At 41.1% G+C, this 68272-nt stretch overlaps 1 protein-coding gene across 1 annotated transcript; it reads left to right on the forward strand.

Moving 5' to 3' along the window:
- The first annotated feature begins 19363 nt into the window (after positions 1–19363).
- DUSP10 (dual specificity phosphatase 10) lies at positions 19364–59847 on the forward strand. Its single transcript, XM_011977566.1, has 4 exons — positions 19364–19559; positions 21782–22635; positions 55160–55531; positions 58586–59847. Exons 2-4 carry the CDS (start codon positions 21825–21827, stop codon positions 58849–58851), a joined length of 1449 nt encoding a protein of 482 aa, XP_011832956.1. The 5' UTR covers positions 19364–19559; positions 21782–21824; the 3' UTR covers positions 58852–59847.
- Positions 59848–68272: the final 8425 nt, after the last annotated feature.

The raw sequence follows: 68272 nt of genomic DNA on the forward strand, positions 1-68272 counted from the left end.
TACTTCACAGGATGATTGTGAAGGTTGAATGAGGCTATGCAAATAAAGTGTTTCCCACCATGTCTGGCACACTGCTAATGCTCAAAACATGTTAGCTATTATTAGTGTTGTTACTATTGTTAGGACCAAAGCAACGTGTGGTCTTAAGAGAGAAGGGAGAGTTAGAGCAAGGACTCAGAGATAAGTGACCAAAGCCCAGTTTGAAGATTGTAGCCTCTTTGGGGAAAGGGCTGGAGAATGAAACCTGGAACCACATTCTAAGCAGCACAGAGGACCTGGGGCATGGGCACTGGGATGCAGTCTCTCTCACCTATGGTCAGAATTGTGCTGGAACCTAGGGGCAGAGCTCAGAAGCTGAGCTGGGGTGGAACAGAAAGCTGGACATCTCCACCCACCTGCCATTTATCTGCCCTGAGAGGCTCCCTGATGAGACCCAGACCACCTACGAGTATAAAAAAGCAGCTGAAACTTGTGAAATAGATCAGGGTCCCAATCATCCATAACTGTTTTCTCTTATTGAGCAAAGCACATTATAGAGTAAATACATGAACAGGAGGCTAAATCTCAAAATGAACTGAAGTTAAGGAGAATAAACACTTAACTTTTATTGATTTATCTTTGTGTTGTGTTCATAGCAAGAGCAGGCAGGAAGGGGACTAATGACTTCTATCTCTTCAATTATTATTTTAAAATCAAATGAATTTGAAGCCCATGTTTTCTGAAAAGACAGGAAGAGACCTGGGCTGCTTTTCATGCAGTCAGATGTCTGGTCCAGAGATTAAGCTAGACACTGGGATACATGAGTGAGTAAAACTGGAGGAGTTGTTACTGTTCAGAAATTACAGTCTAGTGGTAAGAACTTATAAAATTATAAATTAAAAGAAAGACTGTAAGTTCTTATAGTCCAAGGGAGCATACGCTACTGTGGGGGTGAGGAGAACTGGTTGGCAAATTCTTTCCCTAAAATTATCTTTCCTCAAAAGCTTAGAATATACCTTCTTCCTCTTACTCTTTCTTTGTCTTCAATTCCTGCTTCTCCCTCCCTACAAGCCTGTTTCAACATTCTTTATCCTTCCTTTGCCTATATTTCTTCTAGTCCAACCCCATCCCTAATCTCTCCCTTGGAACCTGTTTTCTTCTGATATCTGGCCTTCTCTTGACTTGTATTTGAATTGCCATCCTCTGAAAATAATAATTTGTTTTTCTCTTCTCATACATATAAAAGATTTATTGAGCATTTGTAATAGGTACCAGGCTATGATCAACTTTTCACATTTAATGTTCACTTTTACCCTGCAAGAAAGGTACTGGTATTTTCCCAATTTCACAAATAAGAAAACTGAGTTGTAGAAAAATTAAATTACTTGCCCAAGGTCATACAAGAAGTAGAAGTTGCCAGACTTAACCTCCAGTCAGTTGATTCCAAAGCTCACATCATTAACCATGATGCCATCTTGTCTCCAGATGATGTTGATACACTTCACAACTGTGGATGCCCTTTACACGGAGAACATTTACAACTCAACAATGGTATGGAAACTAAGCTGCACCTGTCTATAAAGTGGGCAGCAACAGTGGCGGCAGTGGCAGCAGCTCTGTCGCTTAGTGGGAAGGAGGGTGCTGGGTTTCTAGCAGGAGTAGGGCTGTAAGGTCTCCACTGTGGTCTCCACCCAGTATTGGATGGGGATGTACTTTCCAAGATGAGTGATCAAGGAAACTCCAACAGTGGGTAGACCTAAGTTGGGCAGCTTCTAGGATGAGGACAAAACATAGTCTGAGGAAGCTTAGAAGATAGTCACATGAAGAATGATGGAAGATGGAGAGCCATAATAGGAGGGATCTGACGCATCGTACTGGAGGCCTGCTTGTTCATACTCCACAAGAAGGAGACGGCAAAATTCAGGCGTTCCTAGGTGGCAGCGGCCACCTGTGCCAGTGCAGCAGGGAAGGGATAGTTTGCAGCTGTGCAGCCATGCTCTTCACAGGAAGCAGCCCCAAGCAAGAGGAGCATCTGTGAAGGTGGACACAAGTGAGGTGAGACAAGGTCAGGAATTCTCTTCTTAAGCATCAATTTATTTATTCAGCCAGTAAATACTTATTGTGCACCTCCTGTGTTCCAAGCGCTTGTCTAAGTATCAGACATTCAGGGTTGAACAAAATAGGCAAATATCCCTACCCTTATGGAGGTTTAATTTGTGCACTTCTTGCAGCAAAGTGAATTAATCAGCGACCAAACCAAATCAGATGACGATGCGATATGGGTATGCCAGCCTGAAGATAAGCACAGTTAGAGCTGTCAAAAGAATTAATCAGGCAGCAAATATTTCCTGTAACAAGCTTCTTTGCTTCATACACAAAAAAAAGTTTATTCTGGAGTCTTTTCAGAGATGCACCAGAGAGATCCCTGAATACGTGCAAAACAGAATCTAAATAATCAAAAGTGAATTTATGCCAAACTTTTCAGAAATCCTCCTCATATAGAGGGCAGGATGTTCTAGTGAGCAGGTACTAATAAGGTGGCCTAATTCTGTGACTGACACTGTAATACCTAGTGGAGTTCCTAGTTCCACAAGTCTTTTCATAGTAAGATTATTTCAAACATGGAAATCACATGAAATAAGAAAGGCCTCGTAACAATATCCATAAATTAGAGTTGCTAGTATTGATTTCATAACTAACCTCTCTTGTCACCTTGAACAAGTCAGTTCACTTTTGTAAGTTTCATTTGTGTTTCCTGGAAAAAGAGGGAGAAGGTGCATTAAACAATTTGTAAATTCTCTTTCCATTATGACATAGTCTTTCTACATGCTTCCATGGAAGAAATCTTTCTGGGGGAGTCGAATGGATGGAACATGGCTAAATGCATGCTAGATACAGAGGAAAAGCTGTCAAATTAACCAGGGATCCCAGCTCTTAAAACCTAGATCTGGGTATCCTCCTGTATCGGAAGCACTGGACAAATTATTATATAAACACTAGGTATCATTCTCTCGGGAGATATTTTGTTTTCTTCCCTGTGCCCTATCTACATGTTGTATGTGGCCCTGTACATAAAGACTTGAGGTGTTTTAAAAGCAGCCATATGTATATGTGGCCCTTTAGAGAACATGGTGCTCTACATGAGTAAATTCCCAGAAAATCTGGGCTTATTTCTGGAAACATTAGCACTCCTTTCAGCAGCTTCTAACCTATTTTACTCAGAGCCAGTATGAGGAGCACCAACATTGTTCTGTGCTGAGCTACTGTGACTTGCTACAGCTTGTTCAGGTGTGTAGATCTGAACCCAGATAATGGAGCACTTTTTATTTTTAAAGTTTTATTTGTTGTTTGTTTCCTTGCTTATTTTTTGTCTTTGTTCTTTCCTCTGCAGTCAACTCTCTTATTGCCCTTGCCTTTTTGTTTTATTTTGTACTTTTTTGTTTTATACCTCACTGCCTAGAAGAGGGCTTAAAGGCAACTCAATGCTTTCCCAAATGTATATCAACTGAGCTCTGTGACTCTTTGTTTCTCAAAATGAGGCTTGTTAAACTTCCTATCAGGATGATGGGGTTAAAAGGCTAATCTTCATAGGGTTATTTGGGTATGAAAGTCTGTTTTTAGAAATCAATAATTAATTCATAAAATAATTATTTGCATTAATAAATCTGCTGTTTTAAATAGGGAAAGCCATAGGCACTGTGGGGTGAGCACTAAAGGGGAAATAAAATGTTGAGAAATCAGGGCAAGTTCTTGCTCTATGAAATGTGAAAGACTGCCTCTCTCCTTGAACTTCATGTTTTTTTAATCTGCAAAATGAGAATAGGAACATGCACCACAGAGTTACTGTGGAGTTCAAATGAGATAAAATGTATAAAAGTACTTTGCAAAGACAATTGTTATGACATAGCATTGCATTATAGTTATTTGTAAGCATATCTCATCATCTAAACTATAAGCTATTTCAAAACAAGAAGTTTGCCTTACCCAGGTGATATTCAAAATTATTACATTCAAAATATTTAACAACTGGTAGAGCATCAACCAATCAGACTGGACATTGGCCTAATCAAAGCAGACACTGGCTATGGACAGCCAGAATGCCTAAGCCCATGCTCACAACAGCCCTGCACATGCCCATGGGAATATTCCAAAGGGACTAGTACAGTGCCTTGCATATAAGGTATGCTCAGTGAATTAATTCGAAACATTGTCTGCTTTGTGAAACTTTATTTTGCTCACAACATTTTTAGAAGAACTTTCAGTATAAAATGAGCTACGTCTCTCTATATTTCCCCAAGATTTCTTAGGGGCATGTGATCTATTCTTGCCCTACTTGACTCCCCAACCGAATATTTTTTTTCCCAAGCTTAGTTCCAGGTACTAGTCCCTGAACACTTGAAGCCTCTTTTCTTTTACCTAAGTTACAGATTCATTAACCCAGACTTTTAAAAAATGTTATTATTAGAAGTTTAATCACCCATGTCCTCCTTTTAAGTTCTTTCTAAAATTACTTTCTGGCAATAATAATTATGTCAATCAGGGGCCAGCCGAATATAGCTGTGGCCCTTGGGCCAAATCAAGACGGGAGTTTCCAGCCATAATCTATTATTTAGCTCCAAATGGTTGTGCTAGTTTCCCCACCCCCACTCCCTCTCTGTCCTACCTACCATTCTTTTGGCATAAAGTGACAATCTAGCAGGTGAAGTCCTAAAGACCAGGACAGAATGTCAGAACTGGGGCTGTTTTACTATCTTTGCTACATTGGTGTCTGTGGCCAAATTTTGCAAGTTGTATCTTATAGGAATGCAAAAACAAAAATTAAATGGTAAGTCAAGAACAGAAGCCAAAATGGTGATGGTGTCTGTGGTGATGGGGAAGGGGAATGGTAATATTAGGGTTGGAAGACAGAGAAGCCAGGGAAACCTAGAAATGAAGAGTAGCAGACAAAGTGCATGGATGGTAAGATTCTCATTTTGAAAGATGATCTCAGGCACAGCTGATTTTGATGTAATCCAGGAACACTTTCATGAATGTACCAGATTCAGTGAAGGAAGCCACAACCAATAGATGCATTTCAGTAGTGGCTTTCCTACCTTTCAGCCTCCACAGCACTCCACATCCATTGTTGGGGTTCTATGACTTTCTCTATCGGCTCTGGGATCTGAAACCAGCTTGACCATAATCAAGAAGCATTTAATGACACCACTTTCATGAGCTCTGCTCAGTATGAAATCAATTGTTATTCCTTGGCTTCATTTATTCATTCAACAAACATGTACTGGATGCCTACTATTTTCCAGGCACTGTTCTGGGTGTTTGGAATAACCAAATGTCTATTCTTAGTGTTAAGGAACTAAGAGGCAACAGAAATATAGGCCAAAAATCTTACATGAAGGAAACAACATGCATAAAAACTCAGAGATCAAGGAAAGGACAGATTCCAGTATTTTGAAATGCCAGGCTTATGGAGAGTTAACTGAGCCATGCTTGGTGTTTACATGGGCTATAAGGAAGCAGCGGAGGGTCAGCCAGTGGAATAAAGTGTTAAGATTTGGACTTCTGACAGCTCACTGGAGCAGCAGTATACAGAAAGCCTTGCTTGGATTTGCCTGGCAATATCCAAGCAAAATTTCAAGGTGGCCTAGACTAGATTGGTGGTAATAAGGATAGAGAGAAGAGGGTGGATTTGAGAGCTATGTAGGGGAGAATATCAACTAGGCTGGTGAATGATTAGTCAAGGCAGGTGAAGAGGAATACTCCTCCATATTTCTGGCTTGATGCCTTGGCGATGGAAGGCACCAACTCACGAGGAAGAGTAAACAAACAGAAGAAAGTATAGGAAGTAAGGTGATGAGTTCAGGTTGGTTAGACACATCTCTGAAGTATTGAAATTGATATGTCAGTAGGAAATTGTGTGGATCAGTGTTTCCCAAAAGTACCTGCTCTGGACACTGTGATGAGAAACAGAGTGCTGCCAGAAGTTAAATTAATGCTGTGCTTCTTTCAAAGAGAAGAAGAAAATCAGTTGTTTACTTGCATTCCAACACAAGCTTCTTCTCTGAATTTGAGCCAGAAACAAACAATCTGTAGTCCTGCACTGGCCCAAGGGATCCCGACTTTGAGAAGCTCAGGTCTAGGTTAGGAGTTCAGGAGAGTGGGGACTAGATATTCAGGTAGACCATCCACATATGATGCTGTCTTCACTCTCCATAGCTGGTCTTTTCTCCTTCTTCACCTCTTCAACTGCCCTTCTCTCTTCTCAACATATAGCTAAATGTTTATCCATATTTCCATTTCATCTCAGAAGCAAAGGTGCCTCCTCACTTTTGAAGGCTATCAAATGCCCCTGGCCGGGTGTGGTGGCTTATGCCTCTAATCTCAGCACTTTGAGAAGCCAAAGCAGGTGGATCACTTGAGATCAGGAGTTTGAGACCAGCCTGGCCAACACGGTGAAACCCATATCTACTGAAAATACACAATTAGCCAGGAGTAGTGGCATGGACCTGTAATCCCAACTACTTGGGAGACTGAGGCAGGAGAATCACTTGAACCCAGGAGGCAAAGGTTGCAGTGAGCTGAGATTGAGCCACTGCACTCCAGCCTGGGTGACAGAGCAAGACTCCATCTCAAAAAAATAAAAATAAAAAATACAATAATTGCCCCGGATCCTGCTGACCTATTCATTTATTCTCCTTCATTCAGGACATGGTGCTGACAATGATCTCCCCCTTGTACTTTCCATGTATTGAAAGGAGTTCATTTCCATGAACTCCTCAACACAGCCTCCAATACACTCAAGTCCTCCATTCCGAAAAAAAATAAACAGGAAATCTCCTGGGTACCCCTGGCTACTGCGTCTAGCTCCTTAGCTCTCTCTTCTCCTTTATCACACACTGTCTTGAAAGAGGAGTTTTTGTCTGTCTGTCTCTACGTCCTCACCTCCACTGTCCCTCAGGGGACAACTCCCTCCCTCTCTGCAACCTGTTTTTGGTGAGATTCTCAGTTGTTATGGCCACATCTTTTTCCATCTTCTACCTACTAAAATTCTCTACAATGTTAGTCAAACATCAGTTACTCTTCTTGAAACTTGCTCATTTCTAAGGTCCTCATTCTCCCAGTTTTTCCCTCAATTCTCTGACCACTTGGCCACAAATTCTTCTCCTTCCACAAATGCCTAGCAGATATGACTAATTTCTGAAATAGTTTTCAAAACTACCAAAAATAGTTTTTGAAAGTAGTTTGAAAATAGTTTCTTTTGAAGAGTTTCTTTTCTGAAACTATTATTGAAAGTACATTCCTGCATAAGTTTCTTATGAACATAGAAACTTTTAATGAAAGTATGTTCCTGGTATAGTTTCTTTTGAAAATAGTTTCTTTTCTGAAACTACTATTGAAAGTATGTTTCTGGGTAAGTCACTCCAACTTTGCCTTTTTTCTTCCACAAAATGAGCAGGGTTGTGTTGTGACACTTCCAAAGTCTATTCCAGGTATAGTTTGATTCAAGAAACACTTATTGCATGTTTTATATGTGCCAAGAATAGATTTAGAAAATATACTCAAGAAGTGTGAGTTACTTCAGGAGTCAAAATTCACCTACAATCTGCCATGCAACAATAACCTAACCAGCTACTGAAAACACTTTGTAGAATGAGGCAGCATGTAAATAAAAAACTAAATAAGGTTAGGGTACTCGTTGTTTTAGCCATCCAAAAACCATTCATTGAGCACCTACTCTCTGTGTCAGACATGATGCTAAGTACACAAATAAAATCATTATTTCTAATCCTCACAATACTCAGGTAGGCAGTGTTATTATTCCCATTTTACCAAAAAATAAACTGAGGCTCAGAAACAGTAAGGAATTTTTATACAAGAAAAAAGGTAAGTTGGGATTGTGTTTTTTAATTACATATTTATTAATGTGCCTTCTGGTTTAATGTCTACTTTCTCTTCTAAACAGTAGGTTCTTTAAAGCAGAGAAAGTGTTCACTTTGTTCGTTACTGAATCGCTAGCACTTAAGAGGTAGGTACAGAGTAGGCTACTGAACAATCTAATCAATCAGTTGATCAAATTAAACTCCAGGGTCTCTTGATTCTAAAGCCCATGCCCTGTTTCCTAGGAGACTTGGTCCTTTATAAATGCAACGTTTGTGTCACAAAGTTTTTTGGGAACACAAAGGAGAGCCCCATTAATGAATTTTTGAGAGATCTTTCATGTCATTTTTGGCTATATCTTGCTAGAAGGTGTATATCCTGTCAGATAGCATCCTAGAGGGCCAAGTAGTGTTGGGAGCAACCATGAAGGGGCCTAGAGGAGGAACGCAGAAATAAATAGTTTCACAGCAGCTCCAAGGAGTGGAGGAGATAGATTAAGAGATGGATCGAGTACCTGGTGAAAAGTGACCAAAGGAGCAGAGAAGTTACTCTCCCTCACAGTCTCTCCAAGTCCAGCTCTGTTGATCTAGAGGAGCACTATCCAAAAGAAATATAATGTAACCAGCAATTGTAAACAACATAAGTAATTTGAAATCTTCTAGTAACTACATGTTTAAACATAACAAGAAACAGGTGAAATAAATTTTAGTAATATGTTTTATTTAACCTAATATATCTAAAATGTTATTTCAGCATGTGATCAATAAAAAGTTATCAATGAAATATTTTGTTCATTTTTTCCTACTGAATCTTGGAAATCTGGTATGCATTTTATACTTAGATTAGATCTTAATTCAGACAAGCCACAATTCAAGGACTCAAAGAGCCACATGTGGCTAGTGGCTACTATATTGGAGGGTGTGGATTTAGACAAGCATAGTGTGGCACGTGGTCCAGTTGCTTCAGAATTGATGGAAAGCATGCAAGGAAATGTAGAATTTCCAGTCCTATCCCAAACCTACTGAACCAAGCCCCCAGGGATCTGTATGCCTTTAGAGTTGGAGCAATGCTGGTCTGGCTAACAGGCAGGGAGTTTTCCGTCTACTAGAAATGAGGGAGAATGACATGTAGAACCACATATTCACAGTCAAGCACTCTACGTATCTCTGATAAAGAGCCAGGGAAACCAAAAACATAAGGCAGCTGCAAAAATGGCATGCATTTTTATCTCTGATTTGCTTTTGTGAACTGTGAACCCTTCTTGAGAAATCCACTCCTTAGGCTCTTAGCCGAGATTTTATAATTCAACTATATGTCAATTAACTTGGGAAAGCAGAAGTAACAAATAAATAACCTCAACAAGATGTCAACATTGATACTGAGATTTAAAATGGTTTTCTTAATACAGGCTATAAAATTGGGAAAGCAATCTATTCTTACTATGAAAACTCCTGACAGTCTCAAAATTCAGGATGTTTAGAAAAAGATTAAATATGCATTGAGAGAAAGTAAAAATATTCATATATTTCTTCCTTCAGGCTGAGTGGACACAAATCAGAGGCCCAGAAACTGTATCTTAGGTTTATTTTTATCATTCCAATCTCTAGATTTCTTTAGAATCCCAAAGCCAGAAATTTCAACTGGGATTTTCTATTTTTCCTTAATAAATTGTAGGGGGGAAATTTGTTTTTCTTTGGCATCAATAATTCTATCTTAGATCTATTAAGTGTATCCTCATCACCTTTTTAGGGTAGTTTTAAACTCATGGCAATTATGTTACTCAAAGATGAAGATGAACTCAATTCAGTACATTTTTAGTAATACAGGAAAGGATTGCAGGACACTTGGTACAATGCTCATCTTTTAGGCTATGCTTTGCTCTGTCCGCCAGAGAGGAAGAAGGGTGTATTAGGATTCTCTAGAGAAACAGAACCAATAGGATGTGTATGTGTATATATGGAGATTTATTCTAAGGAATTGGCTCATGCAATATGGAGGCTGGCAAGTTCAAAATCTGCAGAGTAGGCAAATGGACTGGTGAGCCAGGAAAGAACAAACGTTGCAGTTCAAGTCTGAAGGCCAACTGGCAGAGTTCCCCTTGCTCAGGAGAAGTCAGTTGTTTGTTCCATTCAGGCCTTTCATTGACTAGATGAGGCCCACCCAAATTATGGAGGGTAATCTGCTTTACTCAAAGTCCACCCCTTTACATGTTAATCTCATTCAAAAACACCCTAACAGAAACAAACACCTTCACAGAAACAAGCAGAATAACACTTGACCACATATACCATGACCCATTCAAGTTGGCCACAGAATCAGCCATCAGAAAGGAAGACTGCACTAGCTTAAACATACAAAGGGAAAAGTTCTGCATCCACACAGAGAGAGGCACAAACTACTCCTCATACCATGGGACTAGCGGAACTTGTCTTTGAGGTTCTCCTGGGTTTAAAGAGAGGGGTCCCATGTGTGTGCTTGACATCCCTCAACTGTACAAAAGCAGTTGGCTCCTGTCTAAGCTAGTGCAGCGTTCCTTAACATGCACCAACAGGGACAGCCCTATTCCTTCTTTCTTATCCCGGGTGGTGGGGCCCAGTGTCTGCTGAAGTCAATCAGAATGAGTTTTAGTAATATCAAATTATTATTATTATTATTATTATTTTGCCAGCAAACATTCAACGACCCCTCTGTAACCAGATCCTGTTCTATTTAATAGCTTGTGAAATTGTAAATTTCTGGAAATAGCAAAATTCCCTCTACTTGTCCACTCCTTGTCTTCTCTCTGCCCAGAGTCACCCTTCCCAATCCTGGAGTCAAAATACAAACTAAATTTTAAAACAAAAGCAAAAACAAAACAACACAAAACAAAAAACCCAACCAGCCCACTGTTTTTTTTTTGCCTGCCTACCTTACTTCTTTCAGTCCTCCTTTAATATGCTGGGCAATCTTGATGAGTTAAAATGTCTAAGTCTTTAACTCCTCTAATCCATATTCGGGAGGACTCATGTATTACATGAAGATTAGGACTGTGTTGAAAAGGGAGTCCAAATCTATTGGCATTTCTATTCTGTAGATTATAGAAAAGACACTTCATTGGACTGTTTGCTATTATTAATCCAATTTAAGGTTTAGAATGGTGGTTCATAGAGTTACATCAGTTTTCCTAGTTACTGGGAATAGGAATTGCAAACTGAAGCATGAAGGGGGCTAAGAATCCTTGTAGTTATACATCTTAGTTTACTACTGTAGAAAAATGACACAGTTTTTCTGTCACCATACCTGTGATGGTGAGCGCTGGTAGATGAATGAAGCACAGTGCCAGCTCTCTGTTTAGCTACTTTCTGATCCAATCTATTTATCTTGCTTACATTCTAAATTTTTGTGAGCTGCAAGTTAATGGCAAAAATAACACTTCCTTCTTTTCTAACATTTCCACCTGAACTAAAATTTTAGCCAATTCCAATAGGGATTTTTCTCTTACCTGTTGAATAACTTGAATTGACTAGACCTGACCTGATTTGGATTAATTTGAGTACTTACTATATGCCTGAGTGGTACTGTGGGCTCAGTACTTAGCATAGCATAGATGCTTACATTCACCCAGAAAGGACTTCATCCACCATGTTCATACATTTGTGGCCCTTGCTGGTCATGAGTATAATTACAAAGTGTTTGCTTTATTTACCACGTAAACCAGGGAAAACACTGAACCCTCCTCTGGGTGGGAAATCCAGGTGGACCTGGGCCTGTTCACAGAGCATTAGAAACAGGACTTCTCGGGGTGCTGCGCCCCACCTAACCCAGAATCAATAGTGGCATTTCCTTTCAGAGCACATCCATGAGGAACACGAACTCATTGATGTCCAGGCTCAGGTCCTTGATTAAATGCCTTTCTGAAGAAAGCTATTTATTGGCATCAGTCACATGCTAGAAAATAAACACTGGACAATCCGTCTGTCAGGGAGATAAAACTGGGAAATGGAAAATGCATGCTTTTGAGAATTACAAGAATGAAGGTGTTGAACGAGAAAAGGAAGATACCATCATCCTGCTGAAACTCAGTGAACAAGAAGAGGAATTTTTTCTAAGCATTAAAGACAATCATAACTGCAAAGAGCACTGACCTAACAAAAATCAGGTATGGTATGGAGTATAATGAGAAGGATTATAACGAGAAAGATGTTGATATTTTCTAAATTCTATGGGGGAAAAATGGAGTTAAACTGTAAAGAGGGAAATATGGTCACAACAAAACAAAACGAGTGATGTGTAATCAGTGTAGCTCCCCAGAGATAGACACTTGGCTAATATCTGCATAAATTATTCAAAAGAGGATTGAATTTAGGGAGTTTGGAGGTTTCTAAGTTTCCAGCTATTACAGAAGGCCAAATCAGTAGCTGGAAAGCTATCATCAGATGGACCAGGGTATGCCTCTAGAAAAAAGAATAATTCAAAGATACGTTCGTGCTACAGCCTGAATATTTGTGTCCCCCCCGAATTCATATGTTGAAATCCTAAGGCCCAAGGTGATAATGGGGGCAGAACCCTTACAAATGGGATTTGTAAGAGGCCCTAGAGAGACCCCTCGCACCTTCCACCATGCGAGGACACAGCCAGAAGTTAATAGTCTGTAACCTGCAAGAGAGTCCTTACCAGAACCCGATCATGCTGGCACCTTGATCTTGGACTTTCAGCCTCCAAACTGTGAGAAATAAATTTCTGTTGTTTGTAAGCCATTCAGTTTGTGATATTTTGTTATAGCAGCCTGAATGGACAAAGACAGTATGTTTACAAAACATTCTCAGTTCATTCATTCATTCAGTCACTCACTCACTGAACCGAAGCTTAATGAGTTCAAACTATGTGCTAGCTCCTGGGCCACCTGCTAGGGATGGGATGGCAAATAAGACATGGTTTTGCTAATAGAGGTGTCATAGACTCTTCCTTGAATTTACCAGTCCAATCTGCAGTAGCAACCATGCCTTTGACACGATTTAGGGCAATATTTGAGACTGCTCTGGAAATAAAGTGGAGGTTTGGATCCATTTCCCAATGTGGAGGCTGCAGTTGTAAGATTGAGATCACATGGAGATACACATCATAATGGACTTAGAAAAGTTTGGAAGAAAACAAAAGAAAAAAACAGCAAATTCTTATGAAGAGGCAATTAAAAATATACTGCAGTCTGGAGACTGAGGGGGACACGATAGAAGTTTATAAAATCACAACAAGAGTGAATGAAACAACACACAATGGTTAAAAGCAGATGCTCTGGTGCCAGATTGTCTGGGTTTAAATGTTGACTCTGCTGCTTTCTAGTTTTGTGACCTTGGGCAAATTACTTACCCCATCTGTATTTCTGTTTTCTCATCTTTAAATTAAGCTAATAAAAATGTACTTACTTACAGATCGATGTGACTGTGAAGATTTAAGTGAGTTAATGCATGTAAACCACTTACAGCAATGCTTAGCATACAGCAAAACACTTAGTAAATGTTACCTATGATTATTTTTCCCCAAATTCTAGATCTTTAAAATCAGTTCAGTTAACATTCAATTATAAAGATAAAGTACATTATGATGCACTTTGTCATCTAAAGGAACTTCTTACATGTAGAAGTGGTACAGTGTGAACCTACTAGGAGATGCTGAGAACGTTAGATTAATTCCTTAGTGTTAGACCTGAAACAAGTCTTGAGGGGGTTTAGGAATGCTTTGCGTGCATGTTTACCTTATAACTTTTCATCCCTCAGTAACACAGTCAGACCCAGCCTCCTGGGGTTGAGAAACTGGAGCTGACAGCATATCGTAATGATAAAACATGACTGCTCAGTTTAGTGAGGAGGAAAATGTTAACAGACTTTGATGTAGCAACACATAATAATAACAGGCCATCCACCACTGAGGAGGGCATTTTTGGAGACCCAAGGCCAGTGAATGTTTTATGTGTGTTATAAAGAAAATAAGTTTACATCCATGGTCCACACACTTGGGCTGAGGCAGAATCCTCTTCTGAGAAAGAGCAGCAGATGTTTGTGGGGTTACAAATAGGGGACCAGTGAAGTGGAAGAGAAAACTGAAAGGGATTCACACTTCCCTAAATGAAGATAGGGAGCATATTAATTCTCCTAACCAGCCAGTCACCTCTGTGTGATCAGTAGAGGCCAGGATGAACCTTGAAAAGGGGTCTGAGGTCACCCATGCTTTGGCCATGCCATCCAGTGAAATTACTTTACAAAAAAAAAAAAAAAGGAACAGGATTAAAAAACAAAACAGAGGATGGGTGTGGTGGTTCACGCCTATAATCCCAGCACTTTGGGAGGCTGAGGTGGAGGTGGGTGGATCATGGGGTCAGGAGTTTGAGACTAGCCTGACCAACATGGTGAAACCCCGTCTCTACTAAAAGTACAAAAATTAGCCAGGCATGGCAGTGTGTGCCTGTAGTCCCAGCTACTCAGGAGGCTGAAGCAGGAGAATCGCTTGATCTTGGGAGGCGTGGGTTGCAGTGAGCCAAGACTGTGCCACTGCACTCCAGCCTGGGTGGCAGAGCAAGACTCCATCTCAAAAACAAAAAAACAAAAATCAAACAAACAAAAAAACCAGAACCACCACAACAAAAAAAATCCCAACCAGGATCCTTCCTTTAACTGAAATTTTACTTCGGAACCCCACAAATAAGACATACATCTATCCATGGCTATATCTACATCTGTCAAGTGTGGAGGTGTGGAGAACAAGATTGTGGTCACAGAGGCTCTACCAGTTCACCTCTGCCCCCATTTCTATTGCCCCCACTTGTATTTTAAGCTTATGGCACACCTCAATTCAGACTAGGCACACTTCGAGTGGCCGACACATGTGTCAAATGACCACCACACTGGAAAATACAGATATAGAGCCTTAAATGCCTCAGAGTCTTTTCCTGAGTCACAAACACACCTGCTCATGAATTTTGTAGGAAAGAACTGCAGGCCTCTTGTGTCCAAACATGTGGATAGTGGGACAAGCACATGGTCCTGCCTCTGTTTCCATCATTGCAGTAGCCACTGTCTTAGTCCAGTTGTGCTGCTATAACAAAATAGCTGAGACTGGGGAAGTTGTAAGGAACAGAAATTTATTGCTCACATGAGTTCTGGAGGCTGGGAAGTCCAAGATCAAGGTGCCACCTGCAGGTTCACTGCCTGGTGAGGGTCCAGTCTCTGCTTTCAAGATAGCACCTTGTTGCTGTGTCCTCCAGAGAGGATGAAAGTTGTGTCCCTACAGGGGAATGGAAGAAAACTCACTCACTCCCTGAAGCCCTTGTGTAATGGCCCTAATCCCTTCCATGAGGCCTCTGCCCTCACGACTTAACCACCTCCTAAAGGCCTCACCTCTTAATACTGTCACACTGGCAATTAGGTTTCAACATATAATTTTCGGGGAACACATTCAAACCATAGAAGCTCCTTCCTTCAGGGAATCCTTTTAATCAGCCCTTCCCTAGGACTGGAGAGTATTGTTGGATGTTTTGCCAGACTGGCCTCAATGACCTCAAACACTTACCATGCCACTTTCCTATTCTTCAGCTTATTCCCTACTCCTTCTAGTATGATATCATCTTTAGCCTGGATTATTTTTTAAGTTTTCTCCAAGCCATTCTTTGCCTTAATTCTAATACCTCCAGAAATCTACCTTGACCTTGAGGATTATTTTGAAGGCCACACCTTCTGTCATTACCCCACACACTTAACCATTTGAGTGCACAAAAAAGAAGTAATTTAATTAATACATTTGCTTAATACTATCCATATTATATCTTACATGTTGGCCTAAGTTATCTTCAGTTTTTGTCTTTAATACATAGCACTTTGCACTGAAACAGTCAATATTTTTCTTATGATGTTTGTGGGAACAAAGATATGACTCAATACAATCACGTTACAACATCCAAATTGAACGAAGATGCTTCACTGTTTCTTTGGGACTGAAACTAACATTAAGGCTCTGCTGCTGGTTATTGACATACAGATCAGGTTTGTAGCCATTGGCTGACTAGCATTATGAATTTAAGTCTCAGGGCAGTATATTTCGGTGTAGTATTTTCACATTTATGACTCAAAAACAGGAACAAAATCACCTCTTCTTGTCCAAAAGATGTTTTGAAGAGTAGTGAATGGAAAAAAATTCCATCTATAATCTGATTTTGTTCACCAGTCTTATGACTTGAATATAAGCTTAGAGATGCCTAACTTAAAAAATAACTACAGCTTTGCTTATATTCACAATCTGGTAATTATTCCATGTTTCAGTAATTATTCATGTTTCAGGTTTGATACATGATAAGGAATTTTGCCATCTTTCCCAATGTTTCAGCCTGGATGGCTTAGATTCTTAGTCAACTAAATTATAATAATCTACTAGTTTGAAACTGTAATAAAACAATCATCTCATTACAAGAGTTACCTTTCTTTTTGAAATTACTTTTCTTTTTAGGGCCTTGTGGGAAAAGCTGTTAAGAGCTCTTCTGCAATTGTATAAATCTATACTTTGGGCTTAGATATCGAGGCAGTAGCAATTACTTCATCATTTATAGATTACACATACCTTTAAAGATAGGCACCTTATTTCCTAAAGCAAGTAAATTAATTTTTTTTTCAACTGAATACCTTTTATCAGCAAGGGATCTTTTTTCCCCCTAAGCACTTGAATGAGTTCCCTTTTTCTTCTAAGTGGGGGTATTACCATTTTATGGATAAATGAAGACAGAGACTGGATGAACAGATATAACAGATAGAGTCAGAATCAGAACTTAGAACTCTCAAACTCTGAGTTAATGAAAAATGTTCCAATAATTGTCTACGATTAGGGAAAGGTAAGCTTGCAGCCTTTCAGCTCCAGATATATCAAGGGTAGAACCTCTGGGAAGTTCTTTTCTGATTTGTATAGAAATTACCCAGCACCCAAGTTTCCTGACCATAACCTGTTGATCTTCAAACATTTAAGAACCAAATGGTGTGCCCTAAGCATTCTGCTGTTATCAGGAGGGTGAATGGATGTGGGTGTTGGTGTGTGGATGAAGAGAGGTGTAAACCAAAAATAAAATTCTAAGCTCCTCACCCCCCTTCCCAGGCAACCATCTGAATGGACTAATTTCTGAATCAGGACTCTTGTAAAATTTATTCTGAAAGACTGGTCCAGGCCATGAGGGGAAGTGAGGGTGGGATGCGCCCCATTATATATCAACTTTAAGTCTGAAAGAAACATTTTACAACCTATTCTCTCTGAACCTGCTGCCTGGAGACTTCATCCACATAATAAAACTTTGGTCCCCACAAGCTCTTATCTTAATCCAGTCATTCCTTTCTTTAATATCAAGTCTTTAGACAAACTCAACCAACTGTCAACCAGAAAATGTTTAAATTTACGTATAGCCAGAAAGCCCACCCCCTCCTTAGAGTTATCCAGCCTTTCTGGACCAAACCAATGTATTTCTTAAATGTATTTGATTGATGTCTCATGCCTCCCTAAAATGTATAAAACCAAGCTGGATGCCAACCACCTTGAGCACGTTCTGAGGACCTCCTGAGGGCTGTGTCACAGGCCGTAGTCACTCATATTTGGCTCAGAATAAATCTCTTCAAATATTTTACAGAGTTTGACTCTTTTCATCGACAGATGTTACAGAAAATCCTCTCCTATATAAGACTATCAGATGTACGTGATGCCAGTTGTAACACTGGTGTGAAAAGCTGGACTGGGGGGGTATGTGCCTGCATGTAAGTGGAAGCGCCCAAAGATATTTCTCTTCACAGCTCATTGAGCATAGCTGACCTGCCAGCTAGGGTCTGACACCTGGTGATTTCAGATCTGCCCTGAAAACAATTACATGAAGATGCCCCTGCTACTTAGTATACTATTAGGCCTGGAGTCGGAAGTAGACCTCAAACCCCATTCAATCAGGTAAGGGAGAAAAATGATAGCCCAACATTCCCTAGTGCTCATAATGTATTATTCCATTATAATTATTTCACTTTTTATCCCTCCTCTCACAGATAAGAAAAGAAAAAGCTCTACTTCTTTAGGGTTCTTGGACGTAGACTCTCCACAGTTCATCTGGGGTTGTTCATCTCCACTTCTTTTTGTATCCCAAGGCAACTTTCCTGCAGTTTCCCTAACACGAATATTCTCTGGACTAGGCACGGGGAGGCTTGCCCCGCCCCCCAGTCGTCTCCCGGGATGCGCGCTACGGCCAGCTACCTGGTGCCGGCCGAAGTTAGGGGAGCCAGGAGAGGCGGCGTGGCCTCCTCCACGCTCCTCCGGCCCCATTCAATCTAGCTATTTGCACTCGGCTCTGGCTCTTTTCCGCTCAGCTGCGGCTGTTCCAGAAGCGCCGGGCTGGTAGTCCTGGCCTCGGCAGGGGCCGTGAGGGACTCGGGGGGGAAGGTCGGCCGAGGCATGTGGGGCAGGTGGGCTGCGCGCGGCTGGCACGGCGCGGGGACCCAGTGCGCCAGGCGGGAAAGGGGGAGGAGGCGGGGGGGACCAAGCCCCGGAGGGGCGGCGGGCGCGTAGCGGGCCCCAGGACGCCCGGCCAGGGGATTGGCCTCTGCACCGCTGCTCAGGGCGCGTCCCTTGCCTCTGGCGTCGACTCAGGCCTCTTCCTCCTAGCAGCCCTCAGTGGCGCCGCCTTAGTGCTCCGGGTCGAGCCCCGGGAGAGTTAGTCTGGGGACGACAGGGGCGTGACCAGGGCGCGGAAGTAGGTGAGCAGGAGGGCGGCGCGCGGCGGTCAGGCCGGGACAGCCGGAGGGGCAGCGACATCTGCGGGCCGGCGGGAGGCGGACGCTTCCCGGGCGGAGCAGGGCTGTCCTGAGGACGCGGGCCGCGTCGAGGCTGAAGGGCCTCCCTGTCCGGTACTGTTAGCTGCCAAGCTCTGGCCCCAAGCGCGTGGCCCCGGACCTCGGCTCGGAGCGGAAGCGTCGCCCCTGCCTGCGCGCTCACGTTGGTCCTAGCGCAGAAGACCCGGCGAAGTCCGCGAGTTTTTGGCTTAGGGTTTGTCAAGTCACCTCGAGCGACACGGAGAGAACCCGGCTTTCCCACTAGGGACGGTGATCTCAGTCTCTTTCCTTTAGAAAGTTACTCCGACACTTTTGATCATCCGTCCATATTAAGGAAGAAAAATAGCGTGGTTTGCCCCCGGGTGAGGGAGTGTTGGAGGATCCCGTCCAGTGGGAAGAGCCAGTTTTAGCGGAGCGGCGCGTCCAGTCCGCTGACGCTTCAGCCTGGTAAAGGGTTAACTGCATCCTGCCGGTTCGGTTTACAAGTAAATAGAGAGCAGCTGCTCAGCGCGGCCCCGGCTGGCTCTTTTTAAGTTTTTGATTGGTTGCCAATGACATCACCGCCCGTGTTATAACACCGAGGACCCAGAGCAGCGTCGGATAAACCCTCCTTAAAGAGATGAGGCCACGCCTTCTTCCCCGCCCCCTAGGCTGCCCATTGGTCGCGGGGCTTTGTGAGGTAGCGGTCGGCTTTGTCCGGATTCTTATTGGTCCAACGCGCCGTCGGTCGGTGACGAGTCCGCCCCCTCAGAACCTTACATTTACAGTGTAGCAAAAGAGAAAGTAACTATGTTGCTGCTGGAGATCAATGAAGCCAAGTGAATGGGGGTTGAATGTGAGAGTCCATAGCTGAAGCGGAGCGCCAGATGGTGGAGGACTACACTTATTTATGAAGTAAGTGGAAGTCACCGCGACTACTCCTGAGAGCCCGGGACTGAAGGTGGAGGATTGTAAGGCGGTGCTTGCGTGAGTGTGAGTGTGTGTGTTTGTGTGTGTGTGTGTATGTGTGTGAGAAACAGAGACAGACAGAAAAAGAGAGATGCGATGCTGACGGAGGAGCTTCAGCAGGTAGGGTTATAAGGTTCCGGCTGTTGGCTCCTGCTGCCCTGTGCATTTACTCTCTCTGCAGTCTACTTGGATTTGGGGCGAAGAAAAAATGAGGTTTGTTGGGATGCTTTGCGGCAGTTTTAAATGCCCGGGGTTCATTAGTGCGCTGTGTGCCGAGGAGTGAAGGGGGGTGGCGGAGGGACGGGGGGATGTTAAGTGCTCCAGGAGTGGGGAAGAAGCATTCTCTAACCACTTAATTTTCTCTCCAGCTCTTGCCTAGTGGTGGAAGGGAGAGGGGATAGCTCAGTATTTCTCCGGGAGATTTTCTGGGCCAGACTGAATGGTTTCACGGGCAGTATATACGCCCGACCCTCTGCTGCAGGGATGCAGATCTCTCTATACACTCCGTGCGTGCGTGTGTGAGCCGCGCACTCTGTGTGGAGGTGTGGGTCCCAGCGTGTGTCTCTGTGAACACGCTTATGCGTCCCTCTCAAAATAAATGGTCTGTTGATCCTGGACGTGTCCTACCAGGTAACACCATAGCGAAGACTTTTTCAGCGCTTGGTCCAACCGGGAAACAGTTATAGCTTCTGGAATAGTACTCGCTCTTCAGAAAAAAATACTACGCAAGGGAAGGGGGTTGGCTTCTTCGCTCCCATCCAAAGGTGGGTGAGAGAAACCCGAGTCGTTGGAGATCTGCCGACGTGATGGGTGCATGCCCCCGTGTGCGCGCGTGAGTGTGGATTCCGCCTGTGACACTTTGGTTCTGTGTCAGAGAATGGTGACGGTCGTGTGCAGACGGATGAGAATGGTGACGGTCGTGTGTAGACGGATGATAGATGGTATTTTTCCAGACAGCTCTTAAAGTTCGTTTAGGTGAGCGACTCTTGGCGTGGGGTTTGGTGTCTTTGCTGTGTGCATGTCTAATATGCTGTGTGCATGTCTAATAGAAGAAGAACAGTTAGCAAGCCTGGGTTGTAGAGTGTCCCTGTGCCTACAAGAGGAAGGAGCCGTCTTTTTGCAGACAATATTTGAAATCAGAGATAGATCCAGTGGGCAACAATTCACTGCCCCTTTCAGTGGGTACAGGCTAATTCGGAGGTCCTCTTTATGGAGTTGGTACTCTTGAAGGGGGGATATCTGTATGGGATTGGAACCTTATACAACGTGGCTGCCTCCCATTGAGAGAAGCTCTGGGATGCACAGTCTGTGCCAGCCAGGGAGATGAAGAGGGGAGGTGAGCTCAAGTTGTCCTTTCCAGGCAGGAATGAGGGTAGGGGTAGGTGGGAGAGCAAAGGGTGATGGATCTGCCAGGGTTGGGGTTTCCAGGTTTCCAGATCTGGCTCCATGGCTTGAGATTTCGTTTTAGGACACCAGTTAGTAGTGAAAAGGGGAAATGCAGATTAATTTATAAGAGGCCAAAAGACAACATGTGAGGTTTTAATATGACTATGTTGTGCGTTTCAAAGGACCCCAATAGGATGGAAGGCAAGAATAGCTCCAAGTTAAAGAGATTCACTTAAGGGGATTTGCAGAAAGTTGACATCCACTCTGATGTATATTTAGCTGCTGTACATTTCTGTGAACCATGCCAGTGCTCTTGGTTGCCCCTTTGCCTTTGCAGCGAGTGAGGGAATTAACTGGCAAGCATGCAAGGGTGGACAAATGGGTCTTTCTCAGATGTTTGCAGTGTACTTCTGCGCAAGAGCTGAGATTCAGAATAGATGCCTCTTAAGAGCCTCCCTTCTGTCTTCAGCTTTTCTAATTATTTGTGCTTATACCTTTTCTACAGCTGAACTTTTATGTAGGTCCAGGAAATATTCATTAACATTTACAACATTACATCCAAATTTAACCTTAGATTTAGCAACCAACTTGATTGGGGCCCTCAGGTTTGCATCCTCTTTGGATACATAAAAATGAGTTTCAAGTTTTGATTATGGTATGATAGAGGGCAATTAGGAAGACTTTGCTCAGAGGGATGCAAAGGCCTTTCCTAGGGATTGGATGAGACTGCCTTTTGTGTCACGTGACTTTATCCTTTCTTTCTCCCTTCCCGTTCTTTACAGACTGTCTTGAGTTCTTCTTGAATTGCCAGTTTTCAGCCTCCTCATGCCTCCATCTCCTTTAGACGACAGGGTAGTAGTGGCACTATCTAGGCCCGTCCGACCTCAGGATCTCAACCTTTGTTTAGACTCTAGCTACCTTGATTCTGCCACCCCAGGCAGTAACAGCCACCCTTCTGTCATCGCCACCACCGTTGTGTCCCTCAAGGCTGCGAATCTGACGTATATGCCCTCATCCAGCGGCTCTGCCCGCTCCCTGAATTGTGGATGCAGCAGTGCCAGCTGCTGCACTGTGGCAACCTACGACAAGGACAATCAGGCCCAAACCCAAGCCATTGCTGCTGGCACCACCACCACTGCCATCGGAACCTCTACCACCTGCCCTGCTAACCAGATGGTCAACAATAATGAGAATACAGGCTCTTTAAGTCCATCAGGTGGGGTGGGCAGCCCTGTGTCAGGGACCCCCAAGCAGCTAGCCAGCATCAAAATAATCTACCCCAATGACTTGGCAAAGAAGATGACCAAATGCAACAAGAGTCACCTGCCGAGTCAGGGCCCTGTCATCATTGACTGCAGGCCCTTCATGGAGTACAACAAGAGTCACATCCAAGGAGCTGTCCACATTAACTGCGCCGATAAGATCAGCCGGCGGAGACTGCAGCAGGGCAAGATCACTGTCCTAGACTTGATTTCCTGTAGGGAAGGCAAGGACTCTTTCAAGAGGATCTTTTCCAAAGAAATTATAGTTTATGATGAGAATACCAATGAGCCAAGCCGAGTGATGCCCTCCCAGCCACTTCACATAGTCCTCGAGTCTCTGAAGAGAGAAGGCAAAGAACCTCTGGTGTTGAAAGGTAATGCCCCCGCTCCCCTCCCAAGCACAGTCCTGATTAGCCGGGTTCACTTTGGGTTTTCTCGTAGAAGTGACAGCATTCTCCTTACCCTGGCTACCAAAGACCAAAATAGACTTTATTCTTGTCTTCCCTTCTATGCTCTTTATTACATTGGTTTAGTAAAAACCCAGCAGTACTGAACTGGAAGCCAGAAGATCTGGGTTCTACCCTTAATTCGGCTTCTAATTTGCATTGTGCAAGTCATTTCACCTCTCTGGGACTGTTTTCTCATCTTTCTAAAAAGGGGCTTTATATACACCAGATGGTATCTCAAGTCATGCCTGGTCTGCTAGCTCTATTCCAGTCAATCACTAGTTGGAAAGTTATTGTCTCTCAGACTTAACCAATGTTGATGGAACAGAGGAAGGAGCAACTATGGTGAACTACAAGTAAACCTACAGGTACCAGTTCTTTTTGTGGGAAATTCTTTCTCTTTTTCACCTTTCTGAACAGCTTGACTTTTATGTGGTTTATAAAGTGACCTTGAAGAAGGGCAGAGCTTCTTATTCTAAGGTTCCATATAAGGTATAAGTTCACCAATTACATCCATTCCTCTGCCAAGGCTCCAAGGGAACAGAGACGTTTTTATGAAACACTCCCCAATCCATTGTTTTTTCTGGCCTCACCTGACAACAGTTGGCATCATGGCTCCTCCCAAGATGGAGTAGTGGGTCACTTGCCCCACTATACTGAATGCAGAATAACTGAGATTAGTGGAACTAAGCTCCAGCAGAAGGAAGTATTCACCCAGTCTTCTTGGAGCACCGTCCATACCGTGTTGCCTAACCTTCCCAAGTAGCCTGCATCCTGTGTCCAGCCTAGTTGCACCTCTTTGCCCTCAGATACTGACTTTTGGGGCACCGTACATCACTCTCAATCAGCATCTTTTACCTGGTGGTTGTAGTGAGAGATAGTCATCTTCTTCTCTCCTGTTGTGTTGTGAGCCAAGGTACACAGTTTCTGGGTCACATCTCCAACCAGTCTCCTAAAGTGTGTTGACCAAAGGTGTTGCTGAGTTTGAACACATTGCATATTTAAATTGCAATAGGCCATGTGGGTGAGCAAGTTATTTTATCTCTACGGGACAGCTTTGCCATTCTCCTTCTTGTCTTCCCAGTGAGGCATTCTGCCTTTTGTTAAGCAGCGTTCTGGGAACTATAGTTCTGAATTCCATTGACACAATCTCCTTTTCCCAACCTCTACTCTCCTCAAACTTGTCCTCATGGGGCTCCCCTACCACAAAGGCACATCTGTCCTTAGAGCTGGTGGGCTTTGCTGGGAAGGAGAACATGATGACATTGTATGTAGAGAGTTCCAGAAGCTTCTAGGCATTTCCTGGTGGTGGTGGTGGTTGTGGTGGTGGGTTTTCTTGAGGTCACAAATATGTTCAGATTTCCTCTGCGTAGCTCTGTATTTTATTGTTTCTGTATTCTTGTTTGGTTGACTTTGAGCGATTCCCAGGATATTTACCCTGCTATTGTCTTACCATAATCTTGGTGTGTCTGGCCTCTTACAAATGAGAAAATCCTACCTAGGAATTTCCCATTTGTAATAGTTTGTCTTGGGGAGCAAAGAGGAGGATAGCTAATGATCTTGATGATCTCCTCTTTGCTCATGCAGAGCAGGTGTTCACAATTAAAAGCAAGTCTTTTGTGTCTGCATGATTTGAGGAGAGGAAAAAACACGGATCAAGATGACCCTAGACCTCCTAATCATGACCCTAGACCTAGACCTAATCATGAGGATGATTAGAAGGAGTTGCGGACTCTGCTCTCTATTTTGCAGCGGGTGAAGTTGTGGATAGGGGTGACCCGTCAGTCACTGAAAAGTGAATCTCCTGGGTGCTACCTGTGAAAGTGGGGTGCCTCTCTCCCTTTCCTGTGGATGCAGCTGAGATTCCAGACAGCCTGGGCTTGTTCTTCAGTGTCAGAGAGTAAGATTGCCTCAATGGGGCGGGGCCGGACACACTGCTGACCTCACCACTGGGCGCCCTGGGCAGCCACTGCGAGGCCTCGTCATTTTTGAGTTGGTGAGACACCGCGTTGGTCGACTTGGAAGACGCTCTGGTGGTAGAGGTTAGATTATTTGTAGTTTTGGGGGCCTTTTCTTCAAATATCTGGGAATTTCATTGAAAATATGTAGTTCAGGAGTGAAGGGGTCTATATTCTACTTTATAATTATCATTGTCATTTTGGTATCTTTTGGGAGAACAGCCTAAAATTGGGACCAAGATGGAAAAGAAGGGAAAGGAATGGGTCAGTATTAGAATGTCCTTCATAATCCTTTCAACTTGGTAAACCAGTGATTAATACCATAGCACCATTGTGGTGAAAGACGGGGTGGGCATTCCCCAAAGGCATGACCAGCAGACTTCTCCCAAATTTTTGAGTGGGTCAAGCAACAATTCTGGTCTGGCTTCTCCTCTCAGATTTATTTGAGTAATCCCCTCCCTTGGTGATAAGATTGTATTTCAGCAACAGGGGTAGTGGTACCATTTTGGAAAGAGTAATTTTTGTAGGGAAGTTGGTGGGAGGGGGGCATAGTTAGAACATAAGGAGGAAACTTCTAAGGGCCTGTTAATTTATTTTCAGAGATTTCAGTACAATCTTGGGTAATTTATGGCTGGCCCATCTGATGCTCTGGTTTATGTTTGTAAACACTGGTTGCTACCCTCCCTGTCCAAGCTCCTTGTCCCCCTGTCTCCATGCCATGCTCTCCATTTTTGGTGCTGTCTGTCAAGTAGAGCGGCTGCTAACTTGCCATTTTAGTAATGCTGTGTCAGGCTGGGAAGAAACCGATCAGAGGCATGGCAGCCCCTGGGATTAAGTTACTGTTCTAATTTACGGTGCCCTCCCTGTTGTGACCTATGTTAGAATCCATGTTTTAGTCTCATCTTCTGAAGAATAAATGGCATCAGACCTGTGCTTCCCTTCAACTTGATGAAAATGATCCAAATGAATAAATATTTAGGGATTTGTGAGGTCTTTGTAAGAATTATATTCTGTTTTACTCAAAGCTGATTTTTAATCAACTAAAACTTGCTTTCTAGTCAAACTGAATAAGAAAGCTAAACAATTCTTAAAATTCTTTTAACAATTTTAAACAATTCTTAAAAATAAGAAAGGTAGACCATCCATAATGAGAGCTATCGTTTTTGCTATCAAGATTTTTGGGCTCCCTTTCTTTTCAGTAAAGCTGGATCCAGAGAAATAATTTGTCACTTACTTAGGTCGGAAAAAATAGTCTACTGCCCCTTTTTCTTAAAGACAATACATGCCTCCAAAAATGTTATTATAAACATTTTCAAGCATATAGAAAAGCAGAAAAGTGTGTAATGAACACCCATATACCTGTCAACCAGATTAAACAATTTTATTTTTCCTATTTGCTTTCTCTTTTCTGTTGAAATATTTAAAAATATAGATAACGTTTTAATGTATTTAAGTATGTTTAATGTTTAAACTTAATGTTTCCAATTCAATAAAGCTAGAAATATTTTATAGTATACTAAGAACAACATTTTCACTCCTAAACACTTGAGTGTCATGTACCCATTTTTAAGTGCTTTTCAACCTAGAATCCCTCTGTGACTGATCGGCAGTCTGGTCTACAGAGGAGCTTCCCTCCCTGGGAGTGGGAGGGCTCCAGGTGCCTCCTTGGGGTCTGTATCTCCCCCTTCCTCCCCTGGTATGTCAGAGCCCATGCCTGTACTTGCTCTATGCTATCGTAAAACAAATAATGACCAACTGCTACAATCTTTATAGGCCTGCTCTGTACCAAAGGCCTTTACTGGGGAATGAGAGAAGAAGAGGGAAATGCTTTAAGAGGATGATCCATGGGCGGATTTGACCATGCAGTGAGTTAGGCCTTTATACTGTAAAAATTTCATCACTTCTTAGAATTGAGCACCATAGATTGCACACTTTTCCCTAGTTGAAAAGGATTCTGAAATATACTCTTGTTAGCAATGTAGAGTTCTATGACAAAGTGGATGGCTAGGCTCAGAAATCAGAGACCCTGTGAAAAATATTCTGTTTCTGCCTTTTCTGGGGGATGGGGAAGGGAATAAAAGTCTCCCCTTGTCTCTCAGAGATGTTATAAGGATTTTTAAAAAGGTATCTGAAATGAAGACGTATCTGCATTCACAAACGTGCTGTTGTTATTCTGTGCCTCTGGTTAACATCCAAGGCTAAAATGTCAAACATTAGCTTTGTAGCAAATGATGGGGAAATCAAGGCAGAACTTTGGATCTAGTCAGTCTGAATGCTAGTCTTGGCTCCCCTCTTACTAGGTATGTGCCCTTGGGCAAGTTGCGGAATCCCTCAGTTCCTTAGTTACCTCATTAACAAAAAGAGATTATAGCAATAGCTGTCTCAAAGTGTTAGTTTCTGAAATAAATGAATTAATGTGTGCAAAGTGTTCAGAACTTTACACACATACATGGTAAGCACTCCATAAATATGGTAAAATGTTGTTGATATTGATTGAAAGGAAATGATAGTGCCAGCAAAAAGGCAAATTTTGCTCCTAAGGAGTACAAACAACAAGCTAGGTATAGTAGAGTGTGTGTTGCTATGGCCTAAAAATAACTTAATGACTGTTAACTAATTTAAGTAGCATAGAGTTGGAGTGCCAAAGTAATTGCAAAAACATACTGAGCCAGGAGGCTGGAGTAATTTGGTATATCCCATAATTATTTGTTTTAGGAAAATTTGTAAAAACATAATCTGTCCAACTAAAGTCCCATAACAAAAGTATAAAACTTTCTAGCTTTGCTTTTTGTTACTTCTCATCATCTCATCAGGAAGATTTATTTTTGGAATAAGGATTGTGGACTGACTATAAAAGGGTAGATAGAAGGAGGGGTGAGCTGGTTCCTGAGCCTGGGGTTGTGAAGGGTTGGAATGTGAAGAAAAAAGGGAAGGAGTTGAATGGCCTGCTCCTGTCTTTCAAGAAGTCCTGAAACCTCTTTCTGAACTGCTACACTGTTAGTTGGCTGTCCTCTCTCTGAGCTTTCAGGTACACTCTCCTGCTTCCTAATTTAAGTGTAGGTGAACAGATAATAGAAATGAACTCTCTCTCCCAGCCATGTTCTTGCTTCATCTGTTCCTCATTCACGATATGCTCAGCAGAGTGAAATTTTGCTCACTCACACCTGGGTTCAAATCTAGGCATTTCCATTGACCAACTGTATGCCTTTAGGCAAATCAGGGGATCTCTCAGGGGCCAAGTTTTCTTCATTGTAAAACAGGGACAGCTCCAGCATCCTAGGATGAAATGAGGTGACATAAAGTACCTGGCATTTGATGGCCCTCAATAAATCAAGCCTCTGGACCCTGCTCTCCTACTCTCATGCCCTAATGTAAGAACCGCTTACATTTCAGGGGCCGGGGGTGTTGGGGAGGATGGGCAAATCGTTCTAAGCACAGTACTGTGGGAGCATGTTAAGTATGAATACTCTTGCCCTTACCAATTCAGAACATTCAGCTTGTCATGGACAAATTCAAGAAACTCTTCTCCTGGCAATAGTAGATATTATTTCAGATTAGAAAAAGCAAAGCAGGGGAAGGAAACTGAATAGATAAAGCACTTTGCCTAATTCTGTTTTCAAAATGTGTGTATGGGAGAAAGGAGAAGGGAGAATGGTGAATATGTACACTTTCCTACTTGGTCCTTTGGGCAAACCCATCTGGAGGTCTGACAAAATTACAAGAGCAGAAAAACTTTCCGTCACATATTCCTGGTGCATACACCCTCAGGGACTAGGTGGGAGCTTTTGACCAGTAGCAAAATCTAGCTCCTTAAACCCAGCATTATCAGAAGCCAGAACCTCCAAGCCCCAGCATTGCTGAAGAGCAGTTTGGGCATGAATGTGTGATATATCGGAGTGCTTAGGCAATTTAATCCAAGTTGGTTGAAAAAGATAGACTACATACTAAGCAGAGAAATTCTAGTTCCAGGGGAGGTCATCTCACCTTTGTGGAATCAAAGAATCCCAGCTTTGAGAAGAGCAAGGAACTTTAGAGGGCCCCTAATCCAGTAGTTTTCACTGCAGGCTGTTCGTTGGTATCACCTGAAGGTGATTTATAACCTGTGATGCCCAGTTCCTGCATCCAGAAAGCCTGATTAAATTGGTCTGGGGTGCAACCTGCACATCAAGATTTTTTTAAAGCTCCCGAAGTGATTCTAACAGGCAGCAAAGTTTGAGAACCATTGATCTAGTCCAGTATTCTCATTATGCCACTACAGGAAAGGGGCCTGGAGCAGTTTATGACCTGTCACATGCATGACCTTAATTTTGGAGATTTGGTCCTTAATGTTAAAGTAGGTCTTGCCAGGTTCAATAGATTCAACAGATATCAACAGATTGATGTATTTGTATGTATTATTATTTAATAACAGCATAATCTAATATATAGCATAAAATATAAGATAATTAACATTTTTTAGTACTGATGCCTTTTTTCTTGAATTTTGAGATTTCAATTCAGAACTAAAAAGACCAAAGTCTGAGGACTTTCAAAACCAGCAGTTCATGGTCTATATATTTACCTGGATATTATAATATGGACCAAATATTAATGTTGATTTAGTCTCTTCATCTAGGGAACCTAGTGGTTTAAACTGTTAATCTAGTGGTTTAAGCTGTTAACAGCTATCAAAACAGATTTTGAAACAGGTATCAAAGAAGCCCAACCATCTTAGGCTTCTAGGGACTTTTTGGTAGGTGGTCTCCACAGATGTACAAACTTGTGGGTAGAGGAGATTCATTTGTTTGTTCAATAAATATTGTTGAATGCCTTTGGTGTGCTAGGCACTAATCTGCAGGCTGGGGAATTTGCATCACAATGCTTATTCAAATACAAGAAAGACAACATATATGGATGGGACCAGGCTTCCAGATCCTTTCCGTCTTGAAAATCATGTTCATGTTTGTATTCTTCATCCTTTTCCATCACACAATCTTATTTAGGGAGTGTTCATCTTCAGGAAATTTTGTTCTGTGAGGCACATGTTTGTACTTTTTTTTTCCTTTTTCTTTTTTAAGAAATAGCCAGCTGGGCGTGGTGGCTCACGCCTGTAATCCCAGCACTTTGGGAGGTCAAGGCAGGTAGATCACGAGGTCAAGAGATCGAGACCATCCTGGCCAACATGGTGAAACCCTGTCTGTACTAAAAATACAAAAATTACCTGGGTATGGTAGTGCGTGCCTGTAGTCCCAGCTACTTGGGAGGCTGAGGCAGGAGAATTGCTTGAACCTGGGAGGTGGAGGTTGCAGTGAGCCGAGATTGTGCCACTGCACTCCAACCTGGCAACGGAGCGAGACTCCATATCAAAAAAAAAAAAAAAGAAAAAGCCTGGCCTTTTCTAAATACGTCATGGGTCAATAGGATTTCTTTCCAATGTCTTGATCTGAAAAGAAATGATTTGCTGGTTTTTAATGAAAAAATAAATGTATGTGCCCTCTCTGCCTCAAAAACTCAGGGCTGACAAGTTTCTGTGTGGGACAGTGAAACTTTGTAATTTTGACCCCCCTTATTTTGTACATGTTGCTGATAGGAATAAGGGCTTTGTTTATTTTCACTACATACTCTCTATGGAAAGAGGATGTGCTAAGCAAACAAGCATTGTAAACAATATTTCAGAGGCAAGGTTTTGGCCTGCTTTAAAAAAAAATGTTTGCAAGTACAATTAAAAACCAGTATAAGGGACAGGGGTGGGCTGAAAACATGTCTCTAAGATTTCAAACCTGTGCTGTTTCCCCTAAATCCCCTTCGAGGAAGATTTGAATCCCTCTTCAACAAATTTTCATTGATTATGTTTCTATTATATATACTGTAGACTCTGTATTCATGAGTGTAATCATACTAATTCAGAAAAATATAGGAAGAGAAAATGAGTATGACCTGTAGCCTGAATTTCATTATAAAAGATTTAAAAATGTACATTTTATGTTAAAATTGATGTAATCTTTTAATTATGAAGTCTTCGATTCTTTAGATGTTTTCATCCATAACCCCAGAATGAGATCTTGGCATCAGTTTTTTCCAGGTTATGTGTACATCATCTATTATTACTTAAAAGTTGGAGTTACATGTACATATATAGAGAGATACAGATATATATAATTTTTTATTCATTCCAGTCCCCCACCCAAGCAAGACCCATATTTTATGTAACTTAAAAGAAAACTTGAGCATCTGTTTTTGGATAAGGAAATGAGCTGTTCGGGCCTTGTGCTTTCATATAAGATAAAGGCTATTACCCTACGCTCTGCCTCTGGCAAAGTAGAGAATCACTTACAGAAAGAAAAGGATTTGTGGATGCATCAAATTACCTGCATTGCCCTTAAAGTTTTATGTGTGGTAAAGGCCTACCCAGGCCACTGTCCCCCAGCCCTGGATCCCTGACTTGAATTTCATGGAACGCAAAACAAAGCACAACTCTTCCTGAGTGCTTCCACAACAGGATTTTGGTTTCTTGCTTACCACTTCAGATAGGACCACCGTCAGGCACCTGTTGTCCATTGCACATATCAAGTAAACAGATTAAACTGCCTGAGCCAAGGGGTAGCATCAGGCCTGTCCTCCTTTTGAGGAGTTTAAACCTCTCGTGTTATAATGTGAACTCGACTGATCTTATTTTATGTGCTGAGGTAAGAAGGCAGTCACCATTTTGCATCAGAACATCACTATCCGGTTCCTTAATATCTTATATTTATTTTACGGAATAAATAATCTCACATTCTTTGTATCACAGCCCTAAGCTTCACTAACATTGAGCTAAATATTACCAGCTGTTGCCACTGGCAAGAGAGAAGCAAAACATGAAAGGAGAAAGAGGAGGGGTGGGGGAGTAGATAGAAAAGAATAACATGAGGGTAGAGGGTCTCAGGGTGACAGCAGCACGTCTTCTAGCTCCCAGACCTGAGTTCTGGGCTCCAGTATTGAAGACTGTGAGTCATTTTCTTCAATCATTACAGTATTTCTTCCTGGCTTACAATAATAAGACTAGATACAAACTTCTAAGAGGGCCTTCCTTGAAGAGACAGGAGACATTTTCAATTTTTTCTTTCAATTTACATTCTTATTGAAATGCTGTGTTTTTATGATAAGACTTTAAGGAACGGATCTTATGGTTCTCATGAGGTGGTATTTTAATCTGCCAGCAGAACATCAGTTAATCACATAGAACTACTCTGGCTCTGACTAACCTATCATCCCTGAAATTAGAAAATTACTTTCCAGATAGTCTGGAAGAAAAAAAAGTTAAAAGCTTTTGAATGCTTTCTAGATGCTGAGCATTGGGCTGTCATATATATGTGTCTTATTTAGTTCTCAGAGAAGCTCTGTGAACGTCATTTTATATCCTGAGTTTTATAGGTAAGGAATCTGAGGAACAGATTAAATATTTTCTCCCTTCTTATTACTAGCAAATGAGAGAATAAGAATTGACATCCAGTTCTTATGATTTCAAAGTCCAAGTTCTTTTCGGGCTGGCCATATCTATTTGCAAGTCTCATTCCTTATGGTGGCTTTAGTTGTGCTTTACCTCTGCAGTGCCTTAGTTATAATGCCATCTTTCTTTCCCCATTTTTCTTGTATATCCTCAAATAAAAATTCCAGTGCTAAGGTGAGTAGCCTATGCTGTGTCCTTAGAGTAGACTGGCTTCCCAGTAACCTTGCCTCAAATTATATCCCAGTTTTTGGATACTTTAAATTTTGGTGATGACAGTTTTTTAAGGAATAACAATTTGAGCAAAACAAACCTTTGAAAACTGTGATAATTCTCTCTAACGTATGTGAAGTATTTCTTACATACCACACTCAGTGCTACAAGTGTTATGTCTCGTGATCACATTCCAATTTACATATGAGGGACTGAAACTCAGAGAGGTTCAGACACCTGTTCAGAGTCACTCAGCTGGTGCCTAGTGGATCCTGGGTGTAGCTCTGGTATGCTTCTGCTTAGTGTGCTTTTGACGTCTGGAACCTTAGAATTCATTCTCCTAGTAGCCTGTGGATAGAAGGATGATATTTCCTGCTTTTGCACACATTAATAAACCCACTTTCTAGAGTAGGAAGTAGATGAGTGAATGTAAAGAAAAGTACAGGTACAAAGTTAGGTATAACGAGCAAGAAAGAATCTGTGATGAGTATGATGACTACATCCTAAAGATTCTAATGCCAAAGGTGTTTGATTGTTCATGCTTTATATTCATTATCTGTCCTATATGTGCGGATGATAATGAAAACTATAGATTGTTTTCCCTCAAGTGTGTGAAGAAAGAATCTCTAGCAGGTTATGATTGCCCTTTGGGAAGGTTAATTCTCAGGGATAAGTGAACAGATCCTATCAAACCATTTACTGTTTAGTTTCTCTCCTCTCCTTTCCTAATCTTTCTTATCTCTGTTCTTCCCTTCTACAGTCTAAGCCTACAAATATAGCTCAGGTAATCTGGAGATGTGGCAAGGACAGACTCTGGGAAAAATAATAATGAACACATTTAAGGGACAGCAGGATGGACCCCTTGGAATCCTGTGTTGGGGCAGCATTCATGGAGGCAGAATCTGTCTTCTGACAGAGCACCCAGCTTCACACAGTGGAAGTATCTGCCTGTCCTCTCAGATATCAACTATAAAGTTTTGTCACTGTCTAAGTTCATTTTATGCTGCTAAAACAGAACACCTGAGATTGAGTAATTTATAAAGAACCAAAGTTTATTTGGCTTATGGTTCTGGAAGCTGTGAAGTACAAGAGCAGGGTGCCAACATCTGGCAAGGGTCAGCCCATGGTGGAAGGCATCACATGATGAGCAAGTGTGCAAGACAGTGAGAAAATGGAGGCTAAGAGTTCATCCTTTTTCTTAGGACGCACCCCTGTGATAACCCACTCCGTGGAATGGCCATGTGATTATGGCCTTAATTCACTCTTGAGAGTGAAGCCCTCATGACCTAATCACTTCTTAAAGGCCCCATCTTTTAATACTTCTACAGTGACAATTAAGTTTCCAATACATGACCTTTGGGGGACATATTCAAACCATAGCAGTCAGGCCACCCCAAACGTTCAGGTCCTCCAGTGAGAGGGGAAGGGTGGGGGATATGGGTGATCAAGGTGATAGAATGAGTGAATGGAGAACAAAATTCTGAGCATTTTTTATTCTGAAATGTAAAAGTAATCAATTTTAAGAAAGCTTAAATTCAAGGAGATTAACTTCATTGATCATAAATTCTCACATTTACATGGCAAGGTGAGTTTTCTAAACCACAACCACCCCAGGATGACTTTAGAAATGTTGAAAAAACCACAGAATTATTGTCCATTGCACAGCAAGCATTCACTTACTCGATGTTGAATTAAAAAAGAAAGGAAGGACATTTTTCAAGGAACATGGTGTTGCAGAATTGTGAGAGATGTTATCAAGCATTTGATCTAACCATTCCATTTTACAGACATGGAAACTGATTACTTATCCAAGAGAATTTAAGTAGCTAGTAGCAGTACTGGCATAGGATTCATGTTTCCTAACTCTCAGTTTAGAACGTTTAAAAGCCCACCCAGTATATAATTCTTCGGATTAGTATCTGAGTTGTTGTTAAATAAGCAAATCTTGTGGGTTCAAGTATTTAGCCAGGTCATTCCATAATTTTTCTCATTACCTTTCTTACGAGCGTATTTAGTGACTGATTGAATGAGCCGGCTGAGGCTCCCTTGTATTTGTATTCAGCCTTCCTATAAGGAGTTTATGTATTTTCTAGTGAAGGGAGTATAGTTTGGAGGTTAAGAGCACAGATTCTGGAACCAGGCTGCTGAGTTTGAATTCTGATTTTGCCAATTATTATAATTCTGAACTTGGACAAATTCACTTTTCTGTGCCTCCGTTTGCTTTTCTATAAAATGGGAAGGGTAGTGGCTCTTTTCTCATGTGCTCAATTGAGAATTAGATAAGATATATATAAGTGCTTTAGACAATAACTAATGCATACTAGCTAACATTTATTAAAAATTAGCCATAATATTGAATATCTACAATAATAATTCATAATCTGCTTATATTCAACTGACATATGAGTGGTATAGTTCAGTAAAATGCTTTGATGTCACCACTAATGCAGTACAAGTAGGAAATACTTTTCTGATGCATGGTAGATCTTTTTGTTTAAAAGTTTGGAAAAACCCAATGTTTCTTGTGGGGTGGATAGATAACTACGTAGGTTTTTTTTTTTTTTTTCCCTGAAATAGTGCTGTGCTGAAAAATTATATACTATTTCTATGTAAGGAAATCTTATAAAAGTCTTAGCAGAAACACTTTATGTATACTTATTGTTAAGATATTAAGAACATTTTAGAAAGAAAAACATAATATTACTAATCCCGCCCTGACTGGCCTAGTTTCATTTTTATGTTTCTTTTTGTTCTTTACCCATATATGTGCATGTTTTGCAGGCTTTCTCATATAGAAACTGAAATTCATTTTCACTTTACATTGCATGTACTTCTGCTTCCTGTGTTGTCATCATAGATTTTCTTCTTTAATGCTGTAACCTGTCTTATTACCACATTTTACTTACTTGCCTATTAATATAAATTAAGATTGTTTCCAAAGTTTTGATATGGCAAGAGAAATCTCTTGCAGGAAACCCTTGTTTGGAATTTTCTCCACCTTCCCACCCAACTGCACTCCCCATTTAGAGAAATGGGTACTAGCTGCCATTTTGGATGCTAGTTGCCGGTTTGAGTTTATTTTTCCTCCCAATTCTCTTTCACTTTTTAACTTCTGCTTTACTTTCTTGAATGTAAGATTCAACTACCTATCAAAGTTGTGAGTTTGTAGGGACATCTTTATCCTTGACTACAGGTCTTGATACTGATCCTGAATTTGTGTGTTTACCACATGTCCTGTAAGGCACATATTGCAGATCTTGGACCTCTTTGGTGGGCAGAGTGAGGGCATGTGGAGGCACTACTCAGCGCAATTAAAAATCAGAAGCTATTGTGGAAGTGAATGATCTGGCAAGCCTAACAACGGCTCCTTGTTTCACAAATATGAGTCACTCCTAGTTTTACACTGTAGATAAAATACCCTTAAAGGGACAATAAAAACCGCAAGAGGTAGACTTAGTGAGATGTTGAGTAGATGTGTTTGTGTCTCCCTCCTTCCCAACTTTTCTAAATCCTGAGGTTTTTGTGCAGTGCTGAAGTCTTCTGGGGGCTTAAGCAAACACAGGCAGTAAAAACCCATCAGAATGGAAAGATAGTCCCCATTAGTTCTTTTTGCCAAATTGAGGTAAAGTGCCCTTTAAATAGGAGATAATTCTTTGACAGATAGCTTGTCTTCCTTGATAAAATACATGAATTAGTTGAGTTTATTATAATTAATTTTGCCTATTATGTAAAAATCTATTCATGTACACTTATTAGGTGAATCTCTTCATTCCTACTTTGAGGGTGGCTAGAAAGCCCCATTTCTGCTCCAGTGATAATAGAAAGAACTGGATGAATGCTGTGGTGATGGCATCCATGAAGCCCTCTCTTACAAAGATTGGGAGGAGCTGAATGTGGGATATCACTATTAAAAGACACAGAGATTTCATATTAATATATGCATTTATTAAAACTTTGAGAATACTTTTAGGTCTGAGAATGAGATGCTACAAAGTTGTCTAAATAATTACCTTGAAATCAATCTCTTGCTAGTGGCATTCTTCTGGCTTCCCAATGTGGAGCTTTTTCCAGGGAGTGGCGTGAGTGATTGGCTGGGTGCAACTAGCTGTTGGCTGGGCAGTGGCTGTGGGAGGTAGCCTGAGAGGGCATGGAACAGTTGCTCAATGACTCAATGAGTCAAAGCTCCTCTCTGCAGTTTTTCTTTCCTCCACTCCTTAAGGCATCCCCATGTATCTACGCACTGCTTTTGGGGTGTCTTTTCTCATTCAAAGCTATTGTCATGGCTACTTGATTTGGCTCATATTAAAACATGTGCTGGGAGATGTGGGAGTGCTGAAATAAAAGAGCATGCTATGGTTAATCCATCAGAGAGCATCTCTTCCCCAAGTTGAAGTGTTTCTTTTCCTGAAAAGAGTGGCTATTTGATCATGTTCCATGGGAACCACATGACTTCTGGTGTAGTGTAGCTTATAGCACCTTAGGTTTTAGTCATTGGTCACTACCTCTCCACGTGCATGCACACACATTCACATGCAAACAAATGCATATTTTAGTTAACATTTGTAGAATGGGAACAATTATGACACTGAGCATTAACTCATTTAATGGGGATAGCAATAGTATTATTAAATCTACCTGTAGTGTCCAATATAGTAGCCTTGCCGCAAGCCAAACGTGGCCATTGAGCACTTGAAATGGGACCAGTCCAAATGGAGATGTGCTGTAGATGTAAAATATATAGTAGATTTCAAGACTTTATATAGAAAATAATGTAAAATATTCCATTAGTAATTTTTTGATATTGACTCTTGAAATAATATTTGGACATGTTAAGAGAAATATGTTAGCAATATTTTACCTGTTTGTTTTTACTTTCTTGAATGCAGCTACTGGAAAAAAATTCTTGTTATTATAGTAGCCTGAATCACTTGTCTATCAAATGTTGCCAATCTCAATGTGGTAATAACTGTTATTATCCCCACTTTTTAGATGAGGCAGTTGAGGCTGAGAGAGGTTAGGTAAGTTGCCCAAGGTCTCACAGCAGAATGCCAAATTCAGACCTGCCTGATTCCAGAGCCCACACTCTTCATCATTAAGAAACTGTTGTGTAATAGAGAATTTGTCTGGCTGTTGTCCTCAGTTCCTGGGAAATAATTTCTAAACCTTTGGAACTCCCCGAATGTTAGGAGTGTCTTTGTTGTGCATGATGAGCCCCTTGGATCACACCTGTGTTTATGTTAATGAGATGACTCAGGACAAGAGTTTGTCATCAGAAAGACATCCACATGATTAGAAGGTCAGGGCTTTGTATTCATCTTCCTCAGCAGAGGAGAGTGGGACTGAAGATTGAGTTCAATCACAATGCCAATAATTTAATTAATTATGCCTAAGTAATGGAATCCCAGTAAAAACTCTGGACACCAAAGCTCAATTAAACTTCCTAGTTAGCGAACACATTGCTGTGTCAGCAGGGTAACGTGTCCTGATCCCACAGGGAGAGGGCCTAGAAGTCCCATATACAGGACCCTCCCAGATACTGCCCTGTATGTGTCTTCATCTGGTCTTCCTGATTTGTAGCTTTTATAATAAAGCTATCATAAGGATAGGGCTTGCGTTCTGTGAGTCATTCTAGTGAATTATCAAACCTGAAGCATTGTAGAAGCCACAGAATTTATAAGCAGCTGGTTAGAAATGTAGGTGGCCTGGGAACCCCTGAACCTGTGGCTAGCGTCTGGAAGTGAGAGCATTCTTACTGAGACTGTGGCCTTAACTTGTGGAGTCTGCACTGACTCTGCTTAGTCAGTTTCAGAATTATATTGCAGTATTGCAAGAATAGACTGCCTTTTATTTGGATGTATGTATTAGGAAAACAGCAGCTGAGAGAGCTAAGTGCTGCAGCTTAACTTGCTTATCTCTGTAACACCATTTCCTTGGTGACAATGGCCATTTGCATTCTAGACTTGGAAAATGACTCAGTCTTTGAGCAACTGCTTTTGACCACTAGGATCAGTTGGGAGGCAGGCAGGCCTCTGAGACCTTCATACTCAAAACCCTTCAGGCTATAGTCTCTTGGGCCTCTCTATTTCATCTCCCAGTTAGCATCATGTTAGTGGTGGTAACAGAGATATGTGTTGGCCCCTCTTTGATACCAGGGATTCTTACATGTTGGTTTTGGGATTGAGATCTTCATGGGAAGCTGACACAGGGTGATACTATGGGTAAGGAATATTTTGATTCTTTTTGTTGTGTTTTTTAATCATTTGCCTTGTCTGGAATTACTCTTTTGTGGTATGTCCTATTACATTTCATAAACAAGGTATTTAATTCAATTGTTGCTTTTTCTTTTGGGGCTTTTGTTTGAATTTTTAAGCCAAGATCCATGTGTTTTATTTATTTTGGTTTAGTTCCTTCATTCCTGCTTAAAATAGACACTGCCTCTTGTCTGTGGTCCTGGTAACCACTACTCTTCTGTTTCCTGCTCAGGTCCGGCCCATGTTCTGCAAGGCCCTCTTAGGTCACCAGCTCCTAGAAAGTTGACTCCTATGAGTACCTCTTGGGGCCACCTTAGAATGCAGATTTCTAGGAAAAGTCCAACATGAACTCTGCAGTTATTGGGAGGAAAGTTTCCTTCACCAGTGAAAACCAGGAATAAAACAAGATTTTGGAATGTATAAAACAGGCCTCTTTCGAAAAGAAATCCATATGACTTGTTTTTTCTAACACGGGCCAGCCCTGGGCACTTTTCATCTGCCACCACACCAGACCTGCTCTTCAGAGGTGTTCAGCTTTGAGACTATGAACAGTTCACACCAGATAACTATGAGGCAGTGTTCTCTGCCACTGAATGACTGTGGAAGTCTCAGTCCCAGTTTCTGACAAGGGGAGAGCAAATTCATCAGGACCAACTGAAGAGGGACAGAACATGAGGCATTCACTTCTCACACAGTCCCTGAGCGTCTCACCTTCCAGAAGACCAGAGGCTTCAGGGCCCTTTTTCTACCTTTCAAGAGCATTATAGTGTGCTATTGCTCTTGGAGAGATCTAGGGCTGTAACAGCCCTTATTTTTAGAAAAGAGAGAACTAACTCCTGTGTTTGAAGAAATAGCTCTTATGATATGATCGTGTGGTTTCACATGGTCTTAAGGTCAAGTAACTTGCCCAAAGGTGCACAGTTAGTAAGAGGGATAAGAGGAACCCCAAATTACTGATTTCAGATCCAGAGTTGTATCCCTTCAAAAGGAGATAGAAGAAACAGGGCCACCCGGGGGTGGTGAAGATACTGTCGGAATCATCTGTTACTGCTTACCACATCTAAGTGAGAGGGCCAGCAAGCTCTTGGGAGGGCCCACCTAGATCTTAGCTTGTGTATACCCTATACTGAGTACTGTGCCCCCATTTCATATTTAGTGCTTAATGAATGCATATTAAACTGAATTGACGGCCCTTCCTACTGCCCAGTGACATCCCTCAGGGTGAGTTTCCCTCCTGAGTCATCTTCTCTCTTTCGTGACTACCTTCCATCCATCTCTACCATTCATCACTCATACAGAATGTCCAAGGAGTAGGGGCGAGGAGAGACGAGAAGGGGTAAGAGGCCACCAAGTGTGATTTGCCTTGGATCTGAGCCCTCCCTGGAAGGTGCCCATTTATCACATTTAAGGGAGGCCCAGCACCCCTGTAAATTGCCTCTTCCTCATAAGCCTAGTCAGCCCTCCTTCCCAGCCTTGGAATGCCAGGATTTATAAATCCTTGTGCTGAATTCACCCGGCCAGTCCTGCACCTGCCTGTGTGAGTTACAGCTGGATGGCATTGTTCAGATCAATCTTCAGTGTGTTCTGAAAATGTTTCTTCTGCCAGTCCTGTCACTGAATTTCCCTAATGTTCTTTCCTCTTTTCCCTCATTAGATTTATCTTTGGGGATAATTTCTTCAATCAAATCTTGCAAATACATAGCATAGTGCTGAACAGCATATAACAGATGCTTTACAATAAATTGGTCCTCTCTCATCTCATTCCAATGTTCACTGAATCTAAAAATATTTAATGAGCACTTACTATATACAATTCAGATGCTAAACAGTGAATACTTAGAATTTCTATTAATAACTACAATGTAGTAGCTGATTTAATTCTTGCAATAACTATTGTTGCCTGTTAGTACTATTATTAGCTCCATTTCAGGGTACAAAGAGGTTAAACAGCTTTGTCAAGATCATACTGGAAAGTTGTGGAGACAGTCTGGCCCTAGTGCACCAAACCATTATACTCTATTTCCTCTAAGACAAAGAACATCTTGATTTTCTTGGGGTCCACATTTTAATAAGAACAATAAACAGGGAAGAAATAAATAGGTAACTTCAGATAGTGATAAGTGTTCTGAAGACAATGAAACTCTTAAAAACTTCATGATATGAAAAAAGAGATTTGGAAGGGTGGCTGTAAACTGAATGTCAGGGAAGACTTTTCTGAGAACACATCTGGTCTGAGGTCTGAATCACCTATGTGAGTCTAAAGAAAAATAAATTTTTCTCCTACCATACTTTCAGAACACCTCTGTGGATGTTTCCCTCCTACACACAGAGCAGTTCTCTAGCAGACACCAGCAGAATGTCTTACAACTTAATTTTGACTCTACCTGGTGTTAGCCTCAGACCCCACAGGTTCAGGGCTCAGTCCTACAAGATTACCCCACCTTTCCAACACTGGTTATAAGTCAGTATTTCTGCAGCCCCCTCCCTGGGTCGCATTAATTTTCTAGGACAGTTCACAGAACTCAGGGAAATGTGTTTACACATTTATTATAAAAGATATTACAAAGAATATAGATAGATAGTCAGATGAAGAAGATGGATGGGGTTTATGGAGGCTTCATTACATAGGCAAGATTAATTACATCATTGGTCATTGGTGATCAACCCAACCTTCAGTCCCTGTCTCCTCCCTGGAGGTTTGGGGGATGGGGCTGAATGTCCCAACCCTTTAATTACGCTGTTTTCTTTCTGGTGACCAGCTCCCTTCCTGGAGCCATTTAGGGACCCCCAGCCACTAGTCATCTCATTGGCATTCAAAAAACACTCATAACTTCAGAGATTCCAAGAGTTTTAGAAGCTATGCTACAGGAACCAGGGGCAGAGATCAAATATATATTTTTTCATATCACACTGTCACAGTGAGGATCTACAGGAAGGGAGTTCCCGGAAGAAGGAACAGCAAATGCAAAGGCCTGGAAGTGGGAAGCAGAGCACCCAGACTTTACACACCCTATGACAGCTGATTTTGTTCTTGCCATTGTTCATTCATGTCATATCATACCATATTATATCATATATATCATGTATCATATGCTTTATCAAGGCTATACTGAAGTTATAGAACGCCAGAGTTGGGAAAAACTTAAAGATTACTCTAAGTCCTGATTGTATAGGGGTGGCAAAAGAGGTCATAGAGCTAGAACCCAGTGTCTCTTTAGTGTGGAAGGAAGGGCTGCCCTCTGAGTCCTTGCGGTCAGGGCTTCTGTTACCCTGCGCAAAGTTAGACATGGCTTCAGGAGAAATGGTCGTAAGTCTGATGGTGCCAGATATGGGGTGCATCCCAGGTCAGCGCTTCATTCCACATGCCCCAGGTTGAACTGACCATTACTTGGCTGGTCCTCCACTTAGCCTCAAGTCCACATTGACAATATGTAATTCCAGCCCACCTCCTCAGAGACAAGCAGTGTTTTTAATTGTTTTGTTTTGCCCCTAATCTCAGAAGGTAGTCACCCAGGCAAGGACATGCTAGCCTTTTTTTTTTTTTTTTTTTTTAAAACCCAATGTAACTTTGTATGTCTCTTAGTGCATGGAGACCTCACCTTCCTTCGGGTGGACCTGTCGAAGCTCAGCCCTCATGGTATGGTGTGATCATTGGACATGGCTAAATCCATGTTTAAGGACAGCCCGTGCCTTTTCTTTCTGGAAGTTGATCCTTTAGTACTCAACCTTGCTCATTATATTCGCCAAATACAGAATCCAGCTCAGTGACTTGAGGAAGTTGTTGCTATGTCTTTTGTGAAGTGGAAACATGGGTTCAGGAAAACAATTCAAATTTCGATACTGACATTTGATCCTTTCCCCTACCACTTCCTGAATTCCCTAAGCCACAACTCCTTGACCTCCAGATCCTACTGAAATACACAGTTATAAATGCCGTTTGTTGGACATGGGGGTTTCATTCAAAGCAAACTCAGATGCAGCATTTTTGGCTGGGCACTTCCATACATGATTTTAGCAATGGAACCCTATCCAGGCTTCACTTGTGTAACTTTGCTAGCTTCCTGCTTTCCCCCACCCCTCCTGTCACGGATGTATCTAGAGGACCTTTTGTGAATGCAACTTCCAATGGGAATGTTTCACAGTAGAAATATGCTCTCCTGTGAGGCTCGTGCGTGACATTTCTGAAGATTTATTTAATTGGACTTTACTTAAATCCCATTGGGAAACATACTTTTGCTGTGAAGCTGTGATGTGTTTAATTTGGGGTCTAGGATAAATGTTGGTCCTCGGGGTGGATGGTTGAGCAACAGTTTTCCTTTTGTACAGTGGGCTTGTTTAATGAATAGCTTTACTAGGCTTTCCTCTGTTTGTTTGTTTAGCAGTGCTCCATTATTTAAACTTCTGCACTGAAAGGCAAGAATGTTTTCCCTCTCTTTAGAGAATTAAACAATAATGCAGAATATCTGGTTGAGCTCTTGGGAGAAATATGGCTTTGTGTTTTATAGCACTCTCCTCCTGTTAACATTCCTCTCTCTGCAGCCTCCCAGGATGATCTCATGGATTTTTCCCCCTCCTTTAATCCGTCTTGATGGATTAACCAGTATTAAGTTTGAGACCAGTGAGCAAAAAAGGTGGAGCCCTAACATGGTATAGAGTAGCCTCCGCAGTACACAGATTGTCTCCAGCTAAAATAGTCTTCTGCCCGGAAGGATGCCACATGGAGGTCATGTGCCAGTGCTGATCTGAAAGGGGGTATATCTAATGAGGAGGGAAGTGTCTTTGGGAGCGGAGTGGGCTTCTGTGCATGCATGCAGCTGGTTCATGGAACTAAGGTTCTGCAAGGCTTACTGGGCTTGCCTTTTATAGGCATGCTGGTCCTTTCAGCACACCCCCACCCCCTGCAGCCCCCGCCCCCACCACCCTGCCACCCCTACCACCCTGCCAGCCCCATTCTGACCTTGGACCATTTCTGGCTTGGCTTTAAGGTATGATACCAAGTTGGGCTGGCTCTCAGGGGCTTTGTTCTCAGGCAGCCCACAAGTTTTGGTGTGGCTCTTCAAAAGTAAGTATTATACGTTATATTTCTAAAAGTAAGCTACACTGGGAATTACAAGTGAAACTATATTCATTTGGGCTGCTCTAACCAAATGCCATAGACTGGATAGCTTAAACAACAGAAAGTTATTTTCTTACAGTTCTAGAGGCTGCAAGTTCAAGATTGGGGTGCCAGCATGGTTGGGTTCTGGTGAAGGCTTCCTTCTTGGTGTGCAGACAGCTGTCTTCTTGCTGTGCCCTCACAAGGCAGAGAGAGAGACAGCAAGCTCTGTGTTGTCTCTTATAAAGGCACTACTCCCATCACAGGAGCCCTCCCCTCATGACCTCACACTGGGGATTAGGGCTTCAGCATACGAATTTGTGTGTGTGTTTGAATGTGGGGAAGAGAGATACAAACAGTCCATAGTGGCCACAAAAAATGCATTCAGAAAAGGAAAGGGTATGAATTTTGCCCAGGATTTGGAGTGTAGGTAAGTTGCACCATTTGGTAAATCAGTGCGTTCTCTCTTTCTCTGTTTCTTTTCCCCTCCCCCCCCCTTTTCTTTTCAAATACATATTGATCACCTGTTGTGGACTTTGGAACACTCACGAGCTTCCCACTGAACTCAGAATAAAACCTGCCTAAGATGCCCTGTGAGGAGGGTCCCTGCCTCCCTACCTTCCCGTCTCCTAGACCTTCCCCCCGCCCACCTCTTGCCCAGTCATTGTGCCTCCCCACATTTGGCTCCCTTGAGTCACTCAGAGACCCCCTGAGTTCTCTGCCTTTCCCAGTGTGGTGTTCCCTCTCCCTCTGTTCTCCTGGATTCTGTCTCCTCTCATACCTCAGAGAGACTGTCCATGAACCCCAATCTAATTAGTCCCCTCTCATAGCACCCAGGAACTAGAGAGCAGCTTCCATGATAACTTACCCTAATTTGTGACTGCCTTCTGGAATCTGTGTTTATGATTTTCATCTGTCTCCTCCTGAGGGAGTGGGGAGGGGCAGGGAAGGGGCCTCTGCAGCATGTCACTTACCTCCTCAACTCCCAGAATGTTTGGGGAGGGTTTGATCTTAAATACAAGAGATTATAACAGTGAAAAATGTGTTAATATAACTGGCATGTCTGTTAACAAATCCCAGACTTGATATGAGTGTTTATGGTGTGCCTTTCTCCCTGGGAACTGGTTGGTCTGTGCTAACATAGGTAAAGTTTAGACATGTACAGTTAGAGAAACCAGAAAGAAAACTGAACTTGCAAGTTTTCAGGAACATGGGGGCTGGAACTTGGCTGTCTTTCTGTCAGCCCCTGACCCCTCACCCCCAGACTGGATCTTGGTAGGCACCCTTCTTAGCCATTCACTTGATTGAAGCCCAAAACCCTTTCCTGGAAAGCAAAAATACTTACTCTTATTTTCTTTAGTTGGCGTTTTTGTCAGTGAGAATGGAGCTCAATAGAAGTAGATAAAATCCTGGTGAAAAAAAAAAAAAAGGGACTACACAGGCTGGGAGGAGGGTGTGTGGATGGAGGGGACAACTGGATCCACCAGAAACATCTGTTCTGACCCTTCCATTCCAGACTAGGCTTAAGGGAAAGCAGAAGGCACTTCCCTGCCCCTCTGGCAGAGGGACTGACTTGAAGTCAACCATGCCCGCACCGTGTCTTCAGATGGTTCTTACGGAAACCTTTGTGAGACAGAATGGGGAGGGTGAGTTAAAGATGGTATTCTCTGCACTAGCAGAGCCTTACTGTGTGTTTGGCTGGCAGGAATGAGTGCTCAATCACTCTTCCCAGCCCACCTTTGACTTTTTAAAAATAGGTCTAACAAATATTCTGTGGATTCGTTTGAAATTCAAGCATCAAAATGTATTCCAGGTAGAATGCCTCTCTTTCATGATTTCTTCCCATCTACTGCTGATGGATTTATGAGAGACAGAGAAGGTGGAGGGAGAGGGAGAGAAGGGTAGAAGAGGGGAGATGTCAGGGACAGGGAGGGAGAAGAGGCAGAGGGGAGGGGAGGGAGGAGGGATCAGGGTAGAGGAGGAAGAGCCTGGGAGAAGAGGTGAGGGAGAGAAGAGAGGAGAAATGGGCAAGAGGGATAGAGATAGAGACCAAACCCAAGGCCCCGGTGGGGAAGAAACCAGAGTCTTAGAGTCTCACTGACTTCTGCAAAACCTGAGGGGGTTCCTGGCTCTGGGAACTCTTGAGATCTTAACAGTTCAAATCTGGCTCACATAAAAGTCATCTGCTCATTAAACTAACACAAAGCTGTTTAATTGTTGTCTTTGTGGAAAATTACATGACTGTCATCAGCTGTTGCTTCTGGCAGTGCTTTCTGTTCTAATGTAAATAAATGAGGTAACAGATTTAAAGAAACAGGCTGTATTTACATACTTGGAGGTATCCTCTCAAAACAATCTTTACATACTTGGAGGTATCCTCTCAAAACAATCTGCCTGTGTTATTCAAATACACACAAATTAAACTTGTGGTAGCTCAAACATTGGTTATTCATTAAAGCCTTAAAATCGAAATGGTAGGAGGGGGGCAAGAGAAGTGTACTTTCCTTCAAGGGGTAGGAACCAGAGGCTGACTTTTCTGTGTGGACTGAGCTACTCCAGCCTGCGGAAATATAATCTCCAGCTCTTTTCTATACCAATTCTGTCCTGAGGCAACTTCTGAGCCAGGAGGGGAGGGTGGTGGCAGCAGAGGGGAATCTTTAAAGCTCTGATAAAAACTTTCCAGGGTCAGCATTTCTTGGAAGGCCTCCAATTAAACTTTATTTTCAATTTTCATAAATCACAATTCCTAAATCATTGGATGTTTCTGACTCAGTTCACTTTTTTGAGATAAATATGTGGGCAAGAATTTTTTAAAAATTATTCCTATCGAGGGCATGGCAAAAGTTTTTATCAAACAAGGAAGGGAACAGTATATTCGAAAATAAAACAAAACAAAACAAAACAAAACAAAACAAAAACACAAGACCCCTCCGATAAACAAGTTAATGACTGGAAAAAGTAGAAGTATATGGAACAAAAAATCGAGAAGAAAGCACATTGCTAATTATACAAAGATTAGGAAGGAGCAAAAGTGACTGTTTTAGTTCTTGGTAAGTGTCATCATCAAGTATTAGCTTATTTCTGGAATGCTGGATTTTTTAATGTTGGGGTGGGAGGGAGGGGACATGATCTGAGAGAAACAACAGTAACTGTTGAAGTGCCTTGTCTGGGTTAAATAACTGGGGTTTGTTGTCTCACACCAAGAAAACTTAGGACATGGACACACAGGAGTTGAGGAGCAGAGGCTTAATAGGCAAAAGAAAGAGAAAGGAAAACAGCTCACTCTTTAGTGAGAGAGAGGGGACTTCCCAGAGGAAAAAGGCCGGCTGGTGATGGATGCACCAGATTTTATAGTCTGGCTTGTGGAGGCGGTGTCTGATTTATGTAGGGCTCACAGATTGGTTTGACCAGGTGTGAGGTTTACACAGCACTCTGGGGAGGGTGGTCACCCCACCCTAAACTTATTATGCAAATGAACTCTCCCCTTGCCTGGTGCCATCTTGTCTGCTCCTTACCTTACATGTGGCTGGCAGAGAAGGGAAGATGGAGCCTCCATTTTGAACATGCCTAGTCCCAGGTAATTCCTGCTGGCATCCACCCGTGCAAGCTACCAGTTTGCTTGTCTGTGTCTGCATCTCAACTTTACAGGCTACTCTTTGTTAGAAAATGATTTGGGGCTTCTCTTCATTAAAAGGAAAACCTTAGGACTTCTTTACCCTCACTATCTGCCTAAGTAATTTCTTCTTAACTCCTGTATCACTATGATACCAAAGTTATTATATGACAACAACAGAAGCAATGTCTATTTCATGGAAGCATCAGTATTCTATATTATGCTGTTTTGTCCAGACAATCCAAAGAAAAGACTATTATTAACTCAAAATTCAGGCAAATTCTGGTATCACCTTTTCAGAATTTTTTTTTCTCTTAAAACATTACTAAATACTACTTGGTTAGATGAACTAAGTAAAAATGAACAACTTTTATTATTGGAAGGTTGTTTTGGGAGGGCTATTCTGGAAGTGATTTCAGCCTATCGTTTATCACTAGGAAAATACCAGGAAGATCTCTTTATTGTTAAGTTTTTGTAAATTATTTCCAGAAAGAAATTGACCACCTATCTCAACACCTCTTTCCCTATAGCTCCTGTTGGTATCTAACACATCAGCAGTCACCTGTCTTCATGTGACTTGGGGCTAATTCCTGTGTACAAAGGGATTTAAATAAGACTAGTCCTGCTCTCCAAGAACCTAAATTCTATTAAAGCTCTTAATTTGGAAATACACAGAGAAAAGTATATTTTAAAAGAGTATGTATTAATAATGCCGTTATAGTTGTAGAGTGAGGCTGCATGTATACGTATAATAAGTTGTTGAAACTAAGTTTTTATAGAATGACTAAGAAAAACTGTAAACACCTCAACTTATTGAGAAAATTGAGGTATGAAAAAGTTGTGTGTGTGATAACTTTTCTATATGTCCATTTCTAAAATTTCTAGAAATATACATATATTTTTAGAAAATATACCAGAAATGTATTTTTGGCTATTTGATACGCCTAAAAAAAGTCTTTTTTTTTTTTCAAGGCTTCTAAAAATCATAGACATAAAGAACTAAATATAATGAGGTTTTCAAGGGCGACCACACTAACCACCAGCGCCAACCCCCATTCTGCATGCCACTTCCTCCGGCAGTGATGGAGTGTAGACTAGGCTAACAACACTAAGTACACTTTTAGCAGAGCAGAGCCACAGTGGGCTGTCCCCATGGCTCCTGCTTTGTTCTCTCTATCTGGTGATGCCCTTGTATGGGGTTGCCTCTGCAGGATGGTCTCCTTTTCCCCACTGCTCTGAAGCAACTGTACCAGCGTCAAAAGTTCATCTCTAGCAACACTGACATTGACCACTGTAGTCTCTGGTCATCTTCCTGCATCGGACTATCTCCAGTGCTAGTTAGCTTTGCTGCTCCATTTGATAATCATTCAAATAGCTGCAGGGTTTGAATGCCTTCTTAAAATACCAGGATGGCTATTGTGCACACAAAATCATTGAATCATTACGACAGACCTAAGTAGTAGTATCCTATTTTATAGTTCGGGAAAGATAGACCGGAAGACTTCAATAGCTTTCAAAAAGTCACACACTTGGCATGTGGTAGACCCCCTATTCTAAATCTAAGGCAAAGCTCTTTTTTTTTTTTTTTTTTTTTGCTGCTTTATATATCATCCACTGTCTTTTCTAGAGCTGGCTTTTAAGATATATCTGTAGATAACTGTGCTTCCTTCACACAGGAAAAAACCCATGAGTGGGGAGACTAAAATATTTTTAGATATATCTTCCTAAAAGACTTAATAATACAACACCCATGTGGATGGATACTCAATGGGATTCAAGATGCCAGTATGTTGTATGTATATATCTGAAGTTTTATGTATATGTGTGTGTATTTTAAGCTTGTGATACCTCCTTGTTTATGTCTTTTCACACATAAGGCATTTCACATGTAAGCCAGACCACACTGGTTTGAGGGAAGCAGTCAAATGACGTGATCATAAGAAGACTTCTCTCTGACTCATAGCCTCCTAAATCTCTCTCTTCCCGTGAGTAAGAGAAACACTTCTTTATCTCTTGTTTCATACCTTATACCTAGTGAGACAACACTCCCATTCAACTCTCTCTGCCTCTGTTTGATAGGGCCTCCCTTCACTCTTCTTGGGAAAGAAATACAAGTTCCCTGGGGGTAAGATCATAAGACAATTTAAGTAACACTTCCTTGGGTATTTTACAGTAGCAATGATTTCAAGTGAACTTGAAAATACCCTACTGTAAAATACCCAATTCCTACTGTAAAATACCCAATCACATCTATGGAGTATAAAGAACATTTCATAGAAAACAAGAAGTAGAAATAATCTTTGTGGATGGAGCTGGTACTGCCCCCCCGCCCACCGCCTGCCGCCACATGTTTCTCCTGTTAGGTGATATTCTGCCCTGAAACTTATGAAGTGACTCTGACCCTGTCTTTGAAGAAGATTTCGGCCTTGGCAGCCTGACATCAGCTCCAGTTCATCCAGGCTTTGTTCTTCCACAAGATTCTTGTGCTTATAGAATCTTTAGTGGCTCTGATGTTCTACTGTTTCTGTGGAGTATATCATAGCATCCATCTGTTCTTGGTATAAACAAAATAGCATCCAACTTACACCAACGTCTCTCCCACTTACAATAAAACACCTAACTCTCATGTAGCATTGTATCCATATTGAGAACTCTGTGAGATAGATATTATTATATACAAGTCACAGATATGTAAACTGAAATGCAGAGACATCAATAACTTGTTACAAGGTAAGTGATAGGAGTCAGGATTTTTAACTCAAGCAGTCTGGCTCCAGTCTATGATCTTAACTGCTATCATCAAGGTACTGTTTTACTTTAAAAGACTAGTTACTCAGTAAGAAAAACTAGGCAACAGAGAGAGGTGATCAATATGCTTATAGCAAACTGTGGAAGAGTCCAATTTTAGCCTACACCCCTCGCCCTGGTCTTTGGACATTACTTCTGTTTGCTGACCTTCAGTGAGAGTGTTCCTTAAATTTCTGGAAACAACTCACTTTCTAGCTTAGCGTAAGACCAGAAAGTGCTGTCCACCTTTAGAATATAAAAATCTCTTGCTTATAGATTCTGCATTTGGATGTGGTTTCTTTAACTCACCACCTCGTGCATTGCTTCTGAATCACATTACAGAGGACTCTTCTGTTTCCAGGACTGCAGTAGCCAAAACAGCAACAGGAGCTGAAATGCATCTATAAAGAGAAGTTTCCCACTAAAACTAGAATCCACTGCTTCAGTAGGACTGTCACTGAACTGAGCCTGTGTTAGCAGAAACTGGCAGGCAGTATTTCCACATACAGTTCTTTAGGGATGCTAGGTATTCTTTGTTGCTGCCATTTAGAATCAATGTACTGACCATACTCATTTTGGCAGAGAACCTACTTTTGAGATAAGCTTTGAAAATGTTTGCTGCCCACCCCCACCCCGCCCTGCCTCACCCCACCCCAGCATTGTTGCTCATGGCTACAATATGTTTGCACTAATAACTGCAGGCTCTTGTGCACATAGAGAAGTTAGCCACCTTGGTAGAAATTAGAAGAAGGGAAGAAAGAGGGAAGAACAGTTTTATTTTCAAAATTCAATCCTGTGGAAAAACCAGAAATGCAAAGACATAGTCTTTATTAGGAAAGCTAGCACCAACAAAGTAAAATCAGATATATTTGTTTAGGAAAAATAGGGAGCTGCTGCTTTCTTTATGTTAAAAGGATGTTATGCAGACTTTCAAACTGCTCAGATACCTTGGTTCCTAATTCTTTTTTGTTAAATCAAATTTTAAAGGTAAAAACTCAGGAACATTAGCTTACTTATATAGAGTCTTTATAGCAAGCAGATTTTTTTTTTAGAACTTTAAAATGGTAGTTTCCCAAAGTGATGGAAAGAAAAAGCACTTACAATGTGCTGGACATTGTTTTAAAGTACTGTATTAACCACTTTAATCATTACAACAGTACAGTGAGGTAGGTACTGTTATTATCCCTATTTTGTATACAGGGAAACAGAGGAATAGACAGGTGAGAAACCTGCCCAGGGTCTCATAGCTAGTGGTTGGCTGTGCTGGGGATTCAAACCCAGTAAGTCCAGACTCAGTACCCCTGCACTGAATGACTGCACTGCACATAGGGCTCTCATGGACTAGACGTTTGCATAGATCAGTTGGAATTTACGACAGGTGATAATTTTGGGGGTAATAAGACATTATTTATCGAATACCTGGTTGTGTATCAAAACCTTTACATAGCCTTCCTGAACTATGACCCTGTTGGGTAGATGATATTACATCCAGTTAATAGATTGGTAAACTGAGGCTTAATGAGGGAACCTGACCTGCACAGGGTCTCACAGCTGCTAGGAGGCAGAATCATAACTGCAGCTAGGTGTGTTTGTCTCTGACCTTTGCTCTTAACCTCCATACTACACTGCTCCTGCTTTGTTTGTTAATTATCATGTTCTAATATTCTTAAATAGTAATAAATATAACATCATCAAGGTTCCTCATTAAGTGATCAGTCACTTTGGCCTCTGGTGATATTTGATGGGGTAGGGTCGGGGGAAAGTAACTGGAAAAGAAAAACCAGATTAGCTTTACTCTTCCCCCTCCCCTCCAGCTTTCAATTTCAACCCTTCCCCAAGAGAAGAAAACAATCCTTCCTGCCGACTTCTCTGGAAAAAGCTACCACTGTGAGCTTCCACTGTTTTGTTTTACTTTAAGCACCGTCCACAGAGAGAGTTTTTAACTGCAATACATAGCTGTGCATAAGCCTTATGGAGAACTGATGCCCAAGTTGATTAGCATACTGGCCGTTGAACAGGAGACTATTTCTTCAGACCCCTCAAGGAGAATTTCCTTGTTTACCTTATATGTTTAAATTGTAATATCTCCTTTTTCTCTCCACCCCTCCCACCTCCAAATATTATATGAACAGAGTTCCTACATGGCTTAAACATACGATACACACATACTTTTGCACATAAGCATGCTCTGTGATTTGAAGCATTCTGCATGTCTGTCTCAAATTCCCTCCTCCCCCCACTCCCCATGGTTTTTTCCCCCCATTAGGCAAATGGAAGGCCCATGCCACCTGTTAGCATTACATCATTGGCTCCCCAGAACACAGTTGCACCAAAGGCCTTAAACAAAGTAGTTCTTCTTGTATTGTTTGCACTCAAAGAGCTGATATCATGCCAACTGATGTCATTGTATGTCTTTGTGTAACTGCTATGGCAACTGGGCAGGTGGGGAGCCTCCAGCTGATGTCATTGAGAAAGGAGGTGTAGAGGCAGAATTTTAAAAAGCTGGACGCTGCTTTTTTCTGTGTGTGGGGTTTTCTAGCATTTTTTTTTTAAACTAGCTGCTTGTAAGACAAATTACAGCTTGAGTACCCTAAATAAGAACAGAGAGGTTTTTCCCCTGCTTTTAGAGACTTCTTTTGAATTTGTTTTGTTGTTCTTTCCTCTCATCTTATATGGAAAAATGTAACAACTGCCGCCTTTGAAGAAAAAAGTGAATTAGGTTCCCATCACAGAATCTGTGTGGAATTTGGGTTTCTGTGGAGGCAAAGCTGAGCAGATTTTAACTCTTCAGAATCCCTTTTGTGGAGGCTGTGATGATGACAATGGGTAGTTTTTATCTTATTTATTTTTTAAGTCTTCACTGGTGAAGTTATTTTCAATATTTTCTTTCTACTTCAGAATTCTCTCTTCAGGTTCAAAGTTTATTATCATAACTGCCTAGCAGAATGAACTATCATACGTAAGGGCAGAGGTTAATTCTAGAAATCAGCTGAAATTTGTATACAGCTCTTGTTTTTCTTTTCAAAAAGCTGAGGTAGGTTTTGACTTTTTACTTTCGATGAGTAAAGTGAACATAGTATTGCCCTTTGAGTTTTCTTTGGATCATAACCATACCTTAAGGAGAATATGATTTCTCTCTTTTGTGCAGCCAGCTCCGGCTCCATTGGTTATGAAAAGTCATGAGACTCGGTCTAGGTTATGGTCTGGAGTTTCCCGCTGTGGTTTGTCAAAGATGAGACTTGAAATGGAGAAGAACATATGCTAGGCTCAGAGGCTAGTGGACAGATAGACTTCCTGTCCTTATTGCAACATAACCGTCTCTTGTTCATGCTTTGGGTTTTCTGCCTTATCTCCTGGAACTATCAAGACAGCCACAAGCCATCTGTCTTTGAGGGTAGATGCTGTGTTCTGGTGGCTTTCAGCTAATAGTTTTCTACTTCCCCCTCTTTTCAAAGGGAAAGCCAGAGTGTATCTAGTTCTGTTTGATTCGAATTAGAGTTCAGTTGGCACTAATAATGTCAATCCAGATTTTATAGCACTTACATGTATATTATATAATTTGAGCTTTGTAATAATGCTTTGGGTTTATCTGTGCATGTCATTGTGTGTAAAAATATTAGCAGAAAATTTAAACAATAAACTGTGATCCATAAATTCCCTAACTTAAACAATTGTTCATTTTTTGTACAGTCCTTCAGCTTTTGTTGAATGTTTTTTACTTAGCTTTTTAAAAATTTAATATTAAACCAAAATATTTTATTTATTTTCACATCGTTTTTGCAACTACTCTTTTAAAGGCTACATAATACTCCATGGAATGAATGTAATAACTTTTTTTTCTTTTAATTTGTTTTTGTGTTTTACTTGGCCTTTTAAAAATATATATAAAACAGATAATATTGTAGTGACCATCTCCATGTATCTAGCTAACTGTCTTTGGTTAGATGATTTCCCTAAGATCCATTCCCAAAATGAGATTGCACTTGTTCAGGGGAAGATTTGCATTTTAAAAATGGAGAAACAAGCACAGTTTATAAGCTTTTTATGCTAGATGCATAACTCTTAGGAGGCAGAGCAGAGCCGTAAGCTCAAAAGTATGCATTCACACATCCACAAGAGGTTTCTTGATGGGTTTATGTGCCCATAAGCCTTGGAAAGTCGAGGAGTAAGCAACTGCGCTGCTCTCACATTCTGTTCTACTGAAAGTCAGGGTTGACAAATGTCAGGGACCTACATGGAGAATATGAAAAAAGATTATAAGAGCAATCCATCCCACCCCACCCTGGCTTGTCTTTTCCAAGTACTTCTCTGCTGATTTCACCTGTGGGCAATCATATAAATAATATAAATTAAAATAGTGACTACTTGCTGAGCTCTACTGTGTGCCAGGAGACGTGTTAAGTATTTTACACATACTCATTTATCTGAGCCTCACAGTTGCACTCAAAGGGAGATGCCATCACCCTCAGCTTACAGATGGTGGAACTGAAGCACAGAGGTAAATGAACTTAAGTCATAGTGTCAGGAAATGATAGTACCCAGAGTATAATCAAGGTAACCTGTCTCTTCCAACGTTCCTGCTTGTAACCACTCTGCTGTATTGGGAGCACACTTGGCCCTCTGGGTGAGGTGAGCTATGAAGGGTGCAAGACGTGCTCCTGTGGTGCTGAGATTCCACCCGAGGAGGTCATCTGTGCCTTTCTTGGCTCCCAAAGTGCAGGGTTCTATGTAGGCCACTGAGCATATGGCTCTTTGAGGCAGGTCACATTTGCAGCTGAGGAAATTGCCTGACGCTGGGTGGAACTCTTTCTAGGGGAACATGCCCTCATTTGTAGAAAGAGCACATTTCCAAAGTGCTCCATGCAGTGATACTCCCCGAAGCTTGTCTTGGGTCTCTAAATGGACTTTTATTTTTTGTTTTATTTTTATTTTTATTTTGTTTAAATACATATTTATGTGTGTATTTAAAATATGCTTGAGCTACAATGCAAACTCATTCTAATGGGGAGGTAGCATTTTCTGCCAGCTCTGAAATCTCAGTCACTCTCACTTTGTGTGTTTGTGTTCCAGGTGGACTTAGTAGTTTTAAGCAGAACCATGAAAACCTCTGTGACAACTCCCTCCAGCTCCAAGAGTGCCGGGAGGTGGGGGGCGGCGCATCCGCGGCCTCGAGCTTGCTACCTCAGCCTATCCCCACCACCCCTGACATCGAGAACGCTGAGCTCACCCCCATCTTGCCCTTCCTGTTCCTTGGCAATGAGCAGGATGCTCAGGACCTGGACACCATGCAGCGGCTGAACATCGGCTACGTCATCAATGTCACCACTCATCTTCCCCTCTACCACTATGAGAAAGGCCTGTTCAACTACAAGCGGCTGCCGGCCACTGACAGCAACAAGCAGAACCTGCGGCAGTACTTTGAAGAGGCTTTTGAGTTCATTGGTAACTGTCTCCCATAGGGAATTTTCATCTTCTGCCTTCCTTTTCCCTCCGGCTCTTGCTTTGATATCAAGTTCAAGGTTTATTCCTATGTTGCAAAAAAAAGCTGCCCTGGAGTTTCGAAGGGCTCTGCTAACTGAAACAGCCTAAGCATTCTCCTAAGTCATAGCCTGTCAAGTATATCCAAGCCATCAAGATGGATATAAAAGGGCAGTAATTGAATTTGTTGGGATCCGTTCAACTAGAAATCCTCATCCCTCAAGTTCTCAGTGAAATAGTGGTAGGAGTTAGCATTTATGTGCTCTATAACCAGAAAAATGGATGGAAAGTAAGGAATTGGAGGTCAGAGCTGGTGCTACTGCTACTGGATCTACTAGCGCCCTTCAGCACCTTGAAAGCAACATCTAGTGAATATGACACCCCTTCCAAACACACCCATGCCTTCCGGTCACCCTACTAATCCTTATTCATCCAGCATAAGAGGAGATGGTACTAGCTTTCCTTTGACAGTCTGCCCCAAACTCATTGAACTAGGAAAGATCAGGTTGTGTAGACAGAGTAGTTCCCAAGGAGGAAGTTTTAGCAACAGCAGGCTTTAATCCCCAGAAGGAAGCAACTATCAGCCTAATCCTAATCCTAATTTCTGCAACTTCTATAGCCCCAAACTGCTATAAGACTCAAAATATCATTTTAGGAACACCTGCAATATAGCTTGTTTTGTTTTGTTTTTAAGTAACTTCAACTTTTATCACCATAAAGGGGTGGTCTAGTACTTTTCCTAAATATTACAGCAGGTTGTTATTCCAGGAAGAATACAGTTAAGTGGAGTGGGGTGTTCCTTCGCCAGAGAAAAAAAACAGCCTTAGGTTTAACAGCCCCTGGGGTCTGGTGGATTTGCTGTAGTGTTGACATCTGCGGCCATGTTGCCAAGCTGTTTTCCTTGCTAATTATGCCGTCAGCACAGGACCATGGAATATTGAGTCTGAAAGGAAATTCAGGGTGATCACTGAACTTAGAGAAGGAAAGTGACTTCTCTGAGGTCATAAGAATTCTAGTGTCCAAGAAGGGGCCAGAATCCAGGGTTTTTGACCCAAGCCTGAGGCCTTTTCACAACATACTAAGGTGATGTTTCTGATGCCCTATTAAGTAATTCCTAACTGGCAACACTGAGGATGCAGAGATACTGCAGATTCTTTATTAATAAAATCTGAGCCAAACCTGGAACTGTAAGGAAGAAAAATTTCTCAAGAAGCAGATGAGGAACTTCTGGTTGATACATGGTGTTATGACTGAGATTCCATCTGACTTAATTCCAGTTGGAGGAAGTTAGGAAATTGTTTTCTATTTAATGACTAGGGTAAGATATACTTGTTCTAAGAGGATTTCAACCAAAGCTCTCACATTCCTTATAGATTACTCAGGCTTACCTGCCTTTTTTTTTTTTTGAAAGGAAAACGAGACCAATAACAAATAGCATTCAGCCCAAAGAACAACTCCAAATCACAACCTGCATAGGCACAATTTTATTTTCATCGTTATGTTATTGGATAAACTAAAATCTTACAGTCTTGTGTTAGGAAAAACACAGCAGGTTTTATAAACATAATAGCTTTCACTGAGAGTCTAATATAAATTAAGCAGCATCTAAGTTTAGTGTTTATGCCAGTTTGTTTATTCCTGAATCAAGTGTGTGTAGTGGAACCAGTGGTCCAGCTAGGCACTTGGAAGCTCATTCTCTCATCACCATGCTTTCTGGTCTTGACTTGGAGCTAAATACTGTGCACTGAAGGGAAAAGGTTGAAAAAGAGAGATGCTTACTTTTCTTGAAATACTGTTGACTATGAGAAGTAAACCTCATCTGTAAACTTTTAAGATGAAAATTTACGTCAGGTTTTTTTCCTTGGTCCACTGGTGGCTAGCCAGTAGATGTAGTTTAGGTGAAATCGCTATTCTCTCTACTCCTTCTCCTTCCCTACCTGTTTATCTAATTGGTGTTCCTTCAAGAAAGCTTGCTTAGGGATGCGTTAGAGTCTAGAAATGTCGTTAAGAATCTGTTCAGGCAGTGCCCACACGCTATTGTCCTGAGCTTTTAATATATCCGAAAACTTAGCAAATCTTCCTCTTTCAATTGCTCTGGATTTTGAACCATTGCTGGGATTCCTCCATCTTCTACATTATTGCCACATTGGAATGTCATATGTGGATACAAATGGGGTTGAACGCTTGAGAGGTGACACCCTGGGCCTGTATGCTACTGGCATTTAGTTAACTTTGCAACAACTGGATTTTCTGGGGAGAAGCTGAACATAGCATGTTTCTAGTTTAGCTTTATTCCTTTAACCTTAATCAGGGTTTAGTAAGACTAAAACTCTTATCCATTTAATTCCTGTTCCTGTACAGAGCAATTCTATAGAATAAAGAAAGTGTTTTTTCTCTATTACAAGTGAGAGAGTTGTTGTTACTAGCTTTAGGTTTGTTAAGTCACACAACCAAAAATTGGAATTAACATCCTTAATCCAAAGAGGAACTGTTATATATATATATAACATATATATATACACACACACACACACACATACATATATGTATGTGTGTGAGTGTATATTTTCATGTGTTGGTATAATTTTTCCCTCCCTCTCTCCTTTTCCTTCATTCTTTTTTTTTCAGTAGTATAATTCCAGAAAATAAGAGAACAAGACATTTAAGAGAGAGGTTCAATGACTATTAGAGCTGACTTAATCAGTAGCTTGTTCAGCGTGAAAGTTAACTGTGTTATAGGTCTGGCTTCAGGCCACTGTCACCTGTGAAGCAAACTGTTCTCTCTCTTTAAATGTAGATGTATAGCTTCTTGTTCATGCTGCTATCAACTTTAGCCAGTTCTGGAAGTTGTGACATAAATATATGTAATGAACTAGTAGATTATACTTGGCTTTAAAACAGTTTTAATTCATTATTTCTCTACAAAATAAGGCATTGCAAAATTTAGATAAAAGTTTCTCTCTCCGTGCCTCTCCCTTCTGTCTGCCCTTCATCTCTTGTCTTTCTCCCTTTTTTCAGAGGAAGCTCACCAGTGTGGGAAGGGGCTTCTCATCCACTGCCAGGCTGGGGTGTCCCGCTCTGCCACCATCGTCATCGCTTACTTGATGAAGCACACTCGGATGACCATGACTGATGCTTATAAATTTGTCAAAGGCAAACGACCAATTATCTCCCCAAACCTTAACTTCATGGGGCAGTTGCTAGAATTTGAGGAAGACCTAAACAACGGTGTGACACCGAGAATCCTTACACCAAAGCTGATGGGCGTGGAGACGGTTGTGTGACAATGGTCTGGATGGAAAGGATTGCTGCTCTCCGTTAGGAGACAATGAGGAAGGAGGATGGATTCTGTTTTTTTTTTTCTTCTTTTTTTTTTTTTTAGTTGGGAGTAAAGTTTGTGAATGGAAACAAACTTGTTTAAACACTTTATTTTTAACAAGTGTGAGAAGACTATAACTTTTGACGCCATTGAGATTCACCTCCCACAAACTGACAAATTCAGGAGGTTAAAGAAGTAATTTTTTTAAGCCAACAATAAAAATATAATACAACTTGTTTCTCCCCCTTTTCCTTTTAAGCTATTTGTAGAGTTTATGACTAAATAGTCTGTGCAGGTTCATAGACCGAAAATACTACACACTTTAAACCAATTAAAAAGAACCAAAAGTAAATAGAAAAGACATTGAATCACCAAGGCCTGGGACCCACCTGGGCTGTCCACATAGAAAACAAAAACCCAACCAAACCAAGCCCTGTTGTGCTCACTGGTGCAAAGAGAAGATCAGGGCAGCTTAAGTGGTCTAAGAATCCTTCAGGCATTCTTTAAAGAGACAAAGGATACCTTTGATTTTGTGTGTTTCATGCTCTGGATTTTTTTTTTTTTTTTTTCCTTCTCTGGGTTTAAGAGATTTTTTTTGAAATAGTGAGGAACTGACCATTATACCATATGCCTTCACTGGCTTCTTGTGCAATAATATGATGTTTTAAGTGTGCAAACAAGTTAGAGCTGGCAGCTGAATGGTAGACAAATAGTGCAAATTTGCCAGCTTGGAGATAGAAAGGAATTCAACAATATATCAATTACTTTCCTTCCCACCTTTTTCCTTTTTTTTTTTTTTCTGATTTGATTCTGGTTACAGTGCCATAAACCTTGTTACATATGTATATCAGAATGTAAGAAAAAAAGAAAAATTTATTTAAAAATATTTTTCGCAAAAAAAATCTTGGTGTGTTTCTGTTGATTGTGTAAAAATTTATTTTCATTACATAAATGAAACTGGTTTGGGATGTGTCTTTTTTCCCCCCTCTTTTACCTTAACTCAGGTTCAAGCCTTTCTTAGCTCTGGTAATTTGCATATAAAAGTTGAAATAAAACAGATTTTTATATAGGGAAAGAGAGATGAGGAAGGAAACATATCCAGTTTTCTCACTGTGAAACAGAATTAGCAAGGAAGTGAAACAGCTCCAGTATTGATCTGCCCAGTCACTATCCCTTCTATTCTCACAATGCTGTCATCCTCTCCTGCAAATATAATTCCTTTTGCATTGGGGAAGCCTTGCATAAAGTGAACTTAAGGGGATCCCATCTGCCTTTGCACCTTGGTGACCAAATCACTGCCAGATTGATTGGTGAGAATTCAGTGATCTCCCTAGTGGGTATTTGATAAAAACTTAGGACAATCTTCCACTTAGGGATCTTGCTGTTCCTCTCCCTCTCTTCTGCCCCAACCACCCCATTGTCACTTGCTCACTTGACATCTTTGGTGACATTAACCATGGAATGCATTGCAGCAAATTGCTATTGCCTACTCTTTCTGGCAAACTGAAACTGAGCTCCATACATAAGTACAGCTTCCTTATAACTCTGGGTTAATGTATAGCTGGGTTCCCAATTCACTGTTGATGGAGGGTTGGGAGTATGGGAAAAACACAATGCAAATATTTTCAATGTTTAATTAAATTAAAAGTCTAGTGGGACTTGGCCATAAGGAAGATTTATGGCAAACTGAAATTTGCCTGGGGTGAATAAAAGAGTTGAAGAATCTGGCATTTTGGATTCTATGTGACAATATTTGACATAAGTAATTTTGTGTATGTTGGCTTGAAAATGTTATAAGGAAATATTTTTGACATTAAAAAATAGCTTTTCTACCAAAAATAATTTAAATTTTTCTTTTATAGAAAAGTGGAGACTGAATTTAAGAGGAATTAACAGCTATTTTGGATTATTTTGATGCAAAGTGTTAATCAGGTAAAAAGTAAATCTCTGTGCTTTCTATTCTTCAGGCTAACAATTTCCTTGGTTTAAGGAGTCAGGTTGATATATAATTAGTGATTTAAAATACATGGTAATTTATCAGACTTTTTCTTTTGTTATTTTAAGTCTAAATATTAAATTTCTGATAGCATGTAAGGTATATTGCCTCCCTCTCTCCCTTCCTTCTTTCTTTCTGCTTTTTCTTTGTTCCCCTCCCTCCTTTTCTTCCCTCCCTCTTCCCTTCCCTCTCCTTTCCCTTCCCTTCCCTTTCCCACTTTCCCTCTCTCTTTTTTCTTTCTAACAAAACAGAAAAATCAATACAATTTCTCATTTTTATCCACATGGAAGTGATTTATGTTTTTGGAAATTTATGATTTTGAGAGAACAGCCTATCCTGAGGCAAACAGTAATCCTGCCAACCAGAATACCAAGGATTCTGAGAGGGACTCAGGACTTTTCTACTAATCTGCTGTGAGTCACTTAGCCTCCATTTCTTCATAAGGAATGTTAACCACTTCATGAAAATAATACAGATTAACCAAGCCATAGCTCCAGAAACCAGACTCTACAGGTTGCTGGGCCTCACTAGCTGTCTGGGAACTATCGGGCTGCCCTAGGAAATAATTGTGTCACCCCAAGAAAGCCGAGTCCCTGACCAATGCATGAACCATTCTCAGAATCCAGCAAGGGTTGTTTTATACTAAATGAATCTAATTACTTAGTAGAATGAATCTGCAATTAATTTTTAAAAATATAGCAAACATTGTTATCTTAGATTGAATAAAACAGCAGCTTCAGCTTTATATATTACATTTATTTCAATAGTTAATACTTTTCTAATCAATGCATGTGAACCAGGATAGGGAGTTTTCATTTCTTGAAAGAGTTTGTGCCAGTTTCTTCTGGATAAGAAAAGGCATCATGGGAGGTAGGGCAAGGAAGCTGACAAAAAACATGTACAAGGGGAAATATGCAAGAAGAAACGTGCACAACCCCACAATCATGTGCTGGCAGTAAAGGGGAAAGACAGCCTTTTGTAATATGAGAAACAGGAGAAACTGGGAGGCTAAAATGAAAAGAAAAAAACCTGTGTCAGAGTAAAGAACTAGAATCTGAACGACACTCCAGAAGCTGACTAAGATAGAATGCTAATAAATTGCTCAGCTAGATATTCTGATGTTAAGAAGTCCAATGAGCCAAGTTAAATAGAGACCAATCAATGATGGCCTTCACCTTATTTGGGGACAGGCTCTTGTAAATAGGCCACAACATATTTTATTTTATGCTTTTTTCCCCAAACATGAAACATGCAATCTCACGAAATATAGGTTGCTGTTTGGTTTCAAGCTCTGACTGGAGACAGTTGTGGCATATGGATGGAGGTCAGATGAAGGATGGTAGAAAATGACTATTTAGCACTGGCACCCAGAAGGATGGGTCATAATTCAGAAGTGCGCCAAATCACACCTATCTGTAGAAGACTTCCCACCTTTTTGAGGTGGTGGAATATGAACACCAGTGCTTTCTGTGGTTCCTGATTTCTTCCTTCATGACAACCTTTGTCAGTTTTGATAGAAGGTACATGTATTGGGGTTTAATAAGAAGCAGAAACAGTGACATAGAATGAGGGGTTTATTCCAGGGATTAGACCTTAGGCAAGTGTGAGATCTGTTGAATAAGTCAATGGGAGTCTGTTTTATGTGTCTGATAATGGGCTGAACTCTCCGGGTCAACACAGCCATCAGTAACAAAAGCCGGGCATGAAGTAGAGGAGAACAAAGAAGAATAGGAATTAGGAGGAAAAACTGGAACCCATATCAGCCTTTTACCAACCTCAAGGGGGTGACTTCCAGAGGGATCTAGTGCCCTCTGCCATGGAGCTGAACATGTTCCTAGCATAGGACTTGGCAAAGCTGAAGACAGAGCTTTGGGAGCTTCAACTACGGCTGCTGCGCTAAGTCCTGGTAAATCACCACATCAGGGAAAATGTGTGCTTTGCCATCATAGAGTTTGGTGCCCCCTTCAAATGCTTGCTGCTTCAGTTCTGCTTTTCCAACCTCATGCAAATTTCCCTTAAGACTAACCTTAACTCAGTGTAAATCAGGAGAGGAAATTCTGGAAAATATAGCTCCTGATTTAGCTAAGTTGATACCGTAGAATGCTACCAAAATCCATCCCTTGCCAACTTGGCATCCATGTCCACTTCTCTTAACTAAATATAACTTCCAAATGAAGACATTAGCAAAATGATGCTTCTATCTAGTATGATGCAACTCTCAGTTCTACAGATGAAAACACACTTAAAAGACGACTGGGCGCGGTGGCTCACACCAGTAATCCCAACACTTTAGGAGGCTGAGGTGGGTGGATGACTTGAGGTCAGGAGTTCGAGACCAGCCTGGCCAACATGGTGAAACCTGTCTCTACCAAAAGTACAAAAATTAGCCAGGCATAGTGTTACATGCCTGTAATCCCAGCTACTCTTGAACCCAGGAGGCAGAGGTTGCAGTGAACCGAGATGGCACCATGGCACCAGCCTGGGCTATAGAGTGAGACGATGCCCCCCCCCCAAAAAAAGGGATACCTAGCCTCATAGGTTGCTTTGTCCATTTTGGAATGATATTCAGTCCTTTTTTAGCCGAGATCCACTTTCCCTCCGATGTCATGTCATATAAATATGCTGAGATACAAGGATATTACGGGTTGAATTGTGTCTGTCAAAAAGCCATGTTGAAGTACTAACCCCTGGACTTTGTAAAGATGATCTTATTTGGAAATAGGATCTTTGCAGATATAATCAAGAAGAGGTTATATTGGATTAAGGTGGGTTCTAATTCAGTGACTGGTGTACTTATAAGAGGAGGGGAATTTGAACACAGACCCAAAGAATGTCATGTAACAATGGAGGCAGAGATTGGACAAAGGAACACCAAAGATTACCAGCAACCATCAGAGCCTACAAGAGACTCATTGGACAGGTTATCCCTCAGAGCCTCTAAAAAGGAAGTGACCCCACTGTCACCTTGATTTAGGACTTTTCACATACAGACGGCAGTAAAATAAATTTCTGTTGTTTTAAGCCACCCAATTTGTGGTACTTTGTTATAGCAGCCCTAGGGAGCTAATACAAAGACTATTATTACCCCATTTTATATTAGATGGTAGATGGGGGAGAAAAAAGAATTGGTTAATATACAACCAAATATATTTATATCAAAAAATAAGTATTCATAATTCTTACCATCCTAATTTCTATAACTGATCTTGTGGTCATAGCTGGTATTTATAACGTCCTTCTTTCACTACCCATTCCATATACTTGTGTTCTCAGCAAGCACATCACCTAGTCATGGTTTCTTGCCTGGGGTGATGTCAATTTTCATTTTTGAGGGATCCAAGCTTTTGCAATTGAGCCTGCATTGGGTTATTTTCCACTTTGTTCGTTACAGCAACAAAAGTAATTACAAGACTTGAGAGTATAAGATATGATCTTGAATTCCAGGCACACTTTTTCTTACTTCTGTAGTGTAGTAGTAATCCCATTTCCCCAGTTATCCCAGCCAATACACCAATAACCTATTTTGTTTGTTGATTCTTTAGCATGAGGAGCCCAAAGTCGGCAGCAGGGAGTATCAACTTCTATCTTAATGGAATCATTGCTGTATATCCTAGTAGAAGCATCTCTCCCTTGGGGACCAGAACTTCTAGACCAGCAGAGTCTAAAGTTGAGAATAGAAAGAATAAATTTTGCTGTGGATCACTATGGGTAACAGTAAGAGGAGCCCTTTCCATTTTTCTCCCTTGATTCCTGGATCTATGAAATCTGGATAAGAGAGAAACAGCAACATGCCTTGATTGATCGTTTAGAGAATTTACTGGATCTTTCAGGACATTATTCTAGCCCTGCAAAGTGTTTCCAACCATCTAGCACAGTAAATAGTTAAAAGAAGAATTCCACCTATCTATTGCTTTAGAGTGATGGATAACAAGTTAAGACTAATGAATTCCATAAGCATGAATCTGTTATTCTTCATTTGTTGCAAAGTAAGTTGCTTGGTCAAAAGCAAAGCATCGTGGAATAACATGAAGGGAAATAAGACGTAAGAATTCTTTAAGTCCACAGATACTGATTTTGGCAAAGGTATTACAGGCAGGGAAGACAAATCCCTATGAAGAGTAAGTTTCTATGGAGCAAGAACAAAATACTGTCCTTTCATGCCTTGTGAGTAGAAGTTCATGTTGCCGAATTCATGCATACCCCCCATGTCTACCATCATGGCTATTTTGTTCATGAGCTCATTGGTCAAGAACAGAAGAAACTGGAAAGAAAAATCTGATAGAGGTCTGCAGAATGTGTCCTCTTGTCCATTATTAAAATTCTTATCAGCTGAGATTGAGCTTTGATGAGCATTCATATGGGCCCATTTAGGAAGGTCTATCCATTTATCTCTTCCCCAGATTTTCCTGTCACTAATTTTCTAGTCATGTTTCTTCTAAGTCCCTTATTATCCATCTAAACTGTTAGCTACTGCCCATGAAGCAATGTAGATTTATACCTCTGGCTGTCTTTCCATTGAGGCAAAATGAACAATTAGGTACACTGCTGGAAGTTCTTACTGGGAAAATTTTTCTTCCCCGCACCACTAGTATAGGGCCACAACGATGTAATCATTCGGTTTTGGATGATACCAGAATATTATGCAAAAATTTCTGTAAACAAGGCCAAATATTTTTCAGTCCACTGGTCACTGAGTGCTTCCCATGAGGCCATGGGTGTAAGATTCTGAAGCTGTTGTTGCACAAATAGACACCATGAGTAACTGGGTCACTTGCTTATTCAATGTACTTGTGCTTGATCTCATATATCCTACTTCCATTTGATCACTGAATGCTATCATTCATGTACAACTTAGAGGCTTGATGGATCAACAACTCTTAGTTCATCATGGGCAGTTCAGGTTGCATTATAATTTGATGACCCATGATCAAACTTCCAGTTTCAAACTGGTATTCTAAAGAAAAATTTTGAAAAGCGGAATTTCTGAATTAAAAGAAGAATTTTTCTGAAGAAGTTGTTATAGTTTTACTCCAGAATTCTAAATGTCTGCTCTATGATTCATCTACCAGGTTAATGACTTCATTCAGGATTCCTGCCTAACAGAGACATCTTGAGCACCATGGAATCTACTGGATCTAGATGTAAGAGCAGTTTGCATGGCAGCCTTGAACTATTGGAGAGGGTTTTCTTGTTCTGGACCCCACACAGAACTAATGACCTTACATCTTACTTGGTAAATGGATTATAATAGCATGCCCAACGAAATATATATTCTCTTCAAAATCCACAAAGGCCCGTTAGACATTATCCCTCTTTCTTCGTAGTAGGAGAGGTCAGATATAGCAACTTGTCATCATGTTCATGAAAGGAATATCTTGGCATGCTCGAAACAAGTAGATCACTACAAATTTCAATAACATTCAGTTGGATATAAACTGAATTTTGTGGAATTTATCACTCTCTGGTATGCAAGTATCTTAACGTCATATCTAGAACTAGTTACTTCACCCTATTTACCAGGTACAGTAATCATGATATAAGATCATTAATATAATGTGCCTGCATGTTATCTGATGGAATGGGTAGACAATTAAGGTCCCTGTGGACTAGATTATAACACAGGGCTGTAGAGTTGAAAGAGCCCTGAAGTAGGACAGTGGAGGCATATCACTAACCCTGTTGGCTGGAAGCAAATTGCTTCAGATGGTATTTACCAGAGGTTAGCAAACATTTTCGGTAAAAAGCTAGAAAATAAATATTTTAGAATTTGGAGGACAGATGGACTCTGCCATAATTACTGAAATCTGCTGTTGTACCACAAGAGCAGCCATAGCTAATATGTAAATAGATGAATGTAACTGTGTTCTAATAAAACTTTATTTATAAAAATCCAGTAGTCAGAATTTGGCCCATGAGCTAGAATTTGCTAATTTCTGGACTTTATTAACAGGTATAGAGAAATAAGCATTTACCAGCTCAATGGCTCCTGACCAGGTGCCAGGAGGCCTATTGATTTCTTCCATCCAACTACATTTGGAACAACAGCCGCAATTGGAGCCAACATCTGATTGAGATATTAAAAATTCACTGTCATTCTTCAAAATTCATCTGTGTTCTGCATGGGATAGATCAGCAAAATAAATGGGGAATTTAGTAGGAATCACCATCCTCGCATTTTGTTTCAGTTCCTGTTGGTGGCTCTAATTAATCTTCATACTCCTTTAAGAATTCAGTATTCCTTTTGTTTACTATTTTGGCATGTTTCTTATTGCTGCATAATACATTACTACACAACTTAGGGACTTAAAACAATAACAATTGTTTTGTTCACTAATCTGTTTTAGGCAGGTTCAATAGGGACAGTTCATCTCTGATAAACTCATGCAGATAAAAAATGTCATCTGGGAAGGCTTGACTGGGGCTGGAGAACCTATTTCCAAGATAGCTTGCTCAAATGACTGGCAAGTGCTTCTTATAGTTGACTTGGAACTCATCCAGGGTTATCTACTGGATATCTTGGATCCTCTCCACATGGACCTCTCCATAGGAATGCTTGGGCTTCCTGAAAACATGGCAGCTAGTTTCCAAGAACACGTATTCCAAAAGGCATGGATGAGAGTTGTAAGTCTTCTGAATCACTTAAATTCTGAAGTTCTGGATCACTTCTGCCAAATTCTGTATATTAAATGAATCAGTAATGCAAGCCCAGATCCAAGGGCTGGGTAATTAGACTTCACTTCTCAATGCATAGAGCAGCAAAGAACTTGTGGCCATCTTTAATCCACGATAGTTCACTTCGCACAACAAAGCCAAAACTAGGAGACTGACTAAGGTTACTATCCCCAGAGGAGAGGTTTTGTAAGAAAATAATATCGAATTTCGCAGATCTACTAAACCACTGGGGGCTCCACTGAGCAGTATTTCAAATGGATTATGGTCTACCAAGTCAGGAAGAGAAGTTAGAGAGGTAGAGAAGAAGGCCCAAAGAAAAGAACAGTACACAAGTATTTACTCATTAGTTCTTATTCCTTATATATGTCAATTTCAGGAAAGTCATCAGAAAGACATTTCCTTTGTCCTAATCTGGGCATGAGTCTCTGGGATTCTCTTGAAAGTCATCTTCCCAATGCTAGGCAGCACTGCACCTTAGCATTTATCCATTTATTTGTTCATTCAACGAACATGTGTTTCATTTATATCTTTCAGTGGCCCAAACTATGGCAAGTGTTTATTAAGAAGACTCTACCCTTGAGGGGCCCACAGCCTCCCATGTATCTATTTAGACTATAGGTTAAAGACGTACTTGGTCTTCCCTATAACACTTAGGTCAGTGTCTTGCTTGTAGTATTGCTCAGTTTTTTTTTTTTTTTTTTTTTTTTTTTTTTTTTTT

The sequence above is a fragment of the Mandrillus leucophaeus genome, unplaced genomic scaffold (assembly GCF_000951045.1).
Source record: "Mandrillus leucophaeus isolate KB7577 unplaced genomic scaffold, Mleu.le_1.0 Scaffold1029, whole genome shotgun sequence".
In the NCBI taxonomy this organism is placed as follows: Eukaryota; Metazoa; Chordata; class Mammalia; order Primates; family Cercopithecidae; genus Mandrillus; species Mandrillus leucophaeus.

Excerpts from the sequence above, each read along its gene's own strand:
- DUSP10 (XM_011977566.1), top strand. The coding sequence starts at position 21,825 with ATGCCTCCATCTCCTTTAGACGACAGGGTAGTAGTGGCACTATCTAGG. Across the intron at positions 22,636-55,159 it reads AGAACCTCTGGTGTTGAAAG|GTGGACTTAGTAGTTTTAAG; the intron begins GTAATGCCCCCG and ends TTTGTGTTCCAG. Across the intron at positions 55,532-58,585 it reads AGAGGCTTTTGAGTTCATTG|AGGAAGCTCACCAGTGTGGG; the intron begins GTAACTGTCTCC and ends CCCTTTTTTCAG.